Source organism: Thermobia domestica, chromosome 5, assembly GCF_964235325.1.
Source record: "Thermobia domestica chromosome 5, izTheDome1.hap1.1, whole genome shotgun sequence".
In the NCBI taxonomy this organism is placed as follows: domain Eukaryota; kingdom Metazoa; phylum Arthropoda; class Insecta; order Zygentoma; family Lepismatidae; genus Thermobia; species Thermobia domestica.
The window spans coordinates 96,478,459-96,550,547 of record NC_137458.1 but is presented as its reverse complement, the minus strand read 5'-3'; the positions used below and the strand labels follow the sequence as shown (position 1 = coordinate 96,550,547).

Below are 72,089 nucleotides of genomic sequence, written 5' to 3'. Positions count from 1 at the left end.
CAAAAATTTGTACCCAATATGTACCAATTTGTACCACTAAAACTAGAATTTGTACCCCCACCAAATTCGAAACAACTGAATTTTTGATGGCGGGCCAGCTTGACGTCAAGCTGGCCCGCACAGTTAATTTTCTTTCCAATACGAACAAAAACGGTACCAAAAATTTGTACCCAATATGTACCAATTTGTACCACCAAAATTGGAATTTGTACCCCCACCAATTTCGAAAAAATTGAGATTTTGATGGCGGGCCAGCTTGACGTCAAGCTTGCCTGCACAGTTTATTTTTCTTTCCAATTCGAACAAAAACGGTACCAAAAATTTGTACCCAATATGTACCAATTTGTACCACCAAAATTAGAATTTTTACCCCCACCAATTTCGAAAAAAAAATAATTTTTTGATGGCGGGTCACCTTAACGTCAAGCTGGCTCGCAGAGTTTCTTTTTCTTTCCAATTCGAACAAAAACGGTACCAAAAATTTGTACTCAATATGTATCAATTTGTACCACTAAAATTAGAATTTGTACCCCACCAATTTCGAAAAAAAATTGAATTTTTGATTGTAATACGTATTGTATAAATTAGAGTTTGTACACCCACCAATTTTTACAAACTTGAATTTTTGTTGGCGGGCACGCTTCTGGCCCGTAAAATTTATTTTTCTTTCCAATTCGAACAAAAACGGTACCAAAAATTTGTACCCAGTATGTACCAATTTGTACCACTAAAATTAGAATTTGTACACCCACCAATTTCGAAAAAAAATAATTTTTGATGGCAGACCAGCTTGACGCCAAGCTGGCCCGCACAATTTTTTTCTTTCCAATTCGATCAAAAACGGTACCAAAAATGTGTACCTAATATGTACCAACTTGTACCACTAAAATTAGTATTTGTACCCCCACCAATTTCGAAAAAAATTAATTTTTGATTGCAGGCCAGCTTGACGTCAAGCTGGCCCGCACAATTTATTTTTCTTTCCAATTCGAACAAAAACGGTACCAAAAATGTGTACCCAATATGTACCAACTTGTAACACTAAAATTAGAATTTGTGTCCCCACCAATTTCGAAAAAAAATTGAATTTTTGATTTTAATATGTATTGTAGAAATTAGAATTTGAACACCCACCAATTTTGACAAATTTGAATATTTGTTGGCAGGCTAGCTTCTGGCCCGCACAATTTATTTTTCTTTCCAATTCGAACAAGAACGGTACCAAAATTTTGCACCCAATATGTACCAATTTGCACCACCAAATTGATATGAAGTCTTACTCTTCTCGCACTTCCTTCCATTTTTCCTTCCAGCAGTATTCTTATCCAGCAAGAGAGTGTCGGAAAGGGGTGGCCAATCACACTATTTGTTCTTGCTTCTATCGTTGATAAAATTATCTTGTTCTTCCCAGCCTTTGTCAGTAATCCTTCGTTTTTCATTCTATCCGTCCAGAAAATCCGTAGTATTCTTCTCCAGCACCACATCTCAAACACTTCCAACTTCCGTTTCTTAGTATTTTCGAGCCGGATTATTGCTTCTTTTTTACCTTTATGGTGCATTTCAATGTGTCTGTTTTTTCACTCATCTTGCATTTTTCTTGTAGGAGGTTGTTTAAAGCTGTTTCTAAGTCTTCCTCGTTTTCTGATAATGACGCTATGTCATTGGTAAAGCCGACAGTGCTGAAGAACTTTCCATTCACTCTAATTCCTTTTTCGTTGTTCTGATGGAATTCTTGCATTGCTTCCTCAATGTAGGCATTAAATATCCATGGTGAATGTGCGCATTCTTGTCTTACAACTTTCTTTATTCTCTTCTCTTTGTCTTCCTATAAGACCTGTTTGGTTTTCTAGTCCATGTACTACTCGTCTATCTCTCTAGTCTATTCCTTTCTTCTTCAGAACTTCAAACAGTGTGTTCCATTTCGCGTTATCAAATGCTTTTTCTACATCGATGAACGCTATTACAACCACTAAAGTTTACTCTTAGAGACTGTTCGATTATCAGTCGTATAGCCTCTCCTGTTCCTTTAACTGACACCTAATAAGTCTTCGGACAGGTCCTCCTCTATTCTTTTTTCCACACATCTTCGAAGTATTCTTATAAGTATTTTTGACACAAGTAATATCAAACACTATTGTTTTCACACTTAACGCTCAAAATCTTTCGGCACTTTACCTGTTACGTACATTTTGTTTATTAGTTTATACAAAACTCCTTTCACTCTTTATCCTAAATTCTTTATAATTTCAGCTGGTATTTCATTCGGTCCGGTTGCTGCATCTGACTTCAGTGTTTGCACTGCTTCTTCAAATTCCACTTTTAAAATTGATGGTCCCAAGTAATCTTCATGTACTTCATCTACCACCGCTTCTTCCTGGTTCAGTTTCTTTGTAAACTTCTACGCATTCCTTCCATCGATGTGTTCTGTCTTCTTCCTATACCTGAATGTTTCCGTCTTTGTCCTTTATTACATTTGTAGTGGTTCTTATGTGAGAAACTTAATTTTTCACGTTCTTGTAAGCTTGTTCTATGTCTCCAGTCTTCATATTTTCATCAATTTCCTTGCATTTGCTAACCACTCTTTTCTTACCTTTCTTGTTTCTCTGTTTATCAGGTCTCTGTATCGCTTGTATACTTCGTCGTCCTTGTTTAGTTTGCAACTTCTTCGCTTTTCCACTAATTTCAACATTTCTTCAATTATTCATGCCTTGTAGTTCTTTTTTCCTGTTTTCCCACGTAATCATCACAGCTTTTAATTATTCCTGCCTTTAAGCCCCTCTTATATAATACTTTTCGCAGTATCTGTTGTGGTAACTCAACTATCTGTTGCTCTGCAGAATTCTTTATAAGTCTTGACATCTTTCTTACTTTGAGTGAATTCCACTTGATGCATGGTTATAATATTCGCGTCATCTTATAGAGATCGATAACCAACACGAGGGAGTCATCTGTGCCCACATCTGCACCTGAGTAACTTGTACAGAGCTTTACTTGGTTTCTGAATATGTTTCGGATTAGAATCTTGTCTATTTTGTACTGTTCACTACCTCCTGGTTTGCCCAAGATAAGGTATAGTTTAAAAAATTACATAAATTCAAAATTTTCGAAATGGGTGGAGGTACAAATTCTACTTTTCGTGGTAAAAATTGGTACATGTTAGATACAAGTTTTTCGTACAGTTTTCATTCGAATTGGAAAGAAAAATGTGTTGAGCAGGGCAGATTGACGTCAAGCTGGCCCGCCATCAAAAATTCATATTTTCGAAATCGGTAGGGGTACAAATTCTAATTTTGGTAGTACAAATTAGTACATATTGGGTACAAATTTTTGATACCGTTTTTGTTCGAATTGGAAAGAAAAATAAATTGTGCGGGCCAGCTTGACGTCAAGCTGCCCGCCATCAGAAATTCAATTTTTTCGAAATTGGTGGGGGTACAAATTCTAATTTTAGTGGTACAAATTGGTACATATTGGGTACAAATTTTTGGTACCGTTTTTTGTTCGAATTGGAAAGAAAAATAAATTGTGCGGGCCAGCTTGACGTCAAGCTGGCCCGCCATCAAAAACTCAATTTTTTCGAAATTGGTGGAGGTACCAATTCTAATTTTAGTGGTACAAATTGGTACATATTGGGTGCAAATTTTTGGTACTGTTTTAGTTTGAATATGAAATTTGTGCGGGCCAGCTTGACGGACGTTCAAACCCACTGTATTTTATACTATAATATGTAACGGTTTCGGATATCTAACATATCCTTCCTCAGACACTATAGAACATAAATGAAAATACAGACATAGTCATTATTATGAACAATTTTCTTTTAAAGTTCTTTTAACAGACATATATATAGTCATTGTTATAAGAAAGTTTAATTTCTATTTGCTGAGGCCTTCAGCCAATCCCTTAAATGTTTGTGTTTATTTTCCAATCAATCACGTTCCGCCATTTTTGGTTCTTATAAGGGCCTTTTTCATTTTCTTCTTGTCTACGCTATCCAAACTTCTTTGCCATAATTCATTAACAGGTAGGCCCCCTGTCCAGTCCATCAGTTTATCTCTTCCTACTATAGTGCGATGGTTCATTTAGACCTCCTGGTATTTGCTAAATATCATACTGTTGTTCCGCGATTGGATCTAAACGATCGGAAGTGAGGAGCAGCCGTCTTCACAGTATACTTAACGATGTAACTTTTATTTGACAAACGGAATTGGATTTGCGGATATTTTGCGTTTACGCAATATAGACGAATGAGCGTTTTCGTACGTCATATTTTCTCGACACGTATCACTATTACACTACTCCAGTTTTCACTCTTATTCAACTTCAGTAGCAGTATTTTACCCATTGCTGTTCCTTAGTTTGCCGCACAATTGTTACAGGAAATTTCTGTGTGAAACTGTTTAGTCTGTCATTTATTTCAATCAGGGTGGGGGCGGTGGGTTGTAATACTGCTACTTAGAGCTACTCTTAAGAGCTACAAGCTCTGGGATGGAATTTATTTATATATATAAAATAAGAAAGTTCCTTTTGTGGGGGGGGGGCGATCGCGCGACCCCCCTGGATCCGCCCCTGATTTCAATCATATGTTTTCTATTCGTTTCATACCTGTATGTTCTTTCGATTTCATATTGCTTTTATCGAAATTTTATTGCAACGATATATAAACCGTCATAAAAAGAAATTTCTAACACGCAATTATTAGACTGTTGTTTCATACCCTCCAATTAGCCGTTCCAAGTGAATTTGACTGAATGAAACGAAAAAAGGATTCAAAATATATGAATTTAAGGAAAGTTTTATTCACAGACTCTGTCACTCTTTTTGTCTTTCTTGTTCTTTCTTCAGAAGAAAACATACGGCGGAAGAAATGTGGCAACAGCGCGCTCCAATTACTCTGTACTGCAATGTAAGGATGAGACCCTTATTTCGTTAAGTGTAGTACTCGTTGAAAAATCTGCGATTTTTATCATTTTAATACACAGTGAGAATACACAGTAGTTGTGACCTGCATGAGCCATAGTTCAAAAACTGCTTTTTTTGAACAATATCTATCATTTCAGATGGGTAGTGCCCCTAGTAGTACGAAATGGATCGATCTGGCTCAACATTCTTCATAAGAGAACAACTCACAAGCCCCTGGGAAATTGAGCATCGTACACCGTGAGCCCACGGTCTTTTATGGCCTCAAATTTAGGGGTGAATTTAATCCCTTTTATGAGCACCTTTTAGGGGGTGTATTCATTCTCTTTTACGACCACTTTTTAAGGGGTGAACTCGTTCCCTTTTACGATCCCCCCCTGGGAATTGACCACCGTACAACGTGAGCCCATGGTCTTTTACGACCTCCATTTTAGGGGTGAACTCGTTCTCTTTTACGACCTCCATTTTAAGGGGGTGTACTCGTTCCCTTTTATGAGCATATTTTTCAACCCTTATTTTAACATAGCAGATAACACATAGAAGAGCAGATAACACACAGAAGATCAGATAACAGATAAGAATATGAAACATAGAAGGGGTGTATTCGTTTCCAACCCCTATTTCAACATGACAGAGATGGCGGACATAGCACAGGGGGTGTATTCATTTTCTCCAACCCTTACGAACACATAGCAGAAATTACGAACACACAGAAGATCAGATAATACATAAGACACGTTCCCTTTTCCAACCCCTATTTTAACTTAGCAGATAGCACAGCTAATAAAAGAGCATGGCATATTTTTCAACCCTTATTTTAACATAGCAGGCCTCTATTTTAAGGGTGAACTCGTTCTCTTTTATGAGCATATTTTTCAACCCCTATTTTAACATAACAGAAATGACATAAGAATACGTAACATAGCAGAGTGAACTCGTTCCCTTTTATGAGCACTGTTTAGGGGTGTACTCGTTTTCCAACCCTTATTTTAACATAGCATAGAATACACTGAGACTATGAACATACAGCAGAACAGATAATACATAGCACAGCTAATAAAAGAACATGGCTTATTTTCCAACAACACATAGCAGACATAAGACTACGGGGGGTGTACTCGTTCTAATTTTTCAACCCTTATTTGAACATAACAGATAATACATTCGAACTCTATAGCAAAGATTCTTTTAAGAAGTGAACTTGTTCTAACCTATATTTGAACATAGTAGAGATGATTATTTAAAGAATGCGAAACTTCCGTGTTTTGTTATCAGTTACATAATAACTTCCGCCATATGTAGATAATTCTCATTACGTCATTCATCCGGATTTTAAAAAACATTGACCTAGTTTTCTCTTTAACAGACAATAACTTGTCATTCAACGATAGGAATCCCTGAACGTAATGTAATCAATCACAAAGGTATAAAAAAAGAGGGGAATTCCCGAGGATGACTCATACTATTGCGCAATATTACGTAATGCTGTCAGACAGGTATAAAAGACTGACCGACATGTTTTTTTGTAATAACTTCATGTTTACCGTGTGAAGCGTAAAGTTCAGATATTTTTGTGTGTGTGCGTTTATATTATTAGTGTGGTTTATTAATAGTGTGGTTTTGTTTTCTTTTGTAAGTAAGACATTTTATAATAATAATATTAATATTATATTATAAAAACTCAGTTCAAAATTATTATAGTAACTTTGAAGAGTTAGTTAAAAAAATGGCAACAAAAAAGGTTAAATCTATCAATACTATTAATTCTGATACTCTATTTAATAATAATTTAAAAAAAATTATTTTAAAATGTGATACTGATTTAAATGAGGATAGTGGATGTTTTTTAAAGAATAAAAGACAAGACTGTTTAGATATATTAAAACAGGAACAAGATAATTCAGCATTTAAAGTAAATTTTTCTTTGGCTACAACTTTTGTAAAACCAGTAGATTTAGAAACATGTCGATTCTTTGTAAATAGTGGTAACGAAATTATTTTGCCGAGTACAGATGTGAATTCTATAATAGAAAAACTATTTAATAAAATTTTAGTTGAACAAGAAAATAGAGCAATTAAGAAATCAGGGTGGTCTTTATGTTCTGAACCAAACCATCACTTAGAAATTAAAATCAGTAAATATGATCCTCTTTCCGCTTCTTCTTTTATAAAATTACCTCAATGGATTTTATCCAAAAAGAAATGTGTTTTAAATATTCAAAATAATGATAATAGATGTTTTATGTATAGTATTCTAGCTGCGTTGCATCCCACAAAAGATAATCCACATCGTGTGAATAATTACATACAATATATTAATACTTTATTACCATTATTTGAAAAAAACATTATAAAGTTTCCCGTTGAAATAGAACACATAAGCAAATTTGAACATATGTATAATTCTGTATTTCCTAAGGAACAAATTTCCATTAATATATGTGGCATTAACTATGATCATGAAACTATTTTCCCGTTACGTATAAGCGAAAACACAGCTGTAGGTAAACGTATAGATTTACTGTATTGTGAAGAAAATTGCAACAGTCATTATTGTCTTATAAAAAATCTCAATGCGTTATTGAAGAGTCATAAAGAGAAAACTTATGTAAAATTACCTCAATGGATTTTATCCAAAAAGAATTGTGTTTTAAATATTGAAAATAACGATAATAGATGTTTTATGTACTGCATTCTAGCTGCGTTGCATCCCACAAAAGATAATCCACATCGTGTGAATAATTACATACAATATATTAATACTTTATTACCATTATTTGAAAAAACCAATATAAAGTTTCCCGTTGAAATAGAACACATAAGCAAATTTGAACATATGTATAATTCTGTATTTCCTAAGGAACAAATTTCCATTAATATATATGGCATTAACTATGATCATGAAACTATTTTCCCGTTACGTATAAGCGAAAACACAGCTGTAGGTAAACATATTGATTTATTATATTTAAACTCTCATTATTGTCTAATAAAAAATATCAATGCGTTATTGAAGAGTCATAAAGAGAAAACTTATGTAAAATTGCCTCAATGGATTTTATCCACAAAATGTGTTTTAAATATTCAAAATAACGATAATAGAAGTTTTATGTATAGTATTCTACCTGCGTTGCATCCCACAAAAGATAATCCATATCGTGTGAATAATTACATACAATATATTAATACTTTATTACCATTATTTGAAAAAACCAATATACAATTTCCCGTTGAAATAGAACACATAAGCAAATTTGAACATATGTATAATTCCGTATTTCCTAAGGAACAAATTTCCATTAATATATATGGCATTAATTATGATCATGAAACTATTTTCCCGTTACGTATAAGCGAAAACACAGCTGTAGGTAAACATATTGATTTATTATATTTAAACTCTCATTATTGTTTAATTACAAATTTAAATGGTTTAGTTAGACATCAGTTAGGTAGTCATCAAACATTTATTTGTAGACGATGTTTAATATCTTTTTATAACAAATCAAAATTCGATGAACATGACAAATTATGTAAAGAACACACTCCAACCAAAATTAACATGCCGAAACAAGGAGAAGTTTTAAAATTTCGAAAATTGAAATTGTTATTACAGAATGATGTGATAATAATTGCAGATATGGAAAGTTTATTAAAACCTATAAATAAACAAAGTGGATCTCATACAATACAAATTCACCAACATATACCATGCAGTTTTGGTTATATTGTATGTTGGAGTAACAACTATATGAAATCAGATTTAGTTATTTATCGGGGAGAAAATGTATCGATGAAGTTTATGTCTGCTATGGAGAATGAATTAAGAAAAATCATAAACATATTAGATCAAGAAAAACCATTAATACCATTAAATAGTTCTCAGTTACAGGAGTTTAACCTATCCACTGAATGCTCAGTTTGTGATAGTAAATATACGAGTAACAATAGAAAAGTTAAACATCATAACCATTTAACTGGTCAATTTATTGCCACGGTGTGCAACAAGTGTAATTTACAAATTAAGCGTCAAAGTAATTTTATCCCTGTCTTCTTCCATAATTTGTTTGGGTATGATGCACATTTATTTGTGAAAGAATTAGGTTGCACCCCTGGAAATATTTTTGTAATTGCTGAAAGCACTGAGAAATACATAACATTCTCTAAGCACTTTAATTTTAATGGTAGACCTATCGAGTTACGTTTTGTAGACTTATTTAAATTCCTACCGTATAGTCTCGAAAATTTGGTGTCAAAATTAAAACCTGAGCAATTTGTCTATACAAAGCAATATTTTTCTGATGAAAAGTTTCCTTCAATTCTCCGTAAGGGAATTTATTTTTATGAATACATAACAAATTTAGATACATTTAAAGAAACTGAATTTCCTGGAAGAGAGGCGTTTAGTAGCAAATTGAATGGAACACAAATTTCCGAGACTGATTATCAATATGCAAAACTGATTTGGCGTGTGTTTAAATGTGAAAATTTAGGGGACTACCACGATCTATATTTAAAATGTGATGTACTTCTCACAGCAGATGTGTTGGAGAATTTTAGAAAGACATGTTTAAATGCTTTTTGTATTGATCCGATTAATTGTTTTACTGCACCTGGGTTGGCATGGCAAGCCATGTTATATAGAACAAAAATTGAACTTGAACTTTTATCAGATATCAATATGTATATGTTTGTAGAAAAATCGATTCGCGGAGGTATTACTCAAGCTGTGTTAAGGTATGCCAAAGCTAATAATCCTTACGTACATGATTTTGATGCGGAAAAAGAAAAATCTTATTTACTGTATATTGACATGAACAATCTGTACGGACTATCAATGATTGACTATTTACCATATGGTGGTTTTCGGTGGGAGGATAAAATTGACAATTGGCAAGACAAACATAAAATTATCAATTGGCCCACGGATAGTGAATGGGGATTTTTTCTAGAAGTGGATTTAGAGTATCCAAATTATTTACACGAATACCATTCTGATTTTCCGTATGCTCCAACTAATGAAGTTCCACCGAATGGTAAATATTCAAAATTACTATTGACACTTAAATCGAAATCGAATTATATCTTGCATTATAGAGTATTACAATTTTATCTAAAACAAGGTTTAATATTGGTAAAAGTACATAAAATATTATGGTTTCGTCAATCTAAATGGCTTGCATCTTATATTCAAGAAAATACTCAACGCCGTGCAAATGCTACAATTGAATTTGAAAAAGATTTCTATAAGTTATTAAATAATTCTGTATACGGAAAGACAATGGAGAATGTACGAAAACGAATTGATATAAAATTAATTAACAATGAAAAAAGTGTAAAAAATTAGTAGCGCAAAATCAGTTTGAAAATTGGGTAAAATTGGCTGATAATTTGGCATTGTTTCATATGGTAAAAAAATCGGTAACTCTGAATAAACCAATTTACGTAGGAGCGACAGTTTTAGAATTATCAAAATTAGCTATATATAACTTCCATTATAATATAATGAAACCGCGATATGGAGATAAAATTAGAATTGCATATATGGATACTGACTCTTTCATTTACCAAATTAAAACTAACAATATTTATAACGATATAAAAGATATGAATGAGTATTTTGACACCTGAAATTATCCTGAAAATAATTCTTTATATAGCACACAAAATAAACACGTTTTGGGTAAAATGAAAGACGAATTAGGTGGAGTTCCTATGATTGAATATGTTGGGTTACGAGCAAAAAATTATGCTATAAAAACTGGTGAAAATAAAGAATTGAAAAAATGTAAAGGGATCAAGAAAAATATAGTTAAAGAACAAATTACGTTTGACGATTATAAATCATGTATATTTAAAAACGAAACGATCTATAAAACACAATTTGAAATTAAAAGTAAATACCATAATTTAACAACAAATCAGGTAAGAAAATTAGCATCAGATCCGTATGATGACAAAAGAAAAATTTTAAATTGTAATATACACACTGTTCCTTGGGGGTATTATAATAATAAAGATGTAAAATGTACGATTTGTATATTGTAAATACGATATATTTTTTTGGATATATTAGTATTAAAAAAATATGTCACAATCAGTTCGAGAACAAATAGTTGCAGAATTACATAAAAGTGCAAGACGAAACTATCCTCGAATACCCGTTATAACGAAAGGGATTCATGATTTATGGCAAGCTGATTTAGTTGAAATGAATAGTGGAAAATTGAAAGGTCTAGCAAAAATTAATCGAAATTTCAAATATTTATTAACTGTGATAGATACATTCTCTAAATATGTTTGGGCTATTCCTGTGAAAAATAAAACTGGGAAAGAAATTACACAAGCATTTATAACAGTACTGAGAAAAGCAAACAAAAGCCCTAAATTTTTACAAACTGACAGGGGTCGAGAATTTTATAACTCAGAGTTTCAGAAGGCGATGAACCAAAATAACATTAAACATTATTCCACGTACAGTGATGTGAAAGCAAGTATTATTGAAAGATTTAATAGATCATTACGTAATTTAATGTGGAAAAAATTTACACTGCAGGGAAATTATAAATGGATTGGCATTCTGCCGGAATTACTACATAAATATAATAATACTATTCATTCCACTATTAAAATGAAACCTATCGACGCTATTAAAAAAGAAAATGAAAAACATCTATTGCAAAAAGTTTTCTGTGATAAAAAGAAAAAGTAAATTTAAGATAGGTGAATATGTAAGAATTAGTAAACTTAAGCGTCCTGGTTTTGATAGAGGTTTTACACGCAATTGGAGTACAGAAATTTTTCGAATTGCTAAAGTTTTCTTCACTAATCCTCCGACATATCACTTAGTAGACTCAAATAATAAACCTATTGAAGGAAGATTTTACGGACACGAATTACAATTAACGAAATTTCCAAACACATATTTAATTGAAAAAGTGTTGCGAAAGAAAAATAATAAGGCCTATGTGAAATGGTTAGGTCTGCCAAAAAGTGAAAATTCTTGGATTGATTTGAAACATACTATATTGTAAAAAAAAGAGAAGTCAAGAATTTATAGGTGAAGCATGTCGTCACAAATATTTCAAAAGGTGAATTTTATATTTTAAATTCTAGCAACACTGTAAATTTTCGTTGCTTAGTTAAATTGTCATCATCATCATCATCACGAGGTCTATCAGTATCACAAGTAAAAAGTATATTAAATCAAATTTGTTCATCCACAAACGCTGTTTTTTTATGTAAAGGAGAAAAGAAAGCAAAATATTTAAAAACGCTATTTAAAATAAATGCAATATATCTGTAATAGAGATGGAATGGAAAATTCCTTTTACATGTATGGTAGCAGGTCCTACAGGTTGTGGAAAATCATATTTTGTTAAAACATTTCTTGACCATTATAGCAAGTTATTTAAAAATATTGTATGGTGTTATGGTGAATGGCAACCGTTGTATGATACTCTTTCAAACTGTACGTTTAAAGAAGGTTTACCTCAAAATAATGAATTTCAAGCACATGAGGGTCCACATCTTGTCATTATAGATGATTTAATGCGTGAGTGTGACCATCGGATTGTAGATATATTTACTAAGGGTAGCCATCATAGAAATATAAGTGTAATATTTATCACACAGAATATTTTTCATCAACAAAAAGGAATGCGGGATATTTCGTTAAATTGTCATTATATTGTTTGTTTTAAAAATCCTAGAGACCAAGCTCAAATTAATTATCTCGCACGACAATTGTATCCAGGTAATACAAAATTTATTCAAGAAGCATATCAAGATGCAACTCGAATTGCACATGGTTATTTACTCTTTGATTTAAAACAAAATACTCCTGATGAGCAGCGAGTTCGAACAAATATCTTTCCAACAGATTCTTTTAATTATGTTTATGTGCCTGTAAAAAAATAATTGTAATATGGTTTATATTCTAACAACTATTTGTGCTTTAATAGCCGTAAAAAAAGATTAGTAAGGAAAATGCACATTTGTTAAAACTTTTAGCAAAGTCAAAACCGAAAGCACGTAAGGCAATTTTACAAAATGTAGATCCTGATTTAATTCGCTCTATTTGTGAATGTTCCTATAACGTATTACAGGGAAATGTTCCATTAAATAAAACAGAGATAAATAAGCTAAAAAAATATAAAAAGGAACTGAGATATTTGGTGAAAAAAGGTCCGTCATTAAAGCAAAAGAAAAAACGAATAATTATACAAAAAGGTGGTTTTCTTACTGCTTTGCTTGCACCTATTATTGGAGGTATACTATCTAGTTTAATTAAATAATTATGCAAAACGCCCAAAAACTTATTTTAATCTCACCAGAAAAATTACATCATTATCAAACGATATCTAATCTTGATGATGAAATGAAAGAAATTTTAAATAATAAAAGTTTAAATGCAGAAGAAAAATGGACAAGATATAGAGAAGTCTTACAAAAATATTTAAATATAAGTCAAAAACCGGCAGCAGTTACAACAACAGCAACAACTACTACGGAGGAAGAAGAAGAAGAGGAGGATGATGATGATGATGATGATGATGAAATAATATCTACTCTCCCTGAAATTTGTAAACGTAAAGCGAGACCTTTATTACGTAAATTGAAACAAAATCCAAATATTCAATGGGACGATAATGGAAATGTGAATATTAATAATAAATTAATTCCAGGTGCAAATATAGTGGATTTGATATCCGATTTTGTTAGATGTCGTAAGAAAAATATTTCAGTTGCCGGCTGGAAACCTTTTGCTACATTATTAGCAAAAGCCAATATACCCTTAGAGTACATTGGTAATCCTCAACGAATAGATTATATTAGAAAACTAACAGAAGACGAAGAGGACAAAGAGGATGGTCCTCCACCCCGTAAACGCAAATGGTGTACTTATAAGCAATAATAATAATATTCTATTGTAATCAATTGATATTTTTAAGTATATAGAAAGAAAGAAAGATGAATGAGCCCTACCTCAATTATTACATATATCAAGCAGGAGGTAATTATAACGTGTATAGAGGTACAGCATATCAAGAAGGTTATGGCATTGGTAGTTTTCTAGGAGGTTTATTTCGTACTGTATTTCCTTTATTAAAACAAGGTGCAAAAACTGTTGGTAAAGAATTGATACGTACAGGAATTAATGTAGCAGGAGATGTACTAGATAATAATAGACCTATTGAAGAGTCTTTGCATGATCGATGGCAAGAAGCTAAAACAAATTTAAAAAATAAAGCTCAAAATAAATTAAATCAAGTGTTGGAAGGATCTGGAAGAAGAAGAAAAAGAAAGAAAGTTCATTTTAGTGGTGGTGGTGTGAAACGGATAAAAAGATCCAAAGATATTTTTGATTAATTAATTATGGAGCAAAGTGATAGTTTTTATCTCACACTTCCTAGCAATAGTTCTATGGAATATTTTCCTCAAAATACTCTTGCTTGTTATACTACTAAATTATATCAACCTATTGTACTGGAGAAGGGAGTGTGGGAAACAGCTGTTGTTGAAGTGCATTATACAAGTTCATTTCAGAATGTTTCCAAATATACAAATAATATTTATTATCGTCTCATTACTACAAAAAACTGGAACATAACTCAAATCTTACCAGGCCACTATTATCATGTTGATGATATTCTATCTCAAATTAATCATAAAAGTGATATATTAAATTTACAATTAAAAGTCAAAGCATCAGTGAAACGAATTGAGGTTAATAGAGTAATAAAAGATCAAGAGAAGCATATAGAAGTACGCCTATCTCCTGAACTAGCCCGAATACTAGGTTTTGATCATATACAGCAGGAAGATATTGCACTTGTTCATCATGCTCGTTATCCACCTGATTTACAAAAAGCGCTACCTACACTTATGTATATTTACAGTGATATTGTAGAACCACAAATGGTGGGTGACACCGTAGCTCCGTTGTTACGTATTATAAATACAAATATTACAGAGCATGGTATTAATAATGTACATATTTTTGATAATCCTCATTATGTCACTGTGCAACGTAAACAATTTGATCAAATTATTATTGATTTAAGAGATAGTACAGGTAATCCACTTCCTTTCCAATATGGCAGTGTATGTGTAAAATTACATTTTCGTAGACGTAATATGGTATTGTAAATTTTACCATGTGTGAATATTAATAGTAAGAAAAATGCAGTGTGAGTGTATGAAATCAGAATTAGATTTATTTGCTGGTTTACCCACTCAAACCAGTATTATAGGTAATGAAATAGTTCCATATAAATCTGTGGCTTCAATAGCTGATAATGCACCAATAGAATTTGTAGTCCCCGGTCATGGGGATGACTATATTGACTTACCGCACACAATGTTATATGTTAAAGGTAAAATTACTAAATCAGATGGTTCTAATTTAACTTCTGCCGATAAGAAAATCGGCCCTGTAAATGATTTTCTCAATGCAATGTTCAGTGAAGTGCAATTATATTTAAATAATCAAATTATTTCCTACTCTTCACATACATATCCATATCGATCGTATATTGAAAAACTACTAAATTATAATACTGAAGCTAAAACAACGCATCTTCAAACATCAATGTGGTTTAAAGATACTGCAGGGCATATGGACAGTGTGGCCGATGCTAATGTAGGATTTAAACAACGTTTTCTTCTCACTGCTTTAAGTCAGTCATTTGAATTATTGGGCTATATTCATGCTGATATTTTCAATCAGGAGAAATTTTTACTGAATGGTGTACAACTGCGCATTAAACTAATTCCAGCTAAACCTACATTTTGTCTAATGGGTGACGCAGATGCTGATGGAAAAGTTGTAATTACAGATGCAACATTGCTTGTGAAAAAGGTTGATGTATCACCAGCAGTTAAAATAGCACAAAATAAAGTATTACAAAATCCTAAATTTAGAATAAAATATCCTATAACAAAAGTGCAGGTGAAGACAGAAACTCTGCCACAAGGAATTATGGATAGTACACTTCCAGATCTGTTTTCAGGCATAGTGCCTAAACGTATTATTATTGGTTTTGTTACTAATGCTGCTTTCAATGGTACTTATCAAACAAACCCATTCAATTTTCAACATTTTAGTATGTCATTTTTTACATTGTATGTTGATGGAAATCCAATGCCCTTCAAACCTTTACAACCAGATTTTGATAATAAGCTATATGTACAAGCATATTCTACGTTATTTACAGGCTCAGGTATTTATTATTCTAATCAAGGTAATAATATTTCACTCGCTGAATATCCTAATGGTTATACTCTACTGGTGTTTGATTTAACTCCTGATTCAAGCGCAAGTGCTGCATTTCATACTAGTCCACAACGGCAAGGAAGTGTACGTTTAGAGGTTCATTTTAAAGAAGCACTACCATCTCCTGTAACAACAATTATTTATGGTGAATTCTCTTCAGAATTAGAAATTGATTTCCAGAGAAAAATATATATTAATTAAAGATGTTAAATACAATTGAGCTTTATGAAGCATTACAACAAAATTTGCCTAAAGATCATTTTATTGGTGTATATGCTGCTGATGAGTTACCTTTGTTTATTCATACATTTCCAGCCGCCATAATTATAAACACTGATTCTAGTGATAAGCCTGGTGAACATTGGGTTGCTGTTTATATTTCTAATATGTGTGTGGGAGAGTATTTCGATAGCTATGGTATACCTCCCTATATACAACATCATATAAGGTTTTTAAAACGAAACTGTCTGTATTATACATGGAATAATAGACGTATTCAAGGTGATTTATCTCAATTTTGTGGACATTACTGTTTCCTATATTTAGCATGTCGTGCATCTGGTTATTCGATGCAGGATTTTTTAAACAAATTCTCACTCACTACTATTGATGCTAATGATATTATGCTTTATTCATTTATGAGAGTATGATGATGTTATTTTTTTAAACTCCGCCATTGCCGGTCCCAAGCCCTGGATGAGAAAGGAGGAGGGTTGGGGGTGTTGCTACCCCCGTAAAAGAAAATAATGTTGGGTTGGAAACGAGTACACTTCTATTCTCTGCTATGTTCAAATAAGGGTGGAATCCAAAACGAATACACCCCTATTCTCTGCTATGTTAAAGTAAGGGTTGGAAAACGAGTTCACCCTTAAACAGTGCTCATAAAAGGGAACGAGTTCACCCTGCTATGTTACGTATTCTTATGTCATTTCTGTTATGTTAAAATAGGGGTTGAAAAATATGCTCATAAAAGAGAATGAGTTCACCCCTAAAAATGGAGGCCTGCTATGTTAAAATAAGCCATGCTCTTTTATTAGCTGTGCTATCTGCTATGTTAAAATAGGGGTTGGAAAAGGGAACGAGTTCACCCCTGAAAGAGTGTTCATAAAAGGGAACGAGTTCAATTTGCTCTTCGGTATGTTCGTTATGTTACGTAGTCTGATGTTCTGCTGTTTGTTCATAGGGGTTGGAAAATGTGCTCATAAAAGGGAACGAGTACACCCCCTAAAATGTGCTCGTAAAAGAGAACGAATACACCCCCTTAAAAAGTGCTCATAAAAGGGAATAAATTCACCCCTAAAATGAAGGTCGTAAAAGACCGTGGGCTCACGGTGCACGGTGGTCATTTTCCCAGTGGCTTGTGAGTTGTTAAACGCTGGCCCAGATCGATCCATTTTCTACTACTGCCCCTATCTGTCATGTCTACAAAAATGCTGTAAGTAATATTGCAATCGGACTTTTTCTTTAAAAAAAACAACAAAAAAACAGCTAATTATTACTCTCCAATAATGTTGAGTTTAGAGCCAAAATAGGCCAGTATCCTCTTCATTCATTTAACATGTCATTTTAGTATCAAGAGCGGATGAAGGCAAAATTTTCACCCGGCCAAGATGTTTTTTGTCCCCCTATCACCTAGTCCTGGCCTATATTTTATTACAGTGATATTAGAAAATACGTTTGAAAATTTATTTTGGGGTTCTCGGTTGAGCGTCCTCTGACGTTGGCACCCTGGGCAGTTTCCCGGTTTGCACGACTCTTGGTGCTTGGCTTGGTTCTGTGTAGCCGCGGTACTTGGCAGTTGTGCGGTGCTTCATAATCATGTCAACACTTTTTTAACTTGTTTTAATCCAGATCTTATAGGTCATAGAATTTGTCATTATTATTGAAAGTCTGTTGAGCAGGGAAATTTTATTTGAAGTTAGTAAGCTCAGTACATGGAATATAAGACTGATATCGTATTAATACGGGAAGATTAATTTCTTAATCATATAGTGCTATAACCTCGATGAGTTTACAGTAACGCCAATAATTTGATACGCCAATGTAAGAAACTGCGAACGAAGTGAGCAGAAATTTTTATTCCTACCATGTTCAGAAATGAAGACAGCAAAATCTTGAGGCTCCATTTATACAATTTTCTTCTTTTTTTATTAAAAACCTGAGGCGCTCCCTAATATACCGAAATGGCCTGCGCCCGTAGGCAGTGCCTACTCTGCCTACCCTATTGCTACGCCACTGGCCATAGACAGTGGAGTAAGTTCCTGCAGCTCATTAACCCTGTTAATATAAAGAAAATCGTAGAGTCGCAATCGCAGTGAAATATCTATTGAATCAACACTGTTCATTGGAAAGTCATGGTTTATATCAAGGATGTTATAAAATAGAGGATCTGCCCATACGTACCTTCATCATATGAACTCAATGAAGCCGAAAAACAATCGAGCATCGTCTGAGCCGGCACGTCTGATTGGCTACTCTCGTTTCCGCCATGATTGTTGGCTCGAAACATTGCGATCTTAGTTTCGCGGAGACAGAGTAGGTGTGGCGAAGCTGTGACGTATGGCTTCACGATTTTGTTGTATAGGCAGATCCTCTATTTTATAACATCTTTGGTTTATATAGTTCATTCTCTTCAGCATGAAACAAGCTTTCCAGAGGTGCTATGTATTGGGGCCCATAACGTACCTGAACAGGAAAAATTGGCAGTGTCAGGAAAATTTCCTCCAGAAATCCCTCCCATCAACTTTGAACCTATCTGGAGTAGTCCCGGGTAAAAACACATTTAGGAGGACTTCTTATTTGAACAGTATTACACAAAGTGCGCATTCTTCTAATAACCGATTTACTCAATACATTCGCACGTTGTAGTACTTAATGGAATATAAGTAACCGCGAGTTCATTTTCCTGTTCGGGACATGATAGGAGATTTCTGAAAGTAATGTTGTTGAATCTACTTCATTATGTACAAGTTTGTTTTAAAAAAAAAAAAAAAACACAAAATAAAATGGACTTTTCTCGTTTCACGAAAATAATTGGTAATTTGGTAGAAATGCAACATATTTTTCTATAATATCGAGAATGTATATTCCTTTATCTTTGTATATTAAATAAAGCACAAATTTGGATTGAATTGGTTCCAGATGGTATAACTAATTTGGACCACTAGCGTTCCAAATTATTGGCGCGTATTCTAATTTGGGACATACATATGCATTATACAGAATTTTAATCCTTTTATGGCATTTTGAAACAAAGGGGTTAAACATAAACTTGTGAGGTGTTTTTGATTGAATTGCACCACAATGAAATATTTTTGCGTAACAATTGAAAAAAAAGTCATTACTGAATTTTTGGCGGTCCCTTTGACTCAAAAGTATACTCAGGTCAAAAATACAGTAGGACGTTGATAATCCGAACGTCAAAAATCCGAACGCGATTATTAGAAGTTTATAGACATACATATATATATATATATAGTCTTAGCGCTAGCGATAAACAAACAATACGGTTGTCCGTCGGCGTTGTGTGAAGTCAGTGATTTTACAAAAGCTCATTCATATGTAATTGTTTGTCATATATATTTTTATATTTATTTTCCCTTAGGTCTATACAAGTTGTTTTAAGTGTGAGTTACAAGAACAGTGTAATTTAGTATACGAGCAAGTTCTTCAGAAATATTAAATGTAAATAGCCTTACGTACGGTATTGTAATTACTGTATGTACTGTATAATCACTGTATCGAGAAAAGAGCATACCGTACAGTATATTTAAGCCTAAATGGCATTTTCTTGGTCATTTTCGAAAATCCGAACAATTTGAAAATCCGAACTCCCTGTGGTCCCAATTCAAATACTGCTGGATATTCTCACTTCCCCCCACCCCTTGCTGCTTGCTCCCACACGTCATTTTGATTCCTAACAAAGAATGCGACATATATTTCATGTCTGTTTAAAATTGAGTTGAGTTGATTTTGAGTTTAACGTCCCGTTTAGCAGCGAGGCTATATGAGACGTGGACCTACTGATTAATGAGGAATCCGAATCACATGAGCTCCCGCCGGGAATCGAATCCGGGTCTCCCATACCAAAGGCGCATACGATAACCGCTTAGCCACGGAGGAGCTCTTGTTTAAAATTGACTGGAATATTTTATACTGACAAGGAACGGACATGAACATGTCATCCGGACTTCTGAATCAAACCTAGTCTATTCGATAAACAGAACGAAGATATGTTTATACACAAAAATTAGGTGCCATGAATAACGGAGTAAATCTCTGGAGTCCATTAACCCTTATAATATAAAGAAAATCGTAGACTTGCGGTGAAATATCTATTGCATCAACACTGTTCATTGGAAAGTCATGGTTTATATCAGCGTTTCCCAACCGGTGTGCCGCGAATGGACCGCTGGTGTACCGCGAAGAAATCGAAACAAAATTATTAATTCTATAGCAACCAAATTGCAAGACACAGGAAAAATGTATATTTTTGTATTTCACATTACTATGAATTTCTACCATGGAAAAAAATTACTGTAATTGTAATATATTATTCTACATCTATTACTGTGTAGCAGACAGTATTTCGGCTCGTACACATTTCCACGGTTAGCTGCTATGTTACGATTCAATTGAGAGTCATACTAACACCGAGAAATGGAAGCACTTGTACGGTACGCGTCAACTGAACGTTCGTAGAACACTCATTTGCACGTGAATGACAGAACAACACTTTGTTCAACAGGTGTGTTTTGACTTCGACGCATCGCAAGTTGTGTGATTCCAATTATATGCACCGGTTTTGGTTAAAACAGCAAAGTTAAAAGTACAAGATATTTGTTTGTTCGTTCGTTATTTAGTGATCTTCGTTCTTAGTGAAAGGTTGGATACAGTTTTTGAAAAAGAAAGCGTATTTTTAAAAATCTGAGTCCTATATTTCATAGCAATTGTTTTCTATTTTAAAATTAGAATAAAAAATAAGCACAATGAATTAGCATAGGGGAAAACCAGTGGTCGAGCTTTCGTCTCTGTGAGAAGGAGATCAGTAATCACAGAAAAAAATTACCATGGTATTTTATATTTGAAAATAATAATAATAATAATAATAATAATAATAATAATAATAATAATAATAATAATAATAATAATAATAATAATAATAATAATAATAATATTTGAGTGCGCCGCGAGAATTCAAGTTACACCCGTAGTGTGCCGCAAGTTGAAAAAGGTTGGGAAACGCTGGTTTATATAGTTCGTTCTCTTCAGGATGAAAAAGCTTTCCAGAGGTGCTATGTATTGGGTCCCATAACGTACTTGAACAGTAAAAATTGGGAGAGTGTCGGGAAAATTCCCTCCAGAAATCCCTTCCATCAATTTTGGACCCACCTGGAGTGGACCCGGGAAAAAATACACAATCCAAATGAATCTCGAAAAAAAATACCATAGGGAATAAGAAATATGTGCACCAAGTTTTGTTGATAGAAAAAAAATAGGTATGAGGGAAAAGTGTGTATTGGTATACAAGCTTTTCCTCATATCTATTCCGTTTATCAACACAAAACTTGGTACACACATTTCTTATACCCTGTAGTGTTTTTGAGATACATTTGATTCATTAGATATATTTGATGTATACATATAAAACAATACTTTCGGCATATAATTTAGTATATGGCAGAAAATATTTATAAATTGTAACCATGTACGTACTGAATAATTTCGAACACTATCAATGGGTGTACACGTTTGTGTTCAATTTACAATGATACAAAATAAACAGTAACACCGTTCTTGAATGCAATTTATTTTCCAATTATTTTTTGCTTTTTACAATACATCGGAATGATCTAAGAAAATTTATTTTCATGCTTCTTACGTGTTTCTCAAATCCTCCTCGTACACTCAAATGTGTAGAGTTGTTTGTTACATTTACATATCCAGCCATTGACTTCTGGTACTTGTTCTGGTTCAGGACAAATATATGTTGTATGGCAATATCCAGGGGCGTCAGCCGTACAACTTATGCTTTTGCAGGAATGGAAGGTTACAAAACCTGAAACAGAATCGTATCACAATATTTAAATTAGGAATAAAAGTGAAATAAACATTTGAATGCGTCTGTTACTGGTACTAAAAGAAAGAAGAATTTTTTTTTTCGTTTTGGGCGTTGCCAATTCTGTTTGACATGATTTATTAAAGGAAATATTGGTGAATAGTAACCATGTGTGTTTATGAGTATATGTAAGATTTTTCTTACACAAATACACGTATGTGCAGTCAACTAACAAAGTGGTTGGTTAAGTTTTAGCAGAAATCATCTTAAAAAGATTCTACTCAGTCTTGGGAAGTAACGTAACGCAAGTAAAGCGTTACTTGTAACGCGTTACTTTTTAAGTAACGTTTCCTAGTAACGCGTTACATTTTTTCCAAAGTAACTGTAACGGTAACGCGTTACGAATTTTTAAGTAACGTACCTAGTTTGTGTTACTTTTCTCGCGTTACATTTCGGATGAGTAACTACAATATATGTATATTTTTTTCGGAAACAAATATGTTTCTTTCCTGTAAGTGAATTTCTCAGAATGAAACAATCGAACATGAACTACGTATGTCAGTGACCGACAGTCACCGACACACAATGAAACAGGTAAGTTCGTAGTCCCACTTGCTGTTTTTGGAAGATGGGGACAGCCTAAGGGTAATCACGTGTACTGATTGCAAGCAACTGGAAGATTTTGTCGTAGATTTTGACAGCTCAAAATCAATACATTCAGTGAGTGAATTAGGAGTGCAATGATACCGGTAGTCTATTTTACTTTGATTGGTGTTGTTTTTATAAAGATGGAAAACGAAAATATTTTACCGTTCGAACATTTGAAAGAATACTTTTTTCTTAAGAGCTGAGGATGATGGTGGACAGAATTTAAAAGTAAAGTGTCTGAAGTGCCCCGGCGGAAAATATCAACAACTAGGGTGCCATAATTAACGATATACAGTAAGGAGTTAATATGAATAAACTGTTCTAATGAGCAGGCCTACATTATTACTAGAAAATAGTTTGCTGATGGCATGTAATATTGGAGTTCTTTCAGATCAGTTTGCTTATCCTAGAGTCCCGTTGATTATAGAGTTTGAAACTACCTTTAAAAAGCATGTATCGATTTTAGAGTTACTGGCAAGTTTTGATTCACCCTCAGTTCAGGTTTTCTCATTTTATTAGTTGCAGTGTAATGTTTCTCTATATTCTGTATTTTTAATTTTACATAACAACATTGTTATTATTATATAATTAGTTTAGGAGAATAATAATAAGCAACCATTTTTTTCTAACGCATAAGGATGAGCACGAGTCAAGCTAAAACTCGACTCGAATTCAAGTCGAGTTCTCGGGTTGAGCTCAAAGATGTATGCTTCTAGTCGAATCGAGTTACAAAGAAAACTCGCTCAAACTCGCTCGTGCCTATCCCTACGAGTAACGCAGTATGGCATTTTATCAATATTACCAATACATTATATGAAAATGTTCATATAACAAGTAAAAATTTGTCATTACATTTACATAAAACGATTCAGAAGTGCAATAATAATAATAATAATAATAATAATAATAATAATAATAATAATAATAATAATAATAATAATAATAATAATAATAATAATAATAATAATAATAGTGGTAGTAATAGTAGTACGGAAAATTGAAGTAATAATTTTTTTCACATATTTAAAGTTTCGGACCTAAAAGTAACGCGTTACTTTCGAAGTAAAGTAACAGTTACTTTTTGAGGGCAAGTAACGCGTTACATTTTAAAAGAAAGTAAAGTAACTTGTAACGCGTTACATTTTTACAAGTAACTTACCCAACACTGATTCTACTCTAATAAGAGTACCTCGATTCGATTCGCAGTAGGAGCTCATTTGATTCGGATCACACGTTAAGTTGTAATGTAAGTCCACGTCTCATATAGCCTCAGTGCCGAAAGGGACTCTAAGATTCAACCAAAAATAAAAGTAGTTGTCACTGATGTCAAGGAATTGTTTAAAGTAGGTTAATAAAATATATTTTCATATAGAAATATATTGACATTTTAGAAATACTCTTTGTGTAGACAAATGATAGCACAATATTCTACAGTTACAAAAGTCCTCCCAATGAGTCAAGAGGGTAGCACGCACACCTCCAGTGTTTCGGGTTGTGATTTCCGGTAAGAGTACACCGAACGCATTACGGTAGTCGAAATTCCACCTTAAGGCTGGCCACTAATTGACCACAGTATGAGACAGCCAATTTAAGACAGAGGGAGGCAAAGGGGATATGGAGGTCGCATATTGGACGCAGTCAATAGCCAACGGAGAAAGATAATTCGCATCTCGCTTGTAAAGTCGCACGGTGAGCGAAAGTCGTTAAAGAACAGTAATTTGTTATATAGGAAAAACACTTACTGGAATTTGTGCAAATTAGTTTCTGATATTGAATTTCAGAAAACTTTGTAATTCATGTCGATGGAAACCTCCAGTTCCAATAACAAGGATACCAATAGTTTGAAGTATATATATATGGTCTATTCCCCCTCGTTCAGGAGATAGGAGTGGAGGTAACTTTTTTGCCTCTTGCACTTGCCGACTTTCGTTTGAAACATTCTAGCCCACCCTGTACTTAGGGTTATGTTACATATTATACCTCGTTTGAACGCTAATGAAACAGGCTTGCAGATGCTATACATGTTGTTTCAGTACTACATACAAGACGGAAGTACTGGAGGGAAATTTTTCGAATTTCCCTATAAAATTCCCTTTTTAACACAATTTTGTACTGTTCTTGAGTGGAAACACTGTCGCTAGAGGAACAGTATATGATTATGCGAAAAGGATACTGTATACCAAAGATCCAGATGAGGTGTCAAGTTTTTAGCTTTATTAGAAACCGTAAAAAAAAAATAAAATAAATAAAAAAAGCATTCCTACTAACTCGTTTAATCCTTAAATAATGACTTCTACTGCAAACAAACAGTTTTCCTTGTTTAATAATTGTAATAATTATTTTCCTTATTTTAATTGTTTATTATTGTAATAATTATTGTTTTACATATTGGTTGGAATGGAAAGATCGAAGACTCATAAGGAACTTATACATGAACCAACAAGTAAGTGTTAGGATAGGCGAAGAACTGACGGAAGAGAGTGCAATTGGAAGGGGAGTTCGATAAGGATGCTGCCTCTCGCCAACACTATTTAATGTCTATATAGAAGAGATAGTGAAAAAGAGCCTACATGATGATGATGGCATTTCGGTAGGAGGTAGAATGATTAGATGCATAAGATTTGCAGACGATATGGCGCTTCTTGTAGAATCTGAAAAGAAAATCAATAAAATGTTAGAAAAAATGAGAAAGGGCTTTGAAGAATATGGGATGAAAACAAATGTTAGAAAGACAAAAGCCATGATGATTGGAACGAAGGGATCTGTGTCAAATATAAAAGTAGGAGGGGAGAAAATAGAACAAGTGAATAGTTTTCGATATCTGGGTAGTATTCTTAGTAATAACATGAAGTGCGAACGTGAAATAAAAGCAAGGATAGGAATGGCGAAAGAAACCTTTAGGAGGAAGAAAAGTCTGTTTTGTGGAACCTTGAATAAAGAGTTGAGAAAAAGACTCATAAAATGCTTCGTGTGGAGTGTTGTACTGTATGGGGCGGAAACGTGAACATTACATAAAGGTGACGAAAATCGACTGGAAGCCTTCGAAATGTGGGTGTGGAGAAGAATGGAAAGAATTAGTTAGGTCGAGCGGAAAACGAATGAGAGAGTGTTAGAAATGGTGGGTGAGAAAAGAACACTTTTAGATATTACTAGGAAGAGGAAGAGAAACTGGTTGGAACATTGCCTAAGAAGAGATTGTATCATGAGGGACGTCCTAGAGGGTATGGTGGCGGGAAAGAGATGGAGGGGGCGAAGGAGACTACAATTAATGGATGATATAAAAACAGAAAGATCATATGCGAAGACGAAGAAGTTAGCGGAGGACCGTGGAGCATGGAAGCTTCTCAGCTGCGGCAAGTGACCTGCCAATAAAGGCAGAATACCTATGATGATGATATTGTTTTAATAATTGTGGAAAATTACAATAATCAGCCTATACTAATAATAAAGTTTAATACCATTGTAATAATTATTATTTTATTAATCGTGAAAATTACAATAATTTACCTCCAAGAACAATGTTGTTTAATACCACTGCCGAGCTACATACAGATAGAGATGTAACCCTACTAGCGTCAACCTTCAACGTAATTATTTTGTGCGTGCAGCAGGTGTTCAAAGATATCACCATCCTCCTCAATGCACTTTGCAGTGCGCGTCTGTACATGCAGTGTTGCCCGATAGATGTCTTTTCGGCGCTCTTTGACGGTGTTGAATTTCACTAATGATCTGAACTTTCCTCGTGAGTTGGGATGTCGTCTGTATACAAAGTCCTTCAACTACCACCACAAGCAAAACTCCAAAGGTGTAAGATCCGGGGAGCGGGGAGGCCACTGAATAATCCACCTCCGTTCTCCGTGACTCATCCACCGATGAGGAAACTCGGATGACATACAGCTTGTGTTGCATGAGAGGGAGCCCCGTTGTGCTGAAAGTACATGGACGCCCTAGTTCGAAGAGTCATATCTTCCAGTAGTACTGGTATTCAAGGCGTAGGAAATGCAAATAATATTCTCCGGTCAAACGCTGAGGCAGAAAAAAGGAACCAATGATCTGATCATAGATAACCCAAATATTTTCAGAAAATTGTTCCTGATATTGTCTCACTGTGATAACCCCAGAGTTTTGGTCACTCCAATGATGCTAGTTGCGAGTGTTGTTTATCCCATTCCCGATGAAAGTAGCCTCATCGGCAAACAAGATGAATGGCAAAACATTAGAATGCTCCTGTACCCATTGGGAGAAACCAACACGTAGTTCAGAACGGGTGAATTGGAACGGCATTCTGTTACAACACTGTCGACTTTCACAGTCTACACAAAGCACTTTGCACTTCCTCACGGTACCGATATCCTTGCTATCACTTGCGCACACGAGATATAAAATAACTAATAAGGGCCCTTTCAAGTTAATGAGTTGCGGTGCGCCGCTTACAGCAGAAAAGATCCAAACACATTTCGAATTTGGAGGTAATTGGGTATAACAGTGGCATCGTCTCCGTCGGGTGTACATGAGACAAGGAAAATGTTTGTATGCGTTAGAAGTAATTATTTATGATTTCGACAGCCCTATTACAATGGACATTCTGGTGTAGTACGTTGTACGAAACCTTTAATTCAAGTACATTTTGTTTCACTGTTATCTGTTGTCAGAATTGTAATTAGTATTCCGGCATAGAAATGTAGAGCTCTCTTATGTTAGGGAATAGTATTGTATTTCCAATTTTGCATTAAAAACATTCGTTTCTTAACATTGGTAATAAAAATGTCATCTACAGAAAGTTGGAACATTGTTGTTATTAGAATAAGAAGTAAGTAAGAATGCTTTTTTACGGCTTCTAATAAAGCTAAAAACTTGACACGTCACCTGGATTTTTGGTACACAATATCCTTTCTCCTAATCAGATACTGTTCCTCTAGCTACAGTGTTTCCAATCAGGAACAGTACAAAATTGTTTTAAAAAGGGAATTTTATAGGGTAATTCGAAAAATTTCCCTCCAGTACTTCTCTCTTGTATCAAGTACTGAAACAGCCTGTATAGCATTTGCAAGCCTGTTTCATTAGCTTTCTAATGAGATATAATATGTAACATAACCCCAAGTACAGGGTGTGCTAGAATGTTTCAAACGAAAGTCGGCAAGTGCAAGAGGCAAAGAAGTTGCCCCCACCCCTATTTCCGAAACGAGGGGGGAATAGACCCTATGTTTACATACGCATTTTTGCTTAGAATGACCTCCCAAAATCTTTGACTTTCCTCACCGGACACTCTGTATATATATATATATATATATATATATATATATATATATATATAACTAGAAGCAGAGACGCCGATATGCTACTGTTCACACCAGCATGAAAGCATATTTTGTTATAATCTTGTTACTGACTGATAAGGTCACGTTCGCGAAAGGCATTTATACAAGGTAACCATAAAAGTTCTTGCCGTTCTAGAGCAGTGATAAACCAAAAGCAATATAGTGGATAGTATGTACTTTTAGGTTTCGAAGTAATTTCCATCAGCATCCAACACCTTTTGCCAAAATTCCTGCAGCTGCATAATATCCTGGTGATAAAATTCGTGGTCATGGACGCAAAGAAGTTCGTGAGTGCGTTCCGCAGGTTTTCCTCACTTGCGAAGGATCTCCGACGGAGGTATTTGTCGATGAAATGAAACGGGTGATAATCTGTTGCCGCAAGGTTCGGTAAATATGGTGCATGGCATAGTGTCCCCCCAACAAGTTGCTAAAAGGTCTCCCGGGTCCTCTTTTCCACATAGCTTGGCATGGTCTTGCAGGAACAGAATACCAATGCCGGTTCCTGCTGTCGCAATGCACGGTGCATCCTTTGCAACTGCTGAGAATAGAGGTAAGCAATGATGGTCTGACCAGATGGGAAGAGCTCGTAATGCACTACTTGCCGACAATTCCACCATATAGAGAGCATAACCTTTCGTGAATGCAGAGATGGTTTTGACGTGTGAGGACCAGGTACACGTGGCGACAATCAATGTCTGGTACGCTTGAGATTGTCATAGACGACCCACGTTTCGTCACCAGTTAGCAAGCGATCAAAAGATGGATGTGTTCAAGTGCCGAATGAGCAAGGACAAACAGGCTGGCACACGTTCCTTGTTAGCTGCCGACAACGTGTGGGGTACCCTCTTATTTATTTATTATAACAACACAACAGGCATTCTGCCCATTTACAGTGTTTGTTTACATATATGGTGAAATGTCATTATTTTTACAGAAGAAAAACATAAAGAAATTTTTATCGTTTCATTAATTAACTCAGCTCATCATACTACAAATTGTATTCTTAAACATTTTTTCAGACATATTGAATATGTCTATCATTTCACACTTCTCTTCAATATTATTGTAGTTAGAGCTCATTCTCCATAAAGGGGATTTATACAGGATGTCAGTACGTGCTTTCTTACAGTACATGGTAGTACTATTGCTCAACCTCGTTCTAGACGTCGGAACATGCAGAAATAAATTAGAACTTAGTTCTATGCAATCAATTTTATTATTTATTATTTTATGTAGAAAAGCTAAATTATTAACATACCTACGTTGCTCTAATGTCGGTATATTGAAATTATTTGTTAGTTCTGGGTATGATATGTATGCTGGGTACAATCCAGTTTTTTTTATACATTAGTAACCTCAAAAACTTGCCCTGCACTCTTTCAAGCATTTGGATATATTTTGCATTATGAGGAGTCCAAATAACAGAAGCGTATTCAAGTTGGGGTCTGATATACGAATAATATAGTTTCAAAATTGTCATGTGGCTACGAAAGTCTCTACTTACACGACAAACAAATCCAATACTCTTATAAGCATTGTTTGCAATAGTTTCAATGTGATTTGCGAAAGTCAGTTTTGGGTCGAAGGTAACACCAAGGTCTTTAATAGTTTCCGGCCTACAAAGATTTATACCGTCAATAGTATAATCATAATTTATGTATTTTCCTTTTCTAGTAAATGTAATAGCTTTACATTTAGTTATGTTTAGACTGAATTTATTCACATGGCACCAGTGTTTTACATTTCCCAAGTTTCCATTACTTAACTTGTATGCCTTCCGTATCCCATACAGCTGCAGTTTGACTATAGCCTTTTAGTAAATTCGTCACAAATTAGACCACCGTCCTCCACGATGGCTACTTGCAGGGCCTCTTCATCCAACACATGTGTTCGTCCACTGCGAGATTCATTTGAAAGGCTCAGATTCCCCAAACAGAATTTCTGGATTCAATGTCTGGCGGTGCGTTCATTTACGACATTCTCCCAAATAGCCTGGGCAGCTTGATTTGGCAGCTGACACTCACTCCTACTTTAAAGTCATGCAACAAACAGTTGCTAACAAGCTGATTCGATACTTCCATTCTTCTTTAATACTGGACATGCTATGACTGCTGTATGTCCGCAACGTGTCTATATTACTGAACCTTGATGGTCAAACTAACTCCCAATCGCTTGGCAGGCATATGCTTTATTTCATTTCCTCTTTGTGAGCGCACGATTAATGGGACGTCAAAAACGGCAAAAATTTTCTAGTTACCCTGTCGTAGATATATATTTACCAGTTTCAGCGCAGCCTCCGTTTCTGGGGATAATATACATAAAAATTACGTAACACATTTTATAAAAAAAATATATTTCTCCAAATGGTTTATTATTAAATTAGATTGATTAAATTACTAATGGGTATATTGAATTATACATAGAACTTTATGACATTCAATCATAAAAACTTATATTCAAACTTAAATCTAAATATATTTATGTATTTAATTCTTGAATTCTCTCTTTTACTTTTTCTTGTCTTTTTTCTGTTAAAATCAAACCATCCTCTAAATTCTTTAATTTATTTATTAGTTCTTCTTTAAAACTATTTTGTAATGCTTCCATACTAAGGTGTATATCCCATCTTCTAATAAATATCTTTTATCATTGTAAGAGGTAAATGCTAACTTGTTTTCTTTCACTGAAACCATATTGTGCTTTTTATTTCGGGTTGTATTTTGTATTTCGTCTAATTCTTTATTTTCTAAAACACAATTTTCCCAATCTTGGAAAGTTATTTTCGTTTTAGCAACATTTTATTTTATTCCTTTTCCTTTTCTTATTTGTTCTTGTATTTACATCTTCATAATCTCTATCTCCATTTTTCTTAATAGATTAATTTAAGACCAATATTTTTCTGTTACAACTTCTTAAGGATCTTTAAGTTTTTCCAACACTGTTCCCGCCAAGTGAACTTTGTGGTAGACAAACACCGTGTGCGTGGGTTTTCTCGGGTTCTCCCGTTTCCTCCCACTTTCTCCCGCCATCTCCTTTAGCCTAACCGGCATAACCGTGGGATGTAAAACTCAAAAATTTCATTTCATTTCATTTTTTCGCAACAGTTTATTTTCTTATTAACTGATTTCAAAGCATATTTGTTATTTACTTCATAAGCATATGTACCTAAATGTTCATACATGTCTTTCATATATATATATATATTGCCAATATGTTCTATAACAGAATCAGGATCACTGATTAACTTTATCTCCATATTTTTTTATATATGGTATATTTGGTAAATATTGTATTTAAAAGTAGGTTTTGCTATTTTTCTACTAGTTTTTCATTATGTGAAAGTTTTGTATTTACTCTCTTTCTCACAGTTTCCATAGGTTTCCGAAATACAGTATTATTGTCGAATTCATAGAAGTCTTTTTCAAGTGATCTTTTGCATGTGATCAAAGTTCTGTATTTAAATCTATAAATTTTTGTTTAACTATGCTGATTGTTTAAATGGCAATATCTTGAAATTCTAAATGTACTTCCAAAATGTATCCAACACAAGAATAGTCTTTTGTTTGTAATTTTTATCAAATATTTCTCATTTACACTAATAATGTATCTCCTTTAGAAAATTTCCATAAAGCCTATGATGATTGATACACCATTCATTTTTGTTATTTGCATTTATGTAGGCCTACATATAAAAACTTCTTTTTTTGGAATCATAGTTTTCTAAATATTTATAATTTGCTACAGCATATCGCTTTGAACTAAATATTGAAGAATATTAAGCATTGCGTAATATTATGTATCTATACTATTATATAAATGACAGAAGTCGGTGACTCATCATCGCTTAAGCTATACTAGGTATTATAGATCTTAATGTAAAATTTGGAGAGAAAACGGAAGTATGGGGTAAGGAAGGATTTTGGTAAATAACCATTCTAAGGGAGTAAAGAGCGGTTCAAAAATTCTCCCAAGAATAGTGTATCTCACGGATCACTATCTTTGGAAAGATAAAGTTCAGCATTTGAATTCTTCATTAAAAATAAGAGAAGCGTTTTCAAAAATTACGCTCCAAACGGGGGAAAGCGGAAGTTGGAGATTTGAAATTCAGAATATAGACATTTAATTAAAAATAAGGAAACACGTATTTCAGTGTTTCTGAAAATTCCGCTTCTAAGGAGAAATAGATGGCAATTTCGATCATATTGAAGTTTATCTTGATTTATTCATAAAGTGGCGAATGTGAGGATTTGTTTAAGTTGGAATTAGTTGATCTATAAACTCGTAACTAATAACAAGGTTCCAGAGTTTCGAAAAATCTGCTTTAAGAGGAAAAGTTGGGTCATTTCTATAATATCTAAATTCCCCTTTCTTTTTTGGGAAAGTGCCCACTGTGAGGATTCACTTCGAAGTTGAAGGTGTGAAATTCAGTAAATAAACTCTTAAGTAAAAATAAGAGAATATTTGTTTCAGTGTTTTCGAAAAAAAACAAAAACAAAAAACAATGACTTCTAAAAGGGAAGGGGGGACAATTTTTTAAATATTGAAAGGACATCTCCACCCAATGAATTGTTGACTCTCTACTTTCTTGAACGGTAAGTGCCAGGGTTGATATGGGTATGTAGACAACCCGTAGGCTCTGTAAGTCGCGAATACGTTGGTCTCATTATCTCAAAATGAGGTGTGTTCGAACAGGAGTCGAAAAACCGATCGATAGTCCCGACTGTGTTTGGTAACTTCTCTGGTCACAGTGCGCAACTGGAGAGCCTTCCAGTGGAGATCTTTGAGTCTGTCCTCATCTCCTTACTCTGCTGCGTAATTCTATGCCACACACTACCCATGAAACCACAGAGATACAGCAGGATCTCAGAAGACGTGACGAGAACCGGGCCAGAAGCACGGATCGTTTCCTTTAGGGGGCGAGTATCTCCAATGACCGATTGTGATATCCAGCAGGCCCGTAGCTAGGAGCGTGTTATGGGAACAGTTCAATTTGTCGCAATTTATCGTGCAGTTATCATCCTCAAGAAAAAATTAAAGTTCGGTAAATGGAAAGGTGATTAAATTAATTTGTTGGTTGAAGTAGCTCTTGAGGATGTCGGTAAACCTAATATTAATGCAATTATTCATTTGTACTTCCCCCATGTACGAAATGAGAAATGTCGTCTTGTTTAGCAAAATAAGCTACCTGGGAACGTTTCTTGTAAGAACTCGGATGACGGTATTGTGGATGAGATTGAAGAAGCTACTTAAGGGAGTTTCTGCTAGGTTGTAATACTGACATTGAAAGCATGTGCGACCGAAGAAAATTTTCTAGGGGGTCTCAAATTCCTGGTTGCTGTATTACGTTTGGTATTTTTTTTATTTGTATTAAGAAAATCTTAAGAAATTTAATACATTTTCGTGAGCCAGGGGCGGATCGGGCCCCACCTGCCCTCCCCTTCGGGCGCCCATGATTGCAAGTAAACGTGATTTTACTTTGTTTCCTGAAATTTCCAACTCTTTTAGAAACAAAGGCCAGTTCCCTCTCAACCTCCAACGCAAAGAAAATAGTGTCGGATGAATCACATATTATACCAGAAACATGTTTTTAATATGTAGAATGTTTTTAAATATTCTTGCTTTTACCATGCTGACTTCAATGAATTTTTCATAAATTGCTTTTTAGTTTTGGCTTCAAGAAAAGTAACTGGACAATAGTATATTTTGGGGACACTCGAATTTTGAGTAAAACAATTTACAATTCCTGTGAAACAGGTGGTTAATAATTGTAGTCTCTTTGTAGTTACGATGTTTTACACACTTTCATCGCTTATTTAATCGTTCTAGATTAAAAATATAAATCATGTATCAAATTTGTGACTTAAAACTGTCGTAATTTCTGTATTGTAGGTATTTTGTCTAAAACGAAATTTTCATATTGCAACATTCTATAAGGGGCGATCAAATAAAACCGGTTCGTTCCATGTATTATTGGTATAGTATGTAGGAGGATATTGTTTGTTTAATAGTGAGTAATGGCTAATGTCCCTGTGTGTTGGGTGTAGGAATGTTGTTGATACGTGTAAATATGGCGTTCAAGATCCCCAATCCGTCCAAACAGGACCAGCGTGCCGTCATCCAGTTTCTGTGTGCCGTAAGTTGTCAACCAAGTGTTCCGGCGTATAAACGACGTGTATAATGATGCATGCGTCTCCAAAACAACAGTGGAGTCCTTGTGTTGCATGACAATGTGCGTCCACACGTTGCAAATCAAATGCAGGATTTATTTCAACGATTCAAGTGGGAAATGTTGCGACACCCGCCCTACAACCCTGACCTTTCACCTTGTGACTTTCACATCTTTGGGACTCTAAAGAAGGCATTGAAAGGTCAGAGATTTCAGTCTGACGCTGAGGTTTAGGAAGCTGTGCGTGATTGGTTTAATAGTCAGCCGTCCAAATTTTACATGGACGCAATTTATAAGTTAGTGACACTGTGGGACAAGTGTCTCAACGCTCATGGTGACTTCTCCTGAACAATAGTTTTACTTCATGCTAACCATAGACACCTCTAGATAGTGCACAAGTTTCCGCTCGAAATAAAATTTATTTCATGAATTATGACAACTGAACGGGTTTCAGTTGATCGCCCCTTATATATAACTGAAATTTTGTCATGTAATTATTTTTCATTGTTATAATAGTGTAAAATATATTTACTCTTTTATTGTAAAAAAAGAACTAGTGAAATAAGTTACAATTATATTGCAATATTATCATTCAATTTTCACCAAAGACTTTGGCGAAAAGACAACGAAAAATGCCAGATCTAAAAAGAATTCGCAAGGATCTAGGGTCATGCTTTTTGGACTTACAAGTAGACCTCACCACTTCGCCGTTGCGTTAGCAAAAGGAAACAACTACTGTCCTAGAGTAGGGTTGAATATAAGATATTGAGAAAAATTTTAGCTGCTAATGAGCACTAGAAATATGGGAAAACGAAATAGAAACATGAATGTGGGAAAGCCATCTATAATATAATTTGATAGTTGCAAGACCGATATTTTTTTGAAATAGATAGAGGAACAATAGTTATGACTTTAACTGTGTAAATCGAGTTAGGAGGAATGTTTTTATGGCATTCCAGATCATGACCGCCATCTTGAAATCCGCCATATTGGATTGACGTCAATTTTTTTAAATGGAAAGAGGGCCATGTGAGATATCAAACAACAATGATTTTTACCACCCAATCTCCTACATTAATTAGTTTGTCCATATCTAGAACGGTTTACGACTTACAGTTCTTTTAATGTTGAAAAAATCGTTGTTTGTAGCAGATAACAGTTAACTATAGTGACAATGAATATAGCTCTAGAGATAGCATTCTTACTGGACAAAATTACGGCAATGCAAGAAATGCAAGTCCTCAGCATTCATAAAACGGTCAAAACAGAATTTGGCAGAGTACCATGAGCACCAAATATAAAATGAAGCGTCACAAATATCACAAAAGTTAATGCCGGAAATATTGGAAGCGTGCTTCTTCGGCACTTCGAACCATTCGATCGGCTCATTTATACTGATTTACAAAATGCTTATTGAATCATTCCTGTGAAGCGAGGAGACTGAAATTGATTGTACACAAGGGAATGCAGAGTGACAATAGTATCTCTGTCATGCAGTTTTGAATGGAAATGTTCGTCCTTTATTGCATAATCACATATAATATGCGAATGTTTTGTATTGTTTAAAAAAAAATACGTTGAAAGGTTGAAATATGCCGGTGGTACCTTTTGGAATTTGTCACACTTCCACTGATTTCCCAGGTGGAGCTATTTTACTCCGCACCTCTTCATTATTAAATAATTCTCAGGTATCCAGCATAAGTGAATTCCTGCTCCCTGTATTCGACCAATAGCAATTCACATATCATTCCGCTTCCACACTAGCTTCTTGATTGTTTATCTCAAGATGTGCCTCCTCTAGAATATCCAGAGTGTATTCCATTTCAAATTCCACTTCTTCATCCGCTAGGAATCTAATTATGTCATCTGCGATTACTCTTTCCTGTTCTGATATATTTGTTTCATTGTGCTTGAACCGTAATGTCTGTACTGGTGCAGGAGGTACATAGCAATGTTTGCCTTATTTAACGCCATGGTGTGTCGTTTTTTAATCTAGAATTGTTGCCTGCACACACTCTCCCTAACACACACACACACGCACGCACCTCAGAGAATTACAGGCTTAATGCAATAAACGAAGTAACTATTTCTCAAACACTTCCAAATTCACGGGTAGAACTCACAGTGAGAATAATATATTTCCTGCACTTGTCTCGTTACAAAGAGCTTGGCGTTGTAGAATGGTACACGATGCCCGTAAGCTTCTACCTTATACCGTAGCTGCTACGACCAGGAATGCCATTGGCAACCAATATTGCTATTCTCTTCATCGTGCTGCCCCAACTGCTTATAGTTTCAGTTTGAATCTACAAACGCACACACGAAGTGGCGAGGTCAGAACCACTTTATGAATGCTGAGGACTTTCATTTCTTGCATTGCCGTAATTTTGTTCTGTAAGAATGCTGTCTCTGGAGCTATGTTCATTGTCACTGTAGTTATCTGTTATCTGCTACAAACAACGAACTTTTCAACATTGAAAGAACTGTAAGTCGTAAACCGTTCTAGATATGGACAAACTAATTAGTGTATGAGATTGGGTGGAAAAAATCATTGTTCTTTGATATCTCACATGACCATCTTTCCGTTTGAAAAAATTGACGTCAATCCAATATGGCGGATTTCAAGATGGCGGTCATGATCTGGAATGCCATAAAAACATCCCTCCTAACTCGATTTACATAGTTAAAGTCATAACTATTGTTCCTCTATCTATTTCGAAAAAATATCGGTGTTGCAACTAACAAATTATATTATAGATGGCTTTCCCACATTCATGTTTCTATTTCGTTTTCCCATATTTCTAGTGCTCATTAGCAGCTATAATTTTTGTCAATATCTTATATTCAACCCTACTCTAGGACAGTAGTTGTTTCCTTTTGCTAACGCAACGGCGAAGTGGTGAGGTCTACTTGTTAGTTTCTGGAAGGTCGTGTAGGTTTTTACGACCAGAAGTGTGCAATATGAGTGTTGTTCTGTATTCTCAAGTGCAATTGCATTGTATGTCTTAATTTCTAATTAAATTTAAGTACATGCGTTTTACAATTTATGCCATAATTATGAATTAACTACCAATAGGACGGAAAAAACTATTCATACACTTTAATTTTCAGTTAAGCAAGACATTTTATATATACTCTAGTTCTAATATCATATCGTTTATGGACCATAACCGGGTTGGTCGCTTGACCAACTCCTATAAGTTAGCAATTGCTGACAATGTGCCGTGTTCTATGCCTCGAGCGAAAGGTTGCATTAAAGGATTATGAATAATAATTCATACGCATGAGCTTAATAAAAACAATAGATGTACCTGGACAAAGAGTCGGGTCACACCAGTTTGTACAGCCCCAATGACGATGGCCAACTATAAAAGGAAAATTTTTATTAGCACACATGGTAAAAACAACTTTCAGTTTCTGAAGTCAACGTCGGAATATTTACTATGATTTTCACGAATTTTGTTGTATGCCATTCTCTTTCTACAGACTCACTATTAATTTCACAATACATACTAAATGGAATTTCCATTAGACTGCAAACATCTGCTATCTCGTTTATTTGAATTGTCATGTATGCTCTTTTGTAAAGTGTTAACAGTATACACGAAATATACAATGTATCAAATTATTATGATAGTTGCAGAGTCAACTTTAATTACGAACGCTTTGTCCATGTACTTTTGTATTGTGTCAAAACACTTCATGATTTTATTTTGTTTTTACGTTCTCTACTAGAGATTAGGCTATATAAGACGAGATTTATAGTTTAAAAAGGAGATTACTGTAATATGTTTGATGCTCTCCCACCTGGAATTGAATTCGGGGCCAATCCACTAAAGACATACACTACTCACTACACAAATGAAGATGACACGACACTTCATGAGGTCAATCAAATCACGGAAAACACCAGATCTACTAGAATCTTCGAACTCCACATGGAGACATACCCGTACAGCATATTCAAACACTCCAAACTCTGATGCAATCAATCAAAAGTGAGCGAATATGACTTTTTTTTTTTTTTTTTTTTTTTTTTTTTTTTTACAAAATTATGAGACCACGGATGTCATAAATGATCATGCGAACGAATCTTGATAGAATATTTGATGCACTTACCAGGTGCACACTTAGAAAATTTTGTTCGATGAGTCCAAAGTTTGGGGGGAGGGACATTACATCTATGTACGATTGATCTTCTTTACTTTTTCAATCAGATGTCCCAAATATATTACACAATTCAGGTCCACTGCTAATTCCCTTCATATAAGACGAGAAAAGCAAAACAACCATATTTTCATTTCATAATCTATCAGCCATTTATTGCTTTAAATCAACTTTGACATTTCGACAGTTTAGTTTTCACCTCCAGATGCTAGTTAACTTTGGTCGATTATGTTCTAACATTCACAAAATTTTGAATCACTGACATTTAAACATGCACAGTGCAATCACTTGGAAACAAAACTGGATGTGTAAAAATGAGTGAATAACGAGTGAAATCAGCTTCCTTGGTTTATTCAAAAGAGGAATATCCTTTCTCCACATACACCTTTGAATGATTCAGTTACTCATGGAGTATGTTATGGATATTCTGGACTGTAACGGTGTTCAAGAGCTATTTGCTAGATGGCGGAAGCTTCGCCAAAAAAGCAACTCTTCAGTGGTGCTTTAAGTGTGAGGAATATAGTCAGAGAGAAACGGGTCTGAGGATTATGTGGGGTCTGGTAATACATACACTTTTTGGGGGGTCAAAAAACTCACGAACAATAACTACGTAGTGTAAAGGGCATTGTCATACAACAGTTTTCAGTAGAGGACACTGATAGATGTGATTCTTTTTGCCAGACATTTCAGTACTTCTATAATAAGCGCTGCTGTTACTATTGACCCACTCAGTACACATTTCTAGTAAACAATTCCTTTATTGTCGTAAATAACAATCAAGAATGTCATGAGTTTTCATTTTGCTTGTGATCTTTTTTGGGGGGGTTGGGATAAATCAAGAGCCTCCCGCAGAGTATTTTACACTTGGTTTCCGGATCGTACTGGAAAACCCATGTTTTATTCTCTGCAATGATATTCTGGAAGAAGTTGAGCTTCATATCAGCACCAAGCATCAGTTCTTGATCACAACGTATTGTTTTCAGGTTCTACACCAATTGAAAACTCTTGATTGTATTTGAACTGGAAATGTTTTATATTTATACTTGCAGAGAAAATGTCATTACATGATTTTTTGGTTTACTGAAAAGTTTCTGTTTGACAATTTTTATTTTGATAAACATTTTAGTTGAGAATTTAAACTGAGTTTTTTGTTTAAATTTATTTTCACAAGAATTTTTGTTTGGTATTTTTTAGTTTAGTACAATTTGCACAATTTTCATTTCAATTTTTCAATTATTTCAATTTTTACTTTAACATTTTCCGCTTACAAAATTTTTGTATACACAGAAATATTTGTTTAAAAAGTATTTTATTGCAAGTTTTTCGTTTCATTGCAACTGTTTAATTACAAGTATTTGTTTTTAAAATTTTAGTTAATTAAAAACTATTTTCTGCAATGTTAGACATTGAATAATGGAACACTGCTCATTTTAGTTAATGATATTAGTGATAATTTTAGTGCTGAACTGACTGTGACAATTGTTAAATCGTTAAGCACAAACAATGAGATAGTGCTATGTAAAATGCTTAATGAACGAATGGTGCTTCTACAAAGAAAGGAACAATGCATGTACCACACAATATCGTTTGCCTATTCCAAACGAAATTGAATCGATTTAAAAGTGTAACACAACGTGTGAAACATGTCATTGAAGTGTGCTGCAAGACAGGTATATTTCTAAAAAGTATTATCTTGAAAAGTGTGTACTGTTATTTTGCATAACTTTTCTGTACCCTATGTGAAACTTGTCGCCATCGGTCATAGATATGTTATTTGTTTATTTGTAATAACGTAGATATTGATTTCCTATCAATAGATATTTCTGTACATCTCAAAAAATTTCAAATGAATTCAGGAATTATACTGTAAAGACGAATTTGAGCAACAAGCACAAAACACACTGTATGAACAATATCCGAATTCTCTGTGCAACATAGATGTATGTAGTTAACAATAGGTAACTAACTAACCAGTAGCGTGACAGTCCTTATTGGCCTGAGCCGCTCAGCAACCAATGTTTATTTGTAAAAAAGAAGAAATAAAAGTTTCAGTTTAGAACAATTATGTTAAATTTTTAATTTATAAACATTTGTCTAAAACGTTCGCTTACAAATTTTTGTTTGCATATTTTTTTTTTTTTAAATATATACACATTTTTGGTTTAAAAATGTTTTAATCATTAAAACATTTTCAATCGATAAGAAATATGTTTGAAAACTTTTACTTGCAACGTTTTGCTGTTACTTATTTTTTCTTTGCATATTTTTTGTTTCGAAATTTTTAGTTTAGCATTTTGCTTACAGTTTTTATTTTCTTGTTAGCATTAAAATAATGTGTGTGTATGTGTGCATCACCTTTACGCATAAAAAGAAGTGACTTACACCGTGTATATCCACAAAATTTAGTATACAGATAGACCATCACCAGATCTAATGATGTGCAAAGTCATTTTTTTTTCACTTTCGGGGAAGGGGTGAAATGTATGCACGGTTCTCGTAGTTATAATAACGTCTTGCGTGTATGCATCTCTCATTACGTCATGGTTGCACGGGTTTATATCAGAGGCGGCTCGTGGCTAAATAAATAGGTGAGGCACAGAGAACCAGGTCGTAGTGTTAGGTGGTGGTGAAACTGGCTCTTCACCACCCCCTACCCCCGTTGCAGGATTTTCACCCCGACTCTCAGACTGCTAGTAATGTAATAAGCATACTATGAAACCAATGATTTGAAAGGGGCATAAAAGTCGACGTTTCCCGCGTTGTAGAGGCGTTATTGACGCAACTGACAATCTTATATCTGTAGAAGAGGAAGTGGCTTTCGTTAATCTATATTTCCTTATATTTTGTTACAAAAATACATTTCTTTTAGGATAATGATCATCGGGTTAGAATCTTTTTTCTTCCCTCAACGTTGAATCACTATTGCTCCTTCCCTTACCTAAAAAAAACTCTATATCCTACACGGAAAATAGATTAAACATGTATACTAAACACACAAAATTAAGTTATGCATTGAATTTCTAATAATACCTGTATAACATAAACTTACCTTACTTGTACAGAAGGTCGATGCGACGATCCTTTCGTGTTGCATATCGTGTGATTACTTCATCATACCAAGACGGTTGTTTCACTAATTTAAACAGCAATTCTTTCTCAATTGAAATGGTTGATAATGCTGAAAGTCTATCTTGGGACATTGTTGTTCTTAGAGTATTTTCTACGCGATTCAGGCAAGAGAAAATTTTTTCAGCAGAAACAGTTGTAACTGGGATAGTCGCAAAGAGAGAAAACAGTTTATATGCTTCAGGAATTATTTCAGACATTCCATCATGAACTATGCGTTTCAATAATGTTGGTAGATGTGTGTTGCGGAAAATATCCCTACTGAATACAATTTCGAGCTCAGTGCGCATACAGGCAATGTTGAAATAGGGTTCATATGTTGAGATCAAGGAAGTCAAAGCATGAGTGGGGAAAATTCGCAGAGTATGCATCAAATTTACTAGAGTCAGCTAACTGAAGAAATTCCAATTTATTTAAATCTGAAATTTTTATGTCTACTTGAGTTTTTATAGTGTCAATTATTTGAAAGAAAATTTGTCTGTATTTGGCGCAGGTAGTTCCTGTTTCACGTTCAATGACTTTAGCCCTTTTCAAAGTAATACCAACTGTAGTTTCTTCTTCGGTACGCCGAATGTACTAACTAAATTTAATATCGTTCCGTAGCACATCAAGAAACTTTACTTCTTGAATATCTGACATTTTTCTCTGAATAATGCTAAACAAAAACTGAGTTTGTGCAAAAATATCTTTAAACACAAGAAGAAGAAAAATGAATTCAAATTCTTTTAGCATCCTTTTGTATTCTTCAGCTTGCCGAATAGTTTTTTCATTCGTTTCTACGGACATAATTTCTGAGAACACTTTCACTAAGTACACTCTTTCGTTTTATAACGGTAGATATAATTTTTACGTTTGAATTTCACCTTACTTCAGTATGGGTTGGATCCGCTTTCCTGCAACGCGTTCTAAAATTGTTGTTCGTTTCGAAGATTTGTGGGAAAAAGCTTGGAATTCCTTGCAGTGTAGAGAAAAACAGTTTTGCTGCATAAATATTTTTACAGCTCTGTTGAAGAATTAAATTCAAACGATGTACAAAGCAGTGGGTGAAAATAGCCTGAGGAGCAAATTCACGCATCCGACTCTAAAGACCATTTATTTCTTCTGATGGAACACTGGCTCCATCGTAAGTCTGTGCAACTAGTTTTTGTCGGAATCTATATTTATCAAGAACATCCACCAACATACTACATATTGCTACAGCAGACTAGTCTTATCCTAGGTCGCGAAATCCTAAAAAAAAAATGTTCCTGAATTTCACCTTCAGTATCCACAAATCGAAGGATCACAGAACATTGAGATCTACAAGCTCTATCAGTTGTTTCGTCGACTTGACATGAAAAAAAAATTTTTTTTAATCCTTTCTGCAATAGCCTCAGTCAGTATCTCGGCTATGCAATCAATCAATTCATTCTGGATTGCTTTTGACAGACTATTAAAATGACCCAGTTTTTCCCAATGAGCTTTTAGTTCTTCGTTACAACTTAGCATTAACTCAAAAATTTCTTTAAAATTTCCCAGGTTCAAAGTGTCATGCGATTCAGAATGCTCACAAAACGATAGTTCCTGTTTACATAAGACACACGTCAAATCAATCAATTTCTTAAAAATTTCTCTGTTTTTTTTTTTTTTTTTTTTTTTGTGACATTCTTGTTAAATTCTAATTTTCTTTGCTTTCCATGCTCATTTATCTGTTCTAATATGGTTGCAGCTTGTTTGGTGATTTGTTTTAAACCGATAAAATTATTGATGTGCTCTTTCGATTTAGAATGTTTTTCTAAGCTCCAAGCCAAGTTCTTTAAATCAAACTAGCCTTCAGAACACCATACATTTTTCTTCTCAGTTAAAAGCAAGCACGGCCATCAAAACAATCTACCAACTACAATACTACCGCATAGCCACTTGAATGTCATACCAAGATTTCTTAAAAGTTCTAGCCTTCTTACCATCTACCTGCACCTTCAGTATCCACAAATCGAAGGATCACAGAACATTGAGATCTACAAGCTCTATCAGTTGTTTCGTCGACTTGACATGAAAAAAAAATTTTTTTTAATCCTTTCTGCAATAGCCTCAGTCAGTATCTCGGCTATGCAATCAATCAATTCATTCTGGATTGCTTTTGACAGACTATTAAAATGACCCAGTTTTTCCCAATGAGCTTTAAATCAGGAGTAGGGGGTCCCTTGTTAAGAATAGCCCGTTGAGCCACTTCACTTCGCGTAGAAATGGTATGTTTAACAACGAAACGATCGCATCACAAGAGCCAATGTCTTCCATCATGTACACATTAATTCAGCACAAGATCAACGTTTTAAACACTGTCCCAAACTCACAACAAATACTCTACACGCACAATGTCACCCGAAAACAACTCACAGTCCCAAAATCACGAAAAACAACACACGCGTAAATTTGTACAAACGCACAATACCACTCGCTTGAAAACAAGATAAAACACGCAGAAAACCACGATGTTACACCCGCTATCCGTCGATGTTCGCGCTCCTACTACAAAAATACGTTTCACAGTATTGCCATAATTGTTATACTTTTTTTTTTTTTTTTTGCTTTTGCCATCAACATTTTTAGCGTGTTTGCTAGAAATTAAGTATAAACTACTATATATTTTGAAACCAGGTATTAAAAATTTCCTTTAAAGGAAATATACTTCCTCAGTAAAACGTTCTAAAATTTGAACTGTTGTTCATATGAAGGAATAGCAAATGTAATTGATTACTTCTTTATAATCAAGCTTACGTTTAAATTTATTTAATTTGCTACACTGGATGCCCTTATCTGGGGAACAACGGAGAATATGACAAGTGTCCCTCTCTGGTTCAAGCATGCGCAGTGCGTGTGGGCGGCACGTTTTCAACTGAACATTGTAGTAATTCCTAACCCAAGTTTATTGCCCTTAGGTTACCCCTCTCCCCTGTCAGACTGCAAGAGGGTTGTTTTCGTTGCAACTGCTTCGCTGCTGAGGACGCCCAATCTGTTTCAGGTCGCAATACAGGATTAGAATTTTTAAAACTAAAATTATCATGCCATAGAATATAAATTTTCGCTTTTGACTTTAATTTTTTTAAAATTCTGTAATATTTTACAAACATTTTCTGCACTTGAGTAAATGAATTTTAAGAAGTCTGTTTTCTGTTATACATTAAATAATTTGAAATAAGTATTATTTCAAAAATACATAGTAATGTTGACTTAATTTGGAATTATTGTTAAAAGTTCATTTACTTTTACACAAAAATATAGGTGAGGCCAGGCCTCACCTGCCTCACCTGACGAACCGCTAATGGTTTAATAGGCAATAAATTCCAGGAAATGGAATAAGGATTTCGGCTCCGTTAAGGATCTCACAAATTGGTTCGTTAACATTAACAACCCTAGTTCAAATATTTTTCATAAACTTATTTTCGCCCTGCGGAGCATGGGCATTCCAGCTAATAAGAAATAAATAACTCTAACAAGACTCCTTACTTCGACTGTGTTCAATATCTTCACATTCCACCATAGTGCCGTTTGAAATACAGCTACACTGTTTAAAACCTTCGATCCACGAGGTATTGGGTTCACATATACTTGATCCTTTACAAAGCAAACATTCAATTAGAGCCAGAATAAGTATATAAACATAGGCGCAACTAAACTACAACACTGAAAATCTTAATTGTTAAAATTTTTTTAGGAAGATGGATTAACCTATAAACTACGGATATTTCATTTTCGAAATACGCTGTTTCTTGTCTTAACTACGGATATTTCGATTTCGAAATAGTACTACAATAAATTTGTGACACTGGGAATCCTGTTTTAGTCCTGCGTCAGAGATCTCTGAATGCTGCTAAGACGACATAGTAGGACTGAAGAAACAAATCAGCCAGAAATACTTCACCACTGTTAGCCCACACAAGCTCCCCTCCCCCTTTTTTTGCTTTCTTTGCCACCCGTCTGAAGTTTTGTTTGGCAGGTCATAAATTATTTTTGTTGTCACATGGAAAATGCCTGTGTTAGACTTGTTAATTCCTTGTTACTCTACGGAAAGATCTTTCTCATGTTACTGGTGGGACAAAGGACCATGTGTGTGTGTGTGAAAATTTTTACCTGAGATCAGGTTCTTTTGCGGTAATCTGGGGCATTGTGGGAATTCTTGATAACATTTCTCCCGCCTTTACTGTTCAAGATAGAAGCTTGAAATTTGGCACACACATTTATTCTACCGAGTAGTATTTATCAGATTTTTTGAGGTATCTACGTTCACACAGGGCCGTTCCAGAGGGACCCAAAGTGTAAAAAAAAGGTTTTCCCCCGAAATTTTCCCTTTGACCTCACTTTTTCCCTTTCTTCGTATATACTATGGGCATGTAAGTGGTACCATTTGAAAAACTAGACATTCGTGAACAGAAAACTTTTTTGTTTCATGTGTCTTCGATAAATAGTAGTGAAGAAACTGACGTCTTTGTAAACCCTTACGAAAACGCTTTAAATGGCGTCGTAAAAGTGGGGCTGCGACATTTCAATCCCTCAGTAGTTTAAAGGTTAAATCAGATATACAGAGTCCGCAAGAGAAATATATACACTCTTTGCCATCCTGTATCAGGATACTGGCATTGAAAGAGCCTGTGAAACACACATAAGGTGTCTGGGCCACAACAAGCGATTTTGATGAAACTTGGTAGACTAATAGGACACCTTGCAAAAGTAATTCTACTAGCAGAAATTTTTCGAAAAAGTTGTAGTTTCTGAGATACAGTCGATTCATTGAAGATGACATTTGTTGTGATATCTCGAGAACGGCTCCACCGAAAACAAGCAAACTTTGCAAGCCATAGTAGATACATGATAGCTTTAAAACGAAATCAAAACGGATTGTCTGCACCTGCGCAGAACTGCGCATAATGCGCAAAATATTGTGCGCATGCGCATGTCTCAAAAACGTTAAGACTGCGATATATTTTTCTCTTGCTTAGTTTGAACTACATAACGAGTATAACATAATGTAAGAAAAAAGCTAGACTCAAAGGTGAGCGTTTTCAAGTAACTGAGGTGAAAAGATGTTGGGGTGGTCTGCCCCGGACACCCGCCTCTAGTTACGGTAACCTGTCTGGCTTCTCAGTCATAAATTTCCATTACAACTGTGTAGAAGTCATATAGTTGACATTAATAGTCGCCATATTCGGGGTGTAGTGATATCAAGTACTGTAATCATCAATGTTACACAACAGTAATAGTTTAAATCAGGCCTATGGTCGCGGTCTATTGGAACATATCAGTGTGATGCAGGCATCCTTGCATGAAAGAAACATGCCAAAATCATAGGCCATAGGGTTACCTATATATAGTTAGTGTTGCCACGAGACGAGCCCTTTTTATGTCTTGTCTCGTCTCGACAACGAGCAAACACTTCGAGACGAGACCTGTCTATTATATACGAGACGAGACACGAGACAGTGTGGTAAGGAGACGAGATGCGACAGCCCCAATATTCCGTCTCGTCTCGTAGCAATACTACCCAGTTGTATAAAGCAAAGGCTAACGTAAGAAATCCGCGACGGTAGATACGAAGGCTTGTTCGGGTCTCGATTAGCATATAGTCGGTTTTCTCTTCATTTTATCACGAGTTTTGTCTCGTAATGTACTACGAGACGACATGACACCAGGCACAGGCTTCGAGACAAAGACACGAGACGACACCAGCCTCCCTTGTTTGCGACGAGACTGTTTCACGCGACGGAATGAGACAACCCCAAACGTTTCGTCTCATGGCCACACAAACTATATATAGGTAAGCCTATGCCCTATGATTTTGGCACTTTTCTTTGAAGCAAGATGCCTGCATGACACTGATGTGTTCCAATAAACCGCGACCATAGGCCTGATAGTGTATGCTTTCGCTCTCTTAATACCGTGTTACTGTTGTGTAACATTGATGACTTACAGTCTAACGTTAACTATATGACTTCTACACAGGTGTAATGGAAATGTATGACTGAGGAGCCAGACAGAGTGCCGTAACTAGAGGCGGGTGCTCTTCTAGCACGTCTTTCGCACCATACTGTTGTAGGCTATTCCATTTGAACATCTAACTTTAGCTTCAATGCGGTCAATCAATATACATCTGCCCTCGCGAACCAGATTCTCCACCCATCAGTGATTTCTGCCACAATTTCCACTGAGCACTTAACTTTTGGTTCGCCATTTTACTTTAAATGTTCTGTGTTGAATTTCAGAGTCAGTTGTACACTGCTTTCCGAAAAGAACCCTTTTCTTCTTACACGGATTTCTTTGGGAGAAAGAGCTTGAGAACAGAAAACACACTACTGCTCGCTACTTCTCCCACGTACTTCTTCGATCATGGTAACTGTTTTTCCTGTCACACCCTAAATGGTCGAAGATGCGCTCAAAGCCTCAACTTGTGAAATTTTAAAACTGCTCTTTTCTATTTAATGTTTTCCACGTCAGGTTATAACCTATTTAATGACTTTCCACTTAAGTACTCTTCTTCTTTCTCAATGTTTAATTTTCTAATTAACACAGGAAGAGCTACTAGATTATTTTAATTAATTTAATTAATATTCATAACTTGTTTTGTGTGCTTTTAATTACACTGCATAGATCGATATTTTAAGAAGTAATTATGAATTAAATTATTTCTTTTTACACTTAACTATACTTTTGTTATTTGTGTTAGAAGCTATCTAGGTAGAATAAGCATAAACTCACTTGCCTGAAACTAAAAGTAGACTTCCAGGTGAATACATTAGTACAATCAAGTGAAATAAACATATTTGTTTCGTTGTCATTATGGCAATCCTTGCAGCACACTGAAAATGCAATATGACAGGAAACATGAGTTGTCTGTTAAGTATAACGATATTTCTTTCTTCTTTACATAACACAAGTCACTTGAAGTGGATGTACTTGTCTTGTCTACAACTCTAAATTTCTTATGCTTTAATTAATCCTTGGTTAGGATGGAATTTAACGTTCTATTTTGCACCGAGGCTATGAGAAGAAATATAAAATGAAAAAATGAAATGCAATGAAATAATTCAGTTTTACGTCCCACGTTAATGACATATAGGTTAAAGGAGACTATGACAATGAGAATGATGAAGTGATGGAATGATGAAAGTAGAAGGGAACGGGAAAACACCGAGAAAAACTCACGTACACGATGGTTGTGCACCACAAAGTCTACTTCGTGCGAGCTGGGATCGAACCAGGGACCTCATCTATCAGAGGCTATTTGTCCCCGTCGCGATAAGGCTAATAGCCGTTAAAAGCTGTACAACACACAACAAAAGTTCTGAAAAGGTTTAAATCAAATATCAGGTTGTCTAAAAACAAGTACTGAGCGTATAGAGATCGCGATTGAAAATATATTTGTTATTCAATGAGAAAAAGCGGAAAGGTTATTACTCACCGCAAAGATATGTAGCAGAATTTTCTTCTACATGCAACAGGTAGCGCTTTCGGAAGCTGCTACTTCATCAACCTGTGGTAGACTTTAAAAAGGATTTAAAAAAAAAAAAAAAAAGATTCCCGTAAGTTTTAATGTTTAACAGAAGATTTGGTTTTTTACATGTCCTAACTTTTTAACCATTTTTAACCATCCTTCATGTCTTTTTATTCTTTTTGAAGTCTACCACAGGCTGATGAAAGAAGTAACAGCTTCCGAAAGCGCTACCTGTTGCATGTAGAAGTAAATTCTGCTACATATTTTTTGCGGTGAGTAATAGCCTTTTCGCTTTTTCTCATTGAATATAATCACCGCTCGCAATAGTGTGATATATTTGTTATTATTTGAAAACAACATTATCAAACCACATCAGGGGCGGATCCAGGACCGACTTCTGGGGGGGCGGTGGGTTGTCATACTGCTACTTTCAAGGGTTTTGAACTTTGGGATGGGTTTTATTTATATGTATAAAATAAGAAAGTTTCCTCTTCTGGGGGGGGGGCGATCGCCCCGATCGCCCCCCCTGGATCCGCCCCTGAACCACATGCGCACCATTTTGTTTGAGGGTCTTCTGTCATTTGTCCGGCAACATCAGGATCCCATCGCTATTGAATTTCTGGAGTTTCAGGACAACAAATTGTCGCACGGGTTTTCACAGACCTCCTTTGAAACTAATTTAACACCATTCAAAGGATTATTCTTAAACCAGAACAAATCATAGTCTGACGGCGCCATATATGCTATCCGGCATTATTAGTAGTGATGTCAAGAATATTGTTCCGGAAAATTTTCCGTTCTAAACAAATATCAGTGGTCAAGTAACATTTCCCCATTAACCATAAATTTAATTGAATTCTTGTATAGGAATGTTGAAAAATAAAAGATTGTTCAAAGAATCTGAAAATTTTCATGAGTCAGAAAATTTTCAATAATGTAGGAACCAGTGAAAATCTGTCGTATACGGAAAGATAGAAAAACTTTTAAGAGTCGGAAAATTTTCATAAGTTTGAAGCAAAAAGTAAAACAATTTTTTATGAATCGGAAAGTTTTATTGCTCTATATAAACAAGTGAAAGGAATTTTCATGGATAGGAAAATTTTCATTGCGTTGTATAAACAAGTAGAAAAACGTTTCATGAGCCGGACAATTTTGAATATTATGTATAGTTATGTTAGGTCGAAAATTTTCAACTATCTTTAACTGCACATTGAGCTATAAAATTGAATTCCTGTAGAGGAAAGACAGCAACAAATTATAAATTTCCAAATAGCTTTCGGGAACCGGAAAATTTTCTATTTCGAGTTGGGAAAAATTTACATAGTCTTTCTTTCACTCTCTCTCTCTCTCTCTATGTGTGTGTCTACGTATGTGTGTGTGTGTGTTGTAAAGTGCAGGGAACGCAAATCAAGTTCATAGAGTACACATATCCCATCTCATTGTTTAAAATGTAACAAGAAAGCAGAAAGATACCTTTGTGAATTTATCAATTATTTCAAAAACAGAAAATTCCTCTATTTCTTCACATATAGTTCTGCCTGTTTAATGAAATAACTACATAAAAGGAAGATTATTTTTGTAACAGAAAATAAGAAGAAATGCTTTGATTTTATTGTGTTTAACACTTGTAAATTATAAGTTCAATACAGCTGGTACTAAATAAGTATGATTTAAATATCCGAAACAATGCAGAATGTGTCTTACGTCATGAAATGGAGCTTTCTTTGTCCAAAGATAACCTAGGCGCCGCGGCGATTATCGCAGATAATAGTCATACGCTCGCACTACGTAGAAAAATAAACAGAAACGAGGCAATCTGATAAGTTTCCGTTGTGTTTTGGATTTTCTGAAATGAAGAACCGTTACATTTTCAGTTCATGAAATTTTACTTCAGATAATATTTATTACAAATAAATTTTACGATGTAGGAATAAGTGGAGTATGTTTTTATGAATTGGAAAATTTTCTGGAAAATTTTCATAATTGATTATCAGCATGGTAATATGGCATCCTTTCTGTTGAAGAGTTCCGACCGTTTCTTTCGAATTGGTAGGTGCATTTGCTTTAATTGTCAACAATACAGGTTCGAAACTATTGTTCTTCCCCGTGGCAGCAGCTCGTATTGCACAATGCCTTTTCAATCCCACCAAAGTCACAGCATGATCTTCCTGGGCGTTAGAGTGGACTTTCCTACAGACTGTGGAATTTCTCCTTTTTCGGCCACGATCGTTTTTGCATATTATTGTCATAGATTATCCATTTTTCTACTATATTGACCAACCGCTTCAGAAATGGGCCGAGTTCGTTACGTTCCAGTACAGTTTCGGGGCTAGAAATATGATCGGGTAAATCTTTTTGACTCATTATTTCGAATCAAATCTATTCTTTTCATTTTACGGTGTGATTTCCCGAAATATAAGAAAATACGGAACTTAATTCACGTGTAAATAATTGTATGTGTAGAAATGAACACGATGTATACTCTGTTATAGAATCACGCCTAGGAAGTTCGTCTTATGTACTAATGACACCTTCACTTACATAACGAATTAACTCATTATGGAAAGTTGGCATATACATATTTCTCACTTTCTAAATTCTGAAATTTGTTCTAGAATTTTTTGAAGTCGGACTCGGAAAGGTTTTCAGACTGCATGTGGCCTCACGTCACGTCCACCAGCATTTAGGTTATCTACCTCAGCAAAAATCCTCAAGTACGAGGGGGGACCCAAAAGAAACCGGATTGAAAGAGCGCTGCCGTTCCTAGGCGTAGTAGAGAGTTTTCCTGCTAGATGGGTCTAATAGAGACCTTCCCAAATCAGTTGGCCAAGTGGCGTCTGCGTAGGAGGTTAACGTTTGAACGTATTATTGTTTTTCTCAACTGTTCTCGTTTACCGCCTGCGAAATCGTTATGGCAGATTCACAGGAACAAGGAGTGGTGCTACTACTTGGAAAATCGGAAACGAAAACTTACCAAATGCTTGAACGGGCTTTCAAGAAGGATACTATGAACCGCACACAATTTTTTGAGTGGTTTGGGTGCTTTAAATGTGGTGAGATGAGTGTTGAAGATCATGCTCGTTCTGAGTGCTCTTCATAATTTCGAAACGACGAAAACATCGAACAAATCTGCCCCAAAATCAGCGAGGATCGTCGTTTCATGATCGATGATATTTCAAAACAGGCACGAATGAGTTGGAGCTCGTGCCAGCGTGAGGTTTTGCAAATGAGACATGTTGCCGCTAAGTTTGTTTATCGCCTGCTCACACAGGATCAAATCATTTGTCTGAATTTGAGCCAGGACTTCAAAAATCAGATTGAAGGTGATCCCAACTTTTTGACCAACATGATTACATTTTCCGAGAATTAAACAAAATCTAAAAGGAAAATGTTTTGATAGTGTAGAGGCTGTAAAAAGAACTTCACAGAGCGCATTGGACGATATAAAAGTTCCAGAGTTCCAGAGGTGCTTCAAACAGTGGAAAAGAAGATGGGAGAAATGAATCGTATTTAATGGAGAGTACTTTGAAAAAGACTGAAAAAATTTTGTAAAAAAAATGTAATATTTTTTAGAACGAAAGTCCGGTTTCTTTTGGGTCCTCCCTCGCAAAATCTTAGGTAATTTTAAAGATGATATCCAGTGCTATTGCTATTCAGAAAATAAACAACGCAAGATCTATGTTTGTCAACATCATGGATATGACTTAAGTTCAATATTCTGCATTTAACAGACTTAGTTTTAAAGCATAACCGAAATAGACTGAAATCTTTCACAAGGAAACAGTATTCCTTGTAGTTTATTACCGCCAATACAGTGGTTGATCGGTATGATTTTCAAAAGACCAATAAAGGAATACTAGCCCATCATTATTTTGTCTCTGCAATACTATCTCAGAACTGGAGCTGAACGATAATCTATAGCATGGAAACGGAATACTTATTATTATTAGGATTCATCAGACATGTGCTAGAGAAGTCTGTGCTAGGCAATGCCCAGTGCATAAGACAATTCACTAACACAAATTCAGATTCCAAATAAGTACTCGCGCCCTTTTTCAACACTAGTACTCGCGCGGGGTCCAGTAGACCCCCAAATTGATATTTGTTTTATTACAATAAAAATATTTTTTTAATAATTAAGACAATGTAGCGTAACTCTAGACATGTTTTTAAAAGTATTTGCTGCAATCAGATTTTTTGAACTCGTTTTGAGACATTTTTTAATATTTTTTCATCAGGACTTCTAGCTAGCAAGACAAAAGTTACCTGGTTGGGGGTCTGTGAACACCCCGCGCGAGTACTTAAGGGTTAAAACTCTTTTTAGTTTAACTTATTTCATTGTTGTTCCACTCGCTAAATACCCTAAATATGAACCTTGAATTAGTGTCTCAGAAATCAATAATAATAATAATTTCAATTATTTGATTTCTTTTAAAATGTATATAAATTTATTAATACATATAACTAGTTTCGTTATACTCAGAAAGAAAAACTATTTTTGAAACTTGAAACAAAGTGTGGAATGGAATAAAAATAAAGTGTGTTTTCATACGATTTCAAGAATTAAAGAGATTATGTCCATTTCAAATGAAGCTTGTTTCCTGTGCCCTCATAATTTCTGCTCCATACACAGAAAGAAAGTGACAATTATTAAATTGTTCAGCTGCACTGTTTCTTGTAGGCATGCAACATGAGACCCCCTGGAGCAGATCAACTTCCCTGTATCATATCGGATATGAAGTAAATTAAGCTGATATTATACGTCACTCTTATGCGTCACCAGAAAGTTTGAAAGATGGTAACTGGAGAAAAATGCGTGTTTTTCTCCATAATATACTGTATTACAACTTCCGTTCTACAGTTTGTTTAACATCTTTGTATAATTGAAGGGTTTAGGGCAAGATAATATTATACCATGTTTGGATAATTTCGAGATAAATGAGAATTAAGGAATTAAGTTTCTAAGAAATTCCATAAATAAGTTTCACATTTTTCTCGGAAAACGATATTATAAGAACATGTCTTCCACAATTCGGATTGAGTATAGCCCGCTCCTCCCAGTGATTTTTAACGAATCATAGTGATTCTAACGATTCATATAAGTTCATAATGAATCGGAATAACATGCTATAAAGATTTAAGATGTAAATCTTGTGATGAGGAGGCTTCAGTATAAGTAGTAGTAGTAGTAGCTATAGTAGCAGTGGTAGTTAGTAGCAATAGTAATAATAGTACTAGTAGTAGTAGTAGGAAGGGGTTAGAAGCCCCGCAGGGGTTGGTTGGGTTCTCGATATTAGTAGTAGTAGTAGTGACGACTCTTTCAGTTTCAACTGGGAGGAGCGGGCTATACACAAGCCAGTCTTGGGAAGTAACGTAACGCAAGTAACGCGTTACTTGTAACGAGTTACTTTTTAAGTAACGTTTCCTAGTAACGCGTTACATTGTTTGCAAAGTAACTAACTGAAACGCGTTACAAATTTTTAAGTAACGTTCTTAGTTTGCGTTACTTTTTTCGCGTTACATTTGGGATGAGTAACTACAATATATGTATAGTTTTTTCGGAAACAAATGTTTCTTTCCTGTAAGTGAATTTCTCAGAATGAAACAATCGAGCATGAACTACGTACGTCAGTGACCGACAAGTCACAGACACAGAGAAACAGATAAGTTCGTAGTGCCACTTGCTGTTTTTTGAAGATGAGTACAGCCTTAGGGAAATCACGTGTACTAATTGCAAGCACCTGGAAGACTTTGTTGTAGATTTTGACAGCTCCAAATCAATATATTCAGTGAGTGAACTAGGAGTGCAATGATACCGGTAGTCTATTTTACTGTGATTTGTGTTGTTTTTATAAAGATGGAGAACGAAAATATTTTACAGTTCGAACATTTGAAAGATCACGTTTTTTCTTAAGAGCTGAGGATGATGGTGGACAGAATTTAAAAGTAAAGTGTCTGAAGTGCCCCGGCGGAAAATATTCATCAACAATAGGGTGCCATAATTAACGATTTACAGTAAGGAGTTAATATGAATAAACTGTTCTGATGAGCAGGCCTACTTTATTACTAGAAAATAGTTTGCTGATGGTATGTAATATTGGAGTTCTTTCAGATCAGTTTGCTTATCCTAGAGTCCCGTTGATTATAGAGTTTGAAACTAGCTTTAGAAAGCATGTATCGATTTTAGAGTTACTAGCAAGTTTTGATTCACTCCCAGTTCGTGTTTTCTCATTTTATTAGTTGTAGTGTAATGTTTCTCTATATTCTGTATTTTTAATTTTACATAACAACATTGTTATTATTATATAATTGGTTTAGCAGAATAATAATAAGCAACCATTTTTTTCTAACGCATAGGGATGAGCACAAGTCAAGCTAAAACTCGACTCGACTCGAATTCAAGTTGAGTTTCGAGTCAAGTCAAAGGTAATATCCTCGACTCGAGCCGATTCAGTTTTTCGCGTCGTTTCGAGTCCAGTCGAGTTTGATACTGGCTCGTTCGTTTTAGCTCGTCTTGAAATCATGGTTTGATTACACTGGAAAACGAAAGCCATGAGAAATGTAAGCTAAACAGTAATATGGAATACTTTAGTGTTGCTCACGAGAGGGGACACTGCTCGCATCTAGTCTCGTCTTGATAGCGAGACCACAAGAGATTTTTATAACAAGCTCAGCTTGCCTCGGCCCAACTGAGCCGAGAGCTCGAGCCGAGTCGGTTGGATGAGTTGTTGCCTCGGCTCACTTCTCGGTTCGGGTCGATAGTGAATGAGCTGTGAGCCGAGCTGCTCGAGTCGTTGACAATTCTAAACCCGAGCCGAGCAGTTTTAAAGATATTTGGCCAGTGTTCTATAACTTTTAACAGTGTTTGGCTCGAGCCCGAATACTCAACCTAGACCCTCAACCCAAATTCAGAAGCTTGTGAACAATGTCCTTGACTCCTAGACTTCACGACTATCGAGGTTGGCAATCAACTAGTCTTTTAGTATTCAAATACAAACCGCATATCTTTCATTTTTATATACAGTGTTGTTATAATTAATAATAATAATAATAATAATAATAATAATAATAATAATAATAATAATAATAATAATAATAATAATAATATAAGTTGTAGTAGTAGTGGTGTCATTGATAATAATTATACTGTCTGTGTAATATACTTGAAGAATGTACTCGAAACTACTCACCGAATTTAACTCGACTCGACTCGAAACTCGACCCCAATTCGAGTCGAGTTGGAGGAAATTTTTTGACTCGAGCTCAAAGATGTCTGTTTCTACTCGAATCGAGTTTCAAAGAAAACTCGCTCGTGTCCATCCCTACGAGTAACGCAGTATGGTATTTTATCAGTTACATTATATAAAAATGTTCATATATCAAGTAAAAAAAATGTCCTTGCATTTACATAAAGCGATTCAGAACGTGCAATAATAATAATAATAATAATAATAATAATAATAATAATAATAATAATAATAATAATAATAATAATAATAATAATAATAATAATAATAATAATAATAATAATAATAATAATAATAGCGGTAGTAATAGGCCTAGTAGTACGGAAAATTGAAGTCATATTTTTTTCACATTTTTAAAGTTTCGGACCTAAAAGTAACGCGTTAGTAACGCGTTACTTTTGAAGTAAAGTAACAGTTCCTTTTTTGGGGCAAGTAACGCGTTACTAACGCGTTACATTTTAAGAGAAAGTAAAGTAACTTGTAACGCGTTACATTTTTACAAGTAACTTACCCAACACTGACACAAGCCCACAATTCTTCCACCAATCAAGTTCAAATTTAAATGTATTTTCCACTACCTAGGTACTAATTTTATGGTACCGTACAAACGGCGTATTTGTACCCATAACGCATGGGGCCCTTCTAAAGTGAATGTACACCGAGGAATGCAAGAAATGAATGTTTAAGATGCAAAGAGTAAATTAAATGAAAAAAGTGAGTATGCAATGAATGGATGAATGATTCGCTATTGAAAATCTGATGTTAAATTGTATAATTTGTGGTATTGGAAAATATGAAGGGCAAGAACATCAATTAGACAACATTGATGGTGAAATGATATAAAATTAATTATAGATAATAATAAAATATTTCGAAACAAAATTTATAGTTAGTAAAATATTTACTTACACTATCTGGGATGGTTTAGTTTATGATAAGCCAGTGGTTATCAAATTTAGATATATATAATATAAGGCGCTTGTTCTATTTTATTTCTCTCTATCCAGAAAATGAGAAGTAGATTTTATAATCTATCACGCAGCATAAAGCATAGAACAGCAATGAAAACTGAAGACGTTGGCGAAATTAGTCTTCTTCTTCTTTTCCACTTAATATAGATGTTCCATTTAAATGAATGTAGATTTTTTCCACACATATTCTAAGTTTGTAGCCAATATTATGAGTTCTATTTTTTTTTTCGCTACTTACTCCGATAAACTAGTTTTAAGTTGTTCTTGCCATTATGAAAGTTCTTTTGATGAGTACTCGTTACACTGACGATTCATTGTTGATATTTTTTGAAACTGCTGAAATTGCTATCTGCTTCATCAGCATAAGTTAATTTAGTTCCTTGTTATTATTAGTCTAATGAACTGAGCTTTTTTTTTTTTTTATCAAGAGCACTTTGTAATTGATTAATTCTCGACTAATATGGCAAAAGTTGATATGTCCATTTTTGTACTTTTTCAGGAAACGCGTATCAATATTTTCGTACTCTCTAAAAAATCGATTTTTTCATGCACTTTTGTGAAATACCTCCAGTTGCTTCTTTTGAATGTTGTCTGTTACGGTACATCTTGATTTGAATCGTAGGTTGCCATAATCGTTTCAAAATGGCGGTTAAAGGACATATCAAGTTATGCCACATTACTATAGTTCACAACGTAAAGCTGATCTGGGTGCTAAACAAAAATCACTTAGTTTCAACTGCAGTAATATAATGAATTAAATACAACTCATCTAATCAACATATGCAAGTAAGTTATGAACAAGGAATAATACAGGGAATCTTTTTTGGCCAACAAGTGAGTAATGCATACGTGCATAAATGCTCAACAGCACTGTAAAAAATTACAGTCACATTTATTGAACGATTACCGTCAAACTTGGCTGCCAAACGACCATCTAAAGTCTACGGTATTACCGTAATATTCATGGTAATACATGCATAAAAGGCCGTATTTAAGTCCTATTACCTTAAATATTACGGTAATACCATAAATTTTAGGGTAATCGGTTGGCAGCCAGATTTAAAGGTAATCGGTAAATGTGACCGTAATTTTTTTACAGTGAGTATAATATTGTAGTATGATTATGTCTGAGAATGAAACACCAAAATATGTTTAAGTAAAGAAAAGGAAATTCAACGAAAAAGTCAATGAGCGCTGAATACATGATCAGATGTGTTGAGTATGCAAACTTAGTCCGCTTCCTCCTCCTCGGACGTAGAATTGTCATCAAACACAAGACGAGCGTGGATATCCGTGCGTAACTCTTTCTAGAAGCCGTGATAGCAAGGATCCATGAAAGGTAACAAGTTCAAAAGATCGGACTTCTTGCGCGGATTTATTGGCAGGGAGTCACTGTAGCATGCTGAAAGCTCAGGAAAAGTTGGTGGGCGACCACGACTATTTTTGCGAAAATCAAGAACACGAAATGGTGCACCTTCCTCTAATGTGTCCTTAAATTTGAGAACACCAAACTCTTTTGTGTACTGCATCCACCTGATCGCAAGCCAATTAATGGGGTTACCTTCAGTATCTTTCACACGACGCACTAAAACGTCTGACATCAAGGACTTCGGATCAAGAAAATCACTGGCAATCATTTCCTTAACAATGACTTTCTTCTTTCCACGAACAGTACGAACCAACAAGCACCAGTCCTGAGGAATGTGAATTGGTATTATACAAGTAGAGCGTAATGCCATTAAAACTAACAGTATATAAAGCACTAACTAGTGCTAGGTAGCTACTATAAGCGAGAATGCTATCTAAACCACTCAGGGTAAGAGCAGTGAAACCTTTGTTAAGCACAAAATATTAGAGTACTTTTAATAGGTCATATCATAACACTTGCCATGTTACTAATGGAGCTTCGACCTTGATTAAAATAGTATAGAAAGAGATCGACTAAGTGTAAACTTCCCATTGAAATGTAATTGAACGCATCTACCGATCTAATTCGGCCTAGTTGCTTCGATTTAGACGCAAATGTGGAGAGTCGATTTAACCGTGCGACCAAGCCGACCAAGTGAATACAGGGCTTAACTCTTCCACATTATATTGCCATATTGTTTTATTTATATTTTTGACATTGTTTCTCAGTTTTGAATAGTAATAGTTTGGAAATATAGGTTTAATTTCAACTGTGGTTGTGTCGTAATTACAATTGTAACAAGATAAGCTAGGAAATTCTGTAAGTTTACTATTTATTATTTTTAAATGAACAAACGCTTTATAAGTCCAAGGTTAATTCTTTAATATGGTAAGTTACTTTTATTGCTACTTGCTTCCATCAAAATTAATGCCAGAATGATTGGTGTACTTGTTACAGCAAGTTTTGCCAGATAAATTTGCATGCATTTGTAAGTAGCAGAATTTATATGGAACATGTGTTAGTTTCATTCTTAATAACATTATTTGGACAGAATCGAGGTTGTGATAATATCATTTTTAATCCAGTATGTTGAATCTGTTCAAGAAAGTTGTATAATTTTTGCGCAAGTATAGAATATATAATACTTCCATATAAAATCCTTGTTTCAATACTTTGTTCATAAATATAATATGCTGTGTGTGGATTTATTCTCCATTTCTTACTTCTAAAGCGTTTCAATACGTCAAACAATTCTCTTGATTGTAATCTCAGAACTTGTTTACGTTGGAGCCAATTTAATTTACTATCAAGAATCAGTTCTAAATATCTAAATGTGGTTGGTACTTTTTAATTCATGATTTTGTGTTGTTAACTTTCTTTTTAGTAAATATTATAATTTGTTTTTCTCCAATTTAGTCCTAAACCATTTGACGAGCACCAATTAGTGATTAATTTTAGAGATTTTCCGGGTTAAGTTTAGAGTTGCCCCTCCGTTTTTTATTTAAAAAAATAGGAAAATTTACATCAGAAATGAGGTGAGAAATGACGATTTGTAGTTCTTATGTGGGATTGTTTATATAAGTTTATATAAGTATATAAGTTTGGCAGTAAAGTTGTGTTTAATACGAGAAAAGTTATGTAGAATTGGGCACTATTTGCAAGATGTGGAATGTTTTGATGATTCAGCAACATGGCGAATTGGTGCGTTGAATGTGATATCTCCGCATTGAGTTTTACAGAATTATATAAGAATAATGAAGAGAATCCCTTAAATTTTTATGAGAACCACGGATTACAGAATTTAAGTTATAGTTGAAGCTTCTATGAAAACCGGTTCCAGTCACTCTTATAGTCTGAAGTCTTACTGAGTAACCTAACCTAACCTATACTAACTAAACCATATTTAATCTAACCTAACCCAAATTTTTTAAATATTTTAAATGCTTTTTTGTAGGTTTGAAACTAAAGGGGCCCCTAAACTTAAGCCGATTTTTCGAATTTTCTTCAGCCAGAATTAAAATTATGTTATTACATACACTAGGCCATCTGCGAATAATAAGGAGAATATTCCTTTGAAATTCATGATTAAATCAACCATATAAATGCTAAAAATAGGCAGGGCTGAGTTTGTTTCCTTGCATTAATCCAATTGACGTTTCTCTAGAAGATTTATTTATTGTTTCATTTAATAGATTTTTTTCTATATAAAGAAATCGAATGAAATCACCATGTGTTTGTAATATGGCCATTTTAAAATTAGTATTTCTAATAAAATTAAGTCATACGCTTGTTTTAGATCAATGTTTACAGCCATAAGAAATGTTAGTTTTTGAAATGTATTCCAGATGTCTAACAGTAAGACAAGTGAACCCAAGGCATCTAACGTTTGAGACATTTTTACAGAAACCTGTCATATTATTATTAAAGCACTGATTGTGTTCCCAGAACCATTGTAGTCTATTTAATATTATCTGCTCCATAGTTTTTAAATAACAAGATAATAGAGCAATTTGTCCGTAACTTTCTGCTTCTGCAATGGGTTTGTTAAGTTTACAGATGGGGAAGATAAGGATTCTCTTCCAATTGTAAGGGAAAAATTTCAAACATTATAGAATAATTTTAGTAAGACTAATTTTCCTTGAACAGGTAGATTTATAATATGTAAATAATGAATACCATATATTCCTGGAAATAATTTTTTCTACTTTGTTTTAATGCGTTTTAAAGTTTAATCTCAGTGAATGGATCTAGTTATGAGATAGAATCACTTTGGCGACAATCAGGTAATTCTAAATTAGAATTATTCACGGTAGGAGGGGCTAATTTTTTAATGAAATTAATTAACCTAATTAAGATAATTTACATTAAAACCCTCAAGTACTCGCGCGGGGTGTTCACAGATCTCCCAAACAGGTAAATTTTGTGTTGCTAGCCAGAAGTCCTGATGAAATAAATATTTTAAAAAGTCTCAAAATGAGTACAAAAAATCTAATTGCAGCAAATAATTTTAAAAACATGTCTAGAGTTATGCTTATTGTCTTAATTATGAAAAAATATATTTTCATTGTAAAACACTAATATCAATTTGGGGGTCTATTGGACACCCGTGCAAGTACTACTATTACAGAAAAGGGCGCAAGTACTTACGGATTTTAATAGTACAATTGTTTGATACATTATACATTTGACTAATGTATCATGATTCGTGAGTTTTGGTGAAATTATATTTTATTAGTTTTAGGTAATAGGTTTAATGTGTCATATAATTTACGTGTGTGTTTACTATTAATATCTTATTTTAGTGCATTTTGCCATATTATATTACTTAAGGATGTATTTTGTGGTTTTCCATCGTTTTTGTAGGAAAATCGAAGCAGGAAGGCATCTTAAGCAGTTTCAAATTTCCATTTTCATAAATTATTCTAAAATATAATTTTCTAAAGATCATCCATTTTATCTTTATGGACAAATTCCTTGGTTTCGTCAAAATTATCCCGATTGGAAGTAAAAATCTTTGTTAAGTCGAGATTTACTTGATATGCTTCATTGGGTCAGTATTCTTTCATCTCACAAATCTTCTGAGCATCTTATTGTGACGTCAGAGATTAGCCAACTGGGAATATCTCTTTATTAATCCATATTCTTTCGATTCAGACAGTGACAAGATAAAGTCAATGTATAGCTGTTATCTCTGAGTTGTCTAAAGATAAACGAAATTGGGCAAAGTCACTAGTTGAAGACTATTATCTGGATCAAAATGATGATTGATGTTGCTAGCAACGCAAAAATCGAAGTTGATTTCGATTAGTCTCCACTGATGAGGTACATTTTTAAAACGGAAGATAAAGGCAGTATGGAAAGTTGCCTTATGGCAGCAGTTCATCGGATATTGTGATGCTACGAATATTTTTTAAGAACTTACAAAACTCCCAACTGAGGAATTGTTGCAGATTATTTTCTTAACAGTGATAAACTTATAACCTATTTTTACACATCATTCATGCAAAGACATCGGTTTTGGGTGTGACATGTTCATCCTTCCAGTAAGTAGATCAGGGGCCTATTCCGGGTCTAGGATGTTTTTGTGTAGGGCGTTTCGGTGTAGGACGTTTCGGTGTACGGACGTTTGGTGTTCGGGCGTTTTGGTGTAAGGACGCTTGGCTGTAAAGGACGTTTCGGTGTATAGCCTAATATTTGATTGCATTAATCATGTGCTTGTAATGAACAGTCATGAGGTTTCATACTGTAGCTACTCTGCAATAGTGTAAACTGATTTTTATTATTGAGTCAATTAGAGGATGATAATACAACAAAAATGCATTTGTAACAATAATTTCGATTCAAAGGTATCCACAGGCAAGTTATATAGAACAATAATAATCCAATCTAATTCAAAACTCAAATTTAATTCTAATATACTGCAAAACTTTCAACATCATTTCTAAATACAAATAAATATATTGCGCAAAGTTCCTGTGACATAGTAATAATATTTACAAACTGAATAATAAATGAAAGGAATTTTATTGAAGAAATTAAAACTACATAGAATCAGTTTACATAGAATCACTTAACTCAGAATCTAAAATTGTATGCAATTCCTTTTAAGAATGAAATTACATAATCAGATTTGTAATTTTCACAAACGTTGCTCAGTCTTTCGTAACGTCGGTATATGTTTTGTTTATTCTGACTTCATGTCCGCCAGTTATTTGTTCCATTCGAACAGCACTAAGAGATTACTCTCTTTGCAAAGCATCTAGGAACTTCCATAAGGAAGGGTATGCAGCTGCTACATTCGACTCGAATTCCCGATGCAGAGCTTCTATGCTGTTGTTCGTTCTGGATACTTCCATCACAGCTGCAAAATGTTGATTCCACATGCGTATGGGATATCTGAAAATACATTCATATAATATTACTAAACATGCCCATTGTAGGAACTTACTATACATATAAATAGGAAAATAATATTCCGTTGCATATTCAAAGACATACTTTAGTGTACTTTTTGAAACAGTATATACTGATTGTGCGATATTAATTTACCTAGGTATATTTTTTTCTGTTCATCTCGGTCTTTCAATCTCTCTGTATAAGCCTACAATACTTACTGTAAAATACATACAACTTGCTCTCAAGACAGCCAATCAAACTGCAACTAAGACTTCCTTCTAATTGGCCAAAACTGCAAAATGTCAACGAATTCTTGCTTTTCATTAGACACTGAAATAAGTAGCTATAAAAGAGAATTAGTTCACACAGAATATGTACGGTGATCGCTTTGAGAACAGACGCGGAAGATGGCGGACAAAGCGTATCGTAGCTCCCACAACCAATTAAGTGAATATTTCAGAAGCCACTCACAGTACACGATTCACTTCAGGACAGAAGCGCCCATATGCATTATATTCGAAAAAAGTTGCTGTCAGAACTCGCACAGACTATAGCCAGATCTTGTGTGGAAATGAAGCGCTATAGATCCCTAGAGATGTCAAGATTCGCACTGATTCTCAAGCTGTATAGGCCTTGCCGACAGTCTGGCGTAAAGTGCCCTACTTCCCACATCACAGACTGACTATACACACACAATCACCACACCAACAAGTCTGGCTCTTTTCAGGGCCACTTGAAACCCAACTACATAGTTCGAATTCAGTTTTAATTTCCATAAGTCTGGCTCTTTCCAATGCCACTTGCCTCACACTATTCCACATATTTTTGAGTATTGACTCTATATACACGACAATTCTACATAAGCAAGTTTCGCACTTTTCAGAGCCACTTTCTTCCTTACATAGTCTCTATACAAGTGTTATATAAATCACACTTAATACAAATAGCTCATCATGGTGCGCAAGAGCCAAAAGAAGACAGTGAAGAAAGAAGAAGAAAACAGATGTAACGCAGTTAAGACTACAACATCTAACACAGAAAGCAGTGTTTCTACAAACAAGAATACGACCCGCTCGGGAGAGTAATACTCCCGGAAGTACATTTTTTCGCGCGCTACTCTAGCCAGCTGTTTTACGCGCTATCCTGGTCAGTTGTTTTAAGTTGGTCAGAAAATTATATCATTTAGTACAAGGGGAACAAAACGAGCCTTATATCATGGAGTACAAGGACAACAAAACGAGCCCTGCGGGGCTTCTAATCCGCTCCTACTACTACTACTACTTATCTGCACAAAAGTAAGAAAATCACATTTTTCAGTATTATTTTAATTTAAAAAGTGTTATAAAAATGTTAAAAAAAAACTTTCCTCGGGCCGGGTTTGAACTCACGCCAAAAGAGATTTTCGTCACTAGTATATAGCGCTAGACCACTCGGCCACGAGAACCGACAACAACAATCGTCTGAATTCTGCTATTTGAAGGCAACGTGGCAAGACATAGATAACGCCAACCAATCAGAACTCCGTTTTTCGTTCCTACTTCCGGGAGCATTACTCTATTGAGCTAGTCCTACAAGAATACTACCACTACACAAGACAACCAGCGACACCTCCATAAACAATGAAGAACACTTCAGGGTCAATCCAAATTATATTAAGTCTCAGTGGAGAAAACCCTTATAACTCAAACTACTCGAGTCTTAGTGAAGCAATTTTATCCACTTGTTACTGCAGAACTATCGTCTATTTTGTGCAAATTTGGGATTTTTCACTTCTTCCTGAGATATTAGATGGTGAAAATACATGATTTTCGAAACTTCGCAATTTTTAAAAATTTCCAAAAAAAATCAAGTATATAGTTCTCAGATCTGAAACTTGTTTAGGACGTTGTCTATTATCTAGTCTCTATGTAGACAAAGAATTGAAGATGAGTCTCATTTATTTCGTTTCAAAATGTACATTCCAAAATTGCAATTTCTAGGTTTCCAATCTCAATGTTCAGAGCTTCTTTTCTCGACGTTCTGAAGTATGTCTCAATGTGCACAGAACATAGAATATTGTCCATTCCATTATCTTTCATATAGTTTTGGTTTGAACTCATTATCTTTAAAACCTGAAAAGCTACAGCGTTTAATGAATGCACTAAAAAGTTCAAAATGTGTAAATGAATGGCAGTTTTCCACTCCCTAAATGTGGTACAAACTTAGGTAAAAAATAAATAAAAACTAAATTTTGTCAGCAACCATCATTGGTCGATTTCATTTGGATTGCCCCTTCACCCAATACAAATGGCGTAGAAGATAAACTTGAACTCAAACGATATTTCTAGTACGTCTTCACCAATTTGGCCGCCCATTTATATGAGCCAGATGATTTTGATAATTATATAATGCAAGGTATGCCAGAAGAATACCAACGCTGCTTTATGAGGTCGACCCACATCCAATGCTGAGGGTTTCTATCTCGTCATCGAATCTAAAGAAGCAACGGATGCGTTCGAAGAGAAGTTCCAGCCGTTAGACTTCGGGCCGAAACCTAAATGGTCGTTTGTGGCTACAAAAGAAGAAATCGAGATAGCAGATGAGAAGAAAGTCCCCCTCTGAAAACCACCCACAAGAAAGTCTAAAATGCACACTTATACCTGTGTGGTCAAAGGAGTTGATGTTAACATCACCATCGACGAAATATTTGGTCTAGGAATTAATTCGTGCGGGTGGACAAGAGATGGCGCAACGAACGGAGCGTCCCACAGTTCCGTGTATCCACACATGTGTTGCAAACCCCTGTCATCGCGTATCGTTCGTAGTATAGGGCAGTGGATTAAGGCGTCAACAACACCAGTTTGTAGTTAAGTGAACATGGCGCAATTTGTGCCTGATAAAGTGTTTTTGCGGGGTGTCCTGCTGCATTACTTTAACATGCAGAAAAGTGCGACTGAAAGTCATCGTATTTTGGTGGAAGTGTATGGTGACCATGCTCTAGCTGAGCGAACGTGTCAGAAGTGGTTTGCACGGTTTAGAAGTGGTGATTTCGGCTTGGCAGACCAAGAGCGAGCTGGACAGCCAAAAAAATTTCAAGACGAAGAATTGACAGCATTGCTCGAGCAGGATTCGTGTCAAACGCAGGAACAACTTGCAGCAGCATTAGGCGTTGATCAAACAACAGTCTCCAAACGCTTGAAAGCCATGGGAATGATTCAAAAGATGTCACATTGGGTTCCACATGAATTGAAAGACAGAGACGTTGAAAGACAAAAAACCATTTGCGAATTGCTGCTTCAACGACAGAGCAGAAAGGGGTTTCTGCATCGAATTATTACGGGTGATGAGAAGTGGATCCATTACGAGAACCCTAAACGAAAAAAGGCCTGGGTGAAACCAGGTAAACCAGGTCCATCACAACCAAAACGAGATATTCACTGTGCAAAAATTATGCTGTGCATATGGTGGGATATGAAAGGTGTGGTGTACTATGAGCTGCTGCAACCGGGTGAAACTATGAATGGAGAACGTTATCGACGACAATTAATGCGTTTGAAGCAAGCTCTGGCCAGAACACGACCAGAATGGGAGAACAGACATGATGAACTTATTGTTCAACATGATAACGCTCGCCCACATGTCGCAAAACCGGTCAAAACCTATTTAGAAAATGTCGGATGGGAAGTTTTACCCCACCCGCCGTATTCACCAGACGTTGCTCCTTCGGACTACTACTTGTTCGATTGCATGAACAACAATTTGATTGGACAGCGGTTTACTTCTTCAGAAGATATCGAAACATGGGTCTCTGACTGGATCGCTTCCAAGGATGAGGACTTCTTTCGCCACGGAATCCGTACATTGCCTGACAGATGGGCGAAAGTGGTGGCTAGCGATGGACAATATTTTTCTTAAGGTATTTATGTATTTTGTGTTTGTACTACAGCTTCAATGTGTGCGTACCAACCGCACGAATTAATTCCTAGACCAAATAGAAGAAGAATTCACAACAACAACGTAGATTTCTGCAATGTCACACGGATCCAGAACTCTGCAGGCACCTCTCTCCTTGCTACGAGTGTTCTCCAACAGTTTTGAATCAGTCAGCAAATACATCAAACAGGGTCTTAGCATTCGGAACCAACTCTTTTACTTACCTACTTACTAACAGAATGTCAATTGCAGCATTTAAGTTTTATTTTATTTATTAATTGATATTTTCTTTTTCTTGAATTTATTTCTCCTTAAAGAATAATTTTCATTTTGAAGGCCGGACGTTTCGGTGCAAACATTGAAACTTTTACACCGAACCAGCCTTACACCTAAACATCCATACACCGAGACGCCCGTACACCGAAACGGCCTACACCGAAACACCCTACACCGAAACGCTCTACACCGAAACAGCCGTATCCCACCTATTCCACCATTTAACTTTGCAACTTTTCACTTTGCGCTTTGCAATTCGCAGCAAGGTTTATGTTCTACGAGGTTCTATGCAAGGTTTATGTTGCGTTCACTAAACATACCCATTTTAAGTTATTCTGTACTTGTTCGTCAGAAAGGCGTCATGAAAGCGATTGCGAAATAAATTACTTACAGAAATATTTGATTAAGAACAAACATGACTCAGAATAAATAACATTTATGAAATCGGTACCGCAGCAATTCATAGTAACAATTGCTACTACTTGCTAAATACTGGACGCAAAAGAACTCAGTATAAATGAAATAATAGGGACACATTTACTTTACTAGATCACATGAATTAACTCAATTAATAATTACTACTTCGCAACAGAAACGTTATTTATTCATTACACACGGATTTTAACGTGTTTGTGACATGTTTGTCTTTTATAAAAAGTCTAATCATACTCTAAAAAAATTCTCAATATACTGTAATTTGCGACTCTATACCCTGTTCTTCACCTTTCAAGTACATTCATATCTCGAAACTCTTTTTCTGTTCATGAGTAAATAACTTTGCAAAGACTTTCCAAAGTTACAGTTGCAGAACATCAAATTGCAAGGTTCTTTAAAAATAATGGTGTAACTCAAAAACTTTTCATTTTCCGAATTTTGCAAAGTGAAAAGTGAAAAATGAAAGTTGCAAAGTTCAATGGTGAAATAGGCCTCAGGTCCAAGTTTGTTAATGTCAAATGATTTGGTGACGTGGAGAAGTGAAAACTAAAGTGTCTTGGTTGGTAAAGAGTTGGCAAAGAAATTTACGAAATTTTAATCCGTAAAAATTTTTAATGGATATGTAGCATCACGGTATGTGTTTAAAAATAAGAATTATTTATTGCCGTTAAACAACATGATGCTGCAATAGACAACGTCAAAATTTAAGTTTGCGAACATATAATATTTACGATTATAATTAGTGTATACAATATTTTATATTTAACCTAGTAATACTTTTCTATTCTAGTCCTGAAATTTCCTCCTGAAATTCTGAAATACTACTGTATATATACACTTTTCTAACAGCTACTTTTGACAAAAACAATTAACATTTTTAATCTCAATTTCTCTCACTCTAAGTGGCAATAGGTTATACAATTTCATCCCTTTATATTTATAACTATTTTGTGTTTTGCACAGCCGCGATGAGTGAACACTACATCGAGTAACATAATTTGTACAGTTTTCTTTGATATACATAAGGCACGATAATATGTACAAGGACGGGATAGTCATTATTTCAAAATCTTTGAAAAAAATGTCTACAAGATTCTCTCTCTGGAATTCTTGTTATCGTTCTTATCGCTTTTTTGCCACTTAAATACTGTTTGTGCCCCGGAAGAATTACCCCATAATAATATGCAATACTAACGTATGCCAACCTATTGGATCGAAATCCGGGCGTAGACATACACAATTTATATCCACACATAACTCTTGTAATAATAACCATATTAGCATGGGGGCAATTTAGAATGCAATCTCATAACAAACTTGACCATTTAATTTTAGGTAGAGCGGTTAATGTGTTAAAATGGATAATTATGATTGCATAAATAAAATAGAGATATCAGATCAGATAATTACCCAAACTGGTGCTGTGGCCTCATCAAAATCAATAACAACTGTCATACTGAATTCAGAAGTTACGTTATGAAATGAATGAATTTGGTAACGAAGTTGAATAATAGAAGTGTGTTATCAATTTGTAACCAGCATGTACTCACCCAGATTTTGATCAGTGAAGATTTGAGAGGTTGATCCTGCTTCTCTGATGTCGCTTCAAAACTCTCTTTAGTTCAGTACTCTTTTTGTCCACCTTCCTTCTTAGTTTTTGGTAGCGTCATTTCTTCCGCTTACATTTACATTTTCAGAACTACCTCATAACTTGAAGTAGGAAGTGTTTGTTATTGCCTTGACACATTGCTACATAACATAAGTTATATTTCCTATTAAAAGAATCTTTTATCTAGACATAGTTTTGAATTGTTACGAGACTTCCTTAATTTCTTTACACGTATAAACGCCTAACAGCACCAGATTGGGAATTGAGTTTTGTTTGCATTTAAAATATGAAAGTCTACAAAATATTAATGTCAAAATTTAAAAAAAATATTATTTGCCCTTTACCAAATCGCTTCAGTCATATTACAATACGACAGATGAGAGTAAAAGAACGCATAATATGCAATAATTAATTGACTTACTTACAGATATTTTTAATTTGCGAAGCACTTATACTGCCCTTGATAAGTTTTTACAAAGTTGCATAGTATGCACATTCCAGTTTAATTTCGTATCTAAGTATATCCCTAATAGATTAACTGAGGAGCATTCTTCTGTATCAGTTGTGGAGCAGCTGAGATGAAAGTATAACTTCTCTGTTTTATTGTGATTATAATGTAATTTATTCTGGAACAGCAAAATAGTAGATTTATCTATTGCTTCATCATTTCTAGTGTATATTGCATTGATATTTTTATCTTTCGTTATAAATGTAGTGTCATATTCATACATAACAGTGGTTTCTAACAAGTAGTCAGGTAAATCGTTAATATATAACAGAAATAGAAAATATTCAATAACACTTCCCTGTGGCACTCCTGTTAATATTTCAAGAATGTTTGACTGTCTATTTTGTACAGACACAACTTGTTTTCTACTTTCTAGATAGGACCTGATCAATAAGAGCTCAGTTCCTTTGACCCCATAATACTGTAAGTTCTGAATCAACATTTGATGTGAAACAGTATTAAAAACCTTCCTTAAATCTAATAATGTTGCACAAGCGAATGAACTGTTTTCAAAAGCATCAATTATCTCAGATACAACTTTTTCAACAGCTTTAATTGTGGACATACCTTTCCGAAACCCATATTGTGCACTGTTAATGAGATTGTAATTTTCAAAGTATAGAGTTAGTTGTTATTTCATGTTTGGTTGTTTCATCATCTTCAAGGGGCTGCATTTATTTCCATTTACCATGTGACCATAAAGTGTGTGTACAAAAGCAGGGTATATTGATTGTCACATTGTGGAAGTCTTTACTTTGACCATTTCATTCATTCATTCTTTTTCCGATTCAGTGATTTGTTCTTTCGGTTCCGATGCTCCAGCTGCACATCCATAAGTAGGGCTGGTTTAAAAGAGTATAGTGTAATTACAACGATAACGTTGTATGTATCATTGGCAATATGTGCCTATTTTACAGAAAAGGGATCAGAGGCGAATTATGTGAGCAATATAAGGTATAATGAAAAAGAAAGACATATAGAGATTTCGAGATTATTATTTTGTAATCGGTAGCAGAAATATGAGTTGTTGTTACTATAGCAACGATATAAATAATTGTACTTATACGTAGACATCTTGATGAGAAAAGAAGTGTGTGTATGAAGGTCCATATATTTTGTTATATGTGCAGAAAAGTTAATTATACATACTTATCATGGTCAAATATTAAAAGTCAGTTAAGAGAGTGATAAAACGCGTTGGGAGTTATTTTGAAGATTAACCTAAAATACGAACCAGGCCCTTATAAAAATTGGTGCCTCACCACGGGAGTTATATAAAGTGTCGTTTCGAAGGTTTAGTAAAAACGGCATTTCAACGCGATCTCAATATCACAATTTTGCGAAGTCGAAAAGTAATTAAACGAAATATGGCCACAGAAAGTAATAATTTGGTTGATGGGCAAAGTGTGAATCTTGAATTGACTCCGAGGGACAATTTGGCAGACATCCTAAAAGATTTGGCTCAACAGATGAAAAACCAATCGGAGCAAATGCAACATGTGAATGAAAAATTGGAACATCTTGCAAAGATTAACCAACTTATCGATGAACAGCATGAGAAGCTGATCCAGAAACTGGAAAACTGGGACCAAAAGTTAGATCAATTGCTGCAATGCGATGATAAGAAGCGAGAGCAACTCCAGCAGTGCAATGCTGGTAAGCAGGATCAAATGCAGGAACT

At 34.8% G+C, this 72,089-nt stretch overlaps 1 protein-coding gene across 2 annotated transcripts; it reads right to left on the bottom strand.

Moving 5' to 3' along the window:
* Window positions 1-21,986: 21,986 nt before the first annotated feature.
* On the bottom strand, window positions 21,987-57,611 carry LOC145684674 (uncharacterized). 2 transcript variants are annotated; one of them, XM_081757059.1, is made up of 5 exons: window positions 57,303-57,611; window positions 48,415-48,511; window positions 45,168-45,275; window positions 37,700-37,753; window positions 21,987-22,256 (listed from the first exon to the last, which is right to left on the bottom strand). In XM_081757059.1, exons 2-5 carry the CDS (start codon window positions 48,488-48,490, stop codon window positions 22,087-22,089), a joined length of 408 nt encoding a protein of 135 aa, XP_081613185.1. In that variant the 5' UTR covers window positions 48,491-48,511; window positions 57,303-57,611; the 3' UTR covers window positions 21,987-22,086. The 2 variants fall into 2 exon arrangements, with proteins under 2 accessions (XP_081613185.1, XP_081613186.1); XM_081757060.1 differs by lacking the exon at window positions 37,700-37,753.
* Between the last annotated feature and the right edge of the window lie 14,478 nt (window positions 57,612-72,089).

Coding starts and splice junctions, on each gene's coding strand:
- LOC145684674 (XM_081757059.1), bottom strand. CDS start 48,490: ATGACAACGAAACAAATATGTTTATTTCACTTGATTGTACTAATGTAT. Junction 37,754..45,167: donor AGATATTGAACACAGTCGAA/GTAAGGAGTCTT, acceptor TTCCTTTTATAG/TTGGCCATCGTCATTGGGGC. Junction 22,257..37,699: donor TGACCCGACTCTTTGTCCAG/GTACATCTATTG, acceptor ATTCTGTTTCAG/GTTTTGTAACCTTCCATTCC.